The 68,104-nt window shown below is 52.9% G+C and overlaps 1 protein-coding gene across 1 annotated transcript; it reads left to right on the top strand.

Moving 5' to 3' along the window:
- Positions 1 to 2,616: 2,616 nt before the first annotated feature.
- Positions 2,617 to 27,900, top strand: tab1 (TGF-beta activated kinase 1/MAP3K7 binding protein 1; the record flags this gene model as incomplete). Its single annotated transcript, XM_070869905.1, has 9 exons — positions 2,617 to 2,767; positions 3,268 to 3,354; positions 4,850 to 4,988; positions 5,653 to 5,769; positions 10,886 to 10,997; positions 15,640 to 15,784; positions 20,804 to 21,026; positions 22,148 to 22,310; positions 23,505 to 27,900. Coding segments are annotated over 9 exons (1,357 nt in total), but the record flags the coding sequence as incomplete, so codon positions are not given.
- Between the last annotated feature and the right edge of the window lie 40,204 nt (positions 27,901 to 68,104).

Here is a 68,104-nt window from a genome sequence, read left to right on the forward strand (position 1 = left end):
ACATTTGCAAGGCTCCGGGGAGAGGGCGGGGGAGTGGGACTAGCTGAAGTGCTCCTGCAGAGAGGTGGCACGGGCTCGATGGGCTGAATGGCCTCCTGTGCTGTAACCACTCTATGATTCACTTTGTTTGCCATGGGCTTTTACTTTTTGACCAACCTGCCTTGTCAAAGGCCTTCCTAAAATCCATGTAAACTACATTAAATGCACTATCCTCATCGACCCACCTTCTTACCTCCTCAAAAAATTCTCATGAACAAGGTCAGAGGATGCAGAGTCAGGGGACAAGTAGCTGAATGGATAACTAGCTGGCTCCAAGACAGAAAGCAGAGAGTCAGAGTAAAAGGGAGCTAATCACAGTAGCTGAAGGTGGGTAGTGGTGTTCCACAAGGACCAGTGCTGGTACCACTGTTGTTCACAATTTATATTAATGATTTAGACTTTGGAATCAAAAACACAATTTCTAAATTTGCAGATGACACCAAATTGTGAAGGATAGTCAATACTGAGGAGCACTGCCACAAATTACAGGAGGACATTAATAAACTTGCAGAATGGGCATATAATTGGTAAATGAATTTCAACGCAAATAAATGTGAGTTATTACATTTTGGTAGGAAGAATGGGGAGGTCACATTACTGGGAGGGCGAGAGTCTGGGTGGGATAGATGAACAAAGGGATCTCGGAATACACAGACACAAATCGCTAAAAGTAGTGACACAGGTTAGCAAGGCCATTAAAAGCAAACCAAACACTAGGGTTTATTTCGAGAGGGATAGAATTGAAAAGTAGGGAAGTTATGTTAGACCACACTTGGAGAACTGCATACGGTTCTGGTCGCCATACTATAAAAAGTATAGAGGCACTGGAGAGGGTGCAGAGAAGATTTACAAGGATGATACCAGAAATGCGAGGGTATACATATCAGGAAAGGGGGTCTCTTCTCTTGAAGAAAGAAAGCTGAGAGGTGACCTAATAGATGTCTTTAAAATTGTGAAAGGTTTTGATAGAGTGGATACAAAGAGAATATAGAACTCACTACCTCAGGGAGTGATTGAAGCGAATAGTATCGATGCATTTAAGGGGAGGCTGGACAAGTATGAGGGAGAAGGGAATAGAGGGTTATGCTGACAGATTTAGATGAGGAAAGAGGAGGAGGCTCGAGTGGAACATAAACACCTGCATGGACTGGTTGGGCCGAATGGCCTGTTTCTGTGTCGTATATCCGATGGAATCTTCTCCCAGGTCTTGACCTCCTTCCTAAAGTGTGGTGCCCAGAATAGTTTACAATGCTCCAGCTCAGGCCTAACCAGTGATTTATAAAAGTTTAGCATAATTTCCTTGCCCTCGGTTCTCCCCTGCTTATCTCAATAACCCATCCACAGACAGAATGTATTCCCTTTATTATTCTCAATCAAATCCCCTCCTAGTCTACACTCATGCAAAGTAAGTGGCAGCTCTCTAAGCCTGTGCTGGAAGCTAAGGGCCCTTAACCTTGATGTCAATCGAGTGGCCCTTCTGTGAAGTGTGTCCTGACCTCGATATCCGTATGTGAGGGGCCCAGACCTGGACTCTGAGTTCTAGGTGTGGCCCGACCAAGGCCTTAAGAACATAAGAAATAGGAGCAGGAGTAGGCCCCTCGAGCCTGTTCCGCCATTCAATAAGATCATGGCTGATCTGATCATGGACTCAGCTCCACTTCCCAACCTGCTCCCCATAGCCCCTTATCTCTTTATCGTTTAAGAAACTGTCTATTTCTGTCTTAAATTTATTCAATGTCCCAGCTTCCACATCTCTCTGAGGCAGTGGATTCCACAGATTTACAACCCTCTGAGAGAAGAAATTTCTCCTCATCTCAGTTTTAAATGGGCGGCCCCTTATTCTAAGATCATGTTCTCTCGTTCTAGTCTCCCCCATCACTGGAAACATCCTCTCTGCATCCACCTTGTCAAGCCCCCTCATAATCTTATACGTTTCGATAAGATCACCTCTCGTTCTTCTGAATTCCAATGAGTAGAGGCCCAACCTACTCAACGTTTCCTCATAAGTCAGCCCCCTCATCCCTGGAATCAACCTGGTGAACCTTCTCTGACCTGCCTCCAAAGCAAGTATATCCTTTCGTAAATATGGTACAAGAGGATTGTGCTGCTAGTTTTAGATTTAATTATCTCACATATACATCCTAACATTCCATTCACTTTGGCAACAGTATCCACATCCGCCCGAAAACTCTTCCCATCCAACATGCTGCTTGTCGCTTGTATGTGCGTATAATCCACGTGCTCGCGTCCGTTCCCCACCCCCCCCTCCCCCAGACCGTTACCATCGCCGGTGGAGCTGAACAGTCCCCACACTGACCACTGCCGAACTTCACCAATGCCCGCTCCCCACACACGTCGGTGTCCGTTAACTGTCCCGTGTCTGTGCGAACATGCCAATTCACCGTCCAGCCCAAGGACTGTGGGCCCTTCTGCCAGTGGACATTGTTTCCCCTTACTCCATCCAAACCCTGCATGATTGATGCCTGTGATTGCGTTACTTGCCGTTCTTGCATGGCCCTTGTCCAGGCTGCTGCTGTTCAGAATCCAGCTGACTTTCCATCCGCTTTCTCTCTCCAGCGAGGACGAGTGTTTCCTCTACGGGGTCTTCAACGGATATGACGGCAGTCGAGTCTCGAAGTTTGTGACACAAAGGCTGACAGCAGAGCTGCTGCTGGGGCAGCTGACCCTGAGTCACAATGACGCTGACGTACGCAAGGTGCTACTGCAGGTATTGTGCTCATCCGCATCAGTCACCCCTTCACTGTCGGGGAGCCCAGACAGAGAGGCACATTAATCTGCTCGGGGGTTAAATACACCCAGTCACGAGGTTAAATACACCCGGTCACGGGGGAGTATATCAAACTCCCATCAAACGCTCCCAGGTACAGCACGGGTTAGATACAGAGTAAAGCTCCCTCTATACTGTCCCATCAAACACTCCCAGGACAGGTACAACACATTTAGATACAGAGTAAAGCTCCTTCGCATTCAGTGTACCGTTGGTTCAAGCTGAGATAGCTACCAGTGTTTGTCATCCTGTGGTTTCTGAGTGAGATTCCAGTTGATTGCTGAGTTGGGGCTGGTTTTGCAATGTGAGCCTGTCTAGGGAGAAGTGATGAAATCTGCTGCAAATTGACGCGTGACATGGAATCCTTGCAGCCAGCGGTGTGGAAAGGAATGGGTAAGTGGCTGCCCAGCCTGACGCCTGTTTATTCTTATTCCTCACAGGCCTTTGATGTGGTGGAACGCAGTTTCTTTGAATCAATCGATGACTCTCTGGCAGAAAAGGCCAACCTGCAGTCTGAGCTTCCTGAGGTAAACGGTGTGTGTATTGATGTATCTATCTATCTATCTTATTGAACATAGGCCTATTGGACATTCTCTACACGATGTGTTGGTATGACATCACGGGATTGTACAGATAGTCACATGCCCCTATTCACTGCACAGCGAGTTCCTGATCTCGGTCTGGCTGCTTCCTCCTTGGCCTATTGCAGTTGGACCATGTAGCTTTAAGAGGGCAGGTAAGTTTAACTTAGTACCACCTTTCTCGATCCTTCCACAGCCTCTGAATTGTCACGTTACATGTCCCGACATCCAGTACTGCATGCACGGAAGTTCCCCCCAGTTAGTCATTGTCTTTGATCCTCACCCCAAGCACCGATTTCCGCCCCCTCCCCGGGCACTGTCTGAGGCTCAACCAAACGGTCCATCAATTCTGGCCGATTGTGCATCCCCGGTTTTAATCGCTCCACCATTGCCGGTCGTACCTTCTGCTGCCCAGACCCCCAAGCTCGAGAATTCCCTCCCTAAACCTCTTCACTGCTCTGCCTCCCTCTCCTCCTTTACACACCCCTTAAAACCTACGCCTTTGGCCAAGGTTTTGCTCACCTGTCTTAATATCTTCATATGTGGCTCGGTGTCAGTTTCTGGCTAATTTACAGCCCAGTGAAGCACCATGGGATGTTTGTCTACGTTAAAGGCGCTATATAAATGCAAGTTATTATTTGCAACCTTGGTGTGCTCTTTGACCTTGAGCTGAGCTCCGACCCCATACCTTCTCCGTCACCAAGCTCGCCTACTCCCACCTCCACTGCATTGCCCGTCCCTCTGCTCATGGTGCTGAGCTCCCACTCCGGTGGGGGCCAAGGTGTGGCGCTACCCGAGGGGTGGGGGTGTGTGTGGGGGGTCTCCCTGTACTGGGTATTAGAGCAGCAAGGGCATTGGCCAGTCACTCACTACCAATTGCCACAAAGCCAGTCGTGGCGCCCAGAGACACTGGCCTTTGGTAACCATGGTTACGTGGCCTGCTCCTTTGGTAACTGCACAGTGGAGTTTCCCCTGCAGTTGGCATGGCCGTTGTCCTCTGCCTCAATATCGTCAAGAGACGGGGACAGCGGGGTCACTCATCACCCCGCCCCGTCCCCCCGGTCCGGTCCAGCCCTGCCCCCTCCTCCCCCACCCCCTCACAGCCCAGGCGTCAGGGAGAGAGGGTCCACTCGTCACGTGTGTCCGACTGCTGTCCCAGCGCTGAGATCCCCCTCCCCCACACCCTGCTCCCCCTACTCCCCCTCCCCCCCCCACACCCCGCTCCCCCCTCCCCCCACATGCCCCGCTCCCCCCTCCCCCCACACACCCCGCTCCCCCTCCCCCCACACACCCCGCTCTCCCCTCCCCCCACACACCCCGCTCTCCCCCCACACCCCGCTCCCCCCTCCCCCCCGCTCTAACCCGACCATCGCTCTCCCCCTTTGCACTGTGACTTGGTGCCTGTTTGAATTGTAACCGGTATCTCGTTCTTGCCCCTCAGGGTGTTGCTCACTCTCAGCTTCCGCAGCAGTACCAGAAACTCCTGGAGAAACTGGGTAAAGTGGAACAGGAGATTGCAGGGGGAACAACTGCCATCGTCGCTCTCATTCTCAACAACAAACTCTACATCGCCAACATAGGTACAGCCTGTGCTCAGCGACACCACAGGGTCCCCCCTGCCCCGCCCCCCCCCAGACTCTTCCCCCCGACTCTCCCCAGGGTCCAGTTCTTTATCATCTTGTTGGATTCCCAGCGTTGTCGGGCACTCCAGTTCCTCACCCTCTCGCCCCCACCAAGTATTTAAACCTGGTGCTGCTCCCCAGGCACCTGCTGTGAGCAGCACAAGGCAGCGAGAGTTCTGCCTGCCATTGGGTGGGTTGTTGGGGGCTGCTGCCTCCTTTAACCTGGGGAGTGGGCTGTGGTGGGGATGTGGAGCACAGCTTGTTTGCTGCCCGTGGGGTCCGGTACCCCACCAGTGGGCACGTTGTGGGGATGTGGAAGCGGCCTGCTCCGTACCTGGTGCAACGCTCGACCAATAGCTGTGTGCCACACCATTCCGCCCCATCACAATGCCAAGTGTGTTCTGTGCTGCCCTCGCCCCCTGCACTGGCAGCCCGTGTACCCTGCCCTCCCCCCTGAGGGCCCCCTGCTCCCTACCTCCCCCCCCCCCCCCGAGGGCCCCCTGCCTGTCTCTCCTCGTGTGTCCGTCCGTCCCACCCCCCCGGGATCGGTGTGTGGGTGCAGTGTGTGGATGCGGTGATCGGTGATGTGTGGATTGTGACCGGTGCCCCGTTGTGTCGGCAGGCACCAGCCGGGCCTTGCTGTGTAAATCCACGGCGGACGGACAGCTCCAGGTGACTCAGGTCAGTGTCGATCACACGACGGACAACGAGGATGAGCTCTTCCGCCTCTCGCAACTCGGTGAGTGCCCATGGCCCGCCTGGGGGTCTATTGATCTCGCGGGGCTCCGACTCGCGTGCAGGGATCGCGGTGCAGGGAGTGAATCACGGCTCTGCTCAATGGTCTCTCCGAGAGACTGCGTCTCGGACAATCCACCTGTGGGTCTGCTCCATACACCAGGGCCTGCTCTCTACCCCAGGGCCCCGTGCCTGCTCTCTACCCCAGGGCCCCGTGCCTGCTCTCTGCCCCAGGGCCCCGTGCCTGCTCTCTGCCCCAGGGCCCCGTGCCTGCTCTCTGCCCCAGGGCCCCGTGCCTGCTCTCTGCCCCAGGGCCCCGTGCCTGCTCTCTGCCCCAGGGCCCCGTGCCTGCTCTCTGCCCCAGGGCCCCGTGCCTGCTCTCTGCCCCAGGGCCCCGTGCCTGCTCTCTGCCCCAGGGCCCCGTGCCTGCTCTCTGCCCCAGGGCCCCGTGCCTGCTCTCTGCCCCAGGGCCCCGTGCCTGCTCTCTGCCCCAGGGCCCCGTGCCTGCTCTCTGCCCCAGGGCCCCGTGCCTGCTCTCTGCCCCAGGGCCCCGTGCCTGCTCTCTGCCCCAGGGCCCCGTGCCTGCTCTCTGCCCCAGGGCCCCGTGCCTGCTCTCTGCCCCAGGGCCCCGTGCCTGCCCTCTGCCCCAGGGCCCCGTGCCTGCCCTCTGCCCCAGGGCCCCGTGCCTGCCCTCTGCCCCAGGGCCCCGTGCCTGCCCTCTGCCCCAGGGCCCCGTGCCTGCCCTCTACCCCAGGGCCCCGTGCCTGCCCTCTACCCCAGGGCCCCGTGCCTGCCCTCTACCCCAGGGCCCCGTGCCTGCCCTCTACCCCAGGGCCCCGTGCCTGCCCTCTACCCCAGGGCCCCGTGCCTGCCCTCTACCCCAGGGCCCCGTGCCTGCCCTCTACCCCAGGGCCCCGTGCCTGCCCTCTACCCCAGGGCCCCGTGCCTGCCCTCTACCCCAGGGCCCCGTGCCTGCCCTCTACCCCAGGGCCCCGTGCCTGCCCTCTACCCCAGGGCCCCGTGCCTGCTCTCTACCCCAGGGCCCCGTGCCTGCTCTCTACCCCAGGGCCCCGTGCCTGCTCTCTACCCCAGGGCCCCGTGCCTGCTCTCTACCCCAGGGCCCCGTGCCTGCTCTCTACCCCAGGGCCCCGTGCCTGCTCTCTACCCCAGGGCCCCGTGCCTGCTCTCTACCCCAGGGCCCCGTGCCTGCTCTCTACCCCAGGGCCCCGTGCCTGCTCTCTACCCCAGGGCCCCGTGCCTGCTCTCTACCCCAGGGCCCCGTGCCTGCTCTCTACCCCAGGGCCCCGTGCCTGCTCTCTACCCCAGGGCCCCGTGCCTGCTCTCTACCCCAGGGCCCCGTGCCTGCTCTCTACCCCAGGGCCCCGTGCCTGCTCTCTACCCCAGGGCCCCGTGCCTGCTCTCTACCCCAGGGCCCCGTGCCTGCTCTCTACCCCAGGGCCCCGTGCCTGCTCTCTACCCCAGGGCCCCGTGCCTGCTCTCTACCCCAGGGCCCCGTGCCTGCTCTCTACCCCAGGGCCCCGTGCCTGCTCTCTACCCCAGGGCCCCGTGCCTGCTCTCTACCCCAGGGCCCCGTGCCTGCTCTCTACCCCAGGGCCCCGTGCCTGCTCTCTACCCCAGGGCCCCGTGCCTGCTCTCTACCCCAGGGCCCCGTGCCTGCTCTCTACCCCAGGGCCCCGTGCCTGCTCTCTACCCCAGGGCCCCGTGCCTGCTCTCTACCCCAGGGCCCCGTGCCTGCTCTCTACCCCAGGGCCCCGTGCCTGCTCTCTACCCCAGGGCCCCGTGCCTGCTCTCCACCCCAGGGCCCCGTGCCTGCTCTCCACCCCAGGGCCCCGTGCCTGCTCTCCGCCCCAGGGCCCCGTGCCTGCTCTCCGCCCCAGGGCCCCGTGCCTGCTCTCCGCCCCAGGGCCCCGTGCCTGCTCTCCGCCCCAGGGCCCCGTGCCTGCTCTCCGCCCCAGGGCCCCGTGCCTGCTCTCCACCCCAGGGCCCCGTGCCTGCTCTCCACCCCAGGGCCCCGTGCCTGCTCTCCACCCCAGGGCCCCGTGCCTGCTCTCCGCCCCAGGGCCCCGTGCCTGCTCTCCGCCCCAGGGCCCCGTGCCTGCTCTCCGCCCCAGGGCCCCGTGCCTGCTCTCCGCCCCAGGGCCCCGTGCCTGCTCTCCGCCCCAGGGCCCCGTGCCTGCTCTCCGCCCCAGGGCCCCGTGCCTGCTCTCCGCCCCAGGGCCCCGTGCCTGCTCTCCGCCCCAGGGCCCCGTGCCTGCTCTCCGCCCCAGGGCCCCGTGCCTGCTCTCCGCCCCAGGGCCCCGTGCCTGCTCTCCGCCCCAGGGCCCCGTGCCTGCTCTCCGCCCCAGGGCCCCGTGCCTGCTCTCCGCCCCAGGGCCCCGTGCCTGCTCTCCGCCCCAGGGCCCCGTGCCTGCTCTCCGCCCCAGGGCCCCGTGCCTGCTCTCCGCCCCAGGGCCCCGTGCCTGCTCTCCGCCCCAGGGCCCCGTGCCTGCTCTCCGCCCCAGGGCCCCGTGCCTGCTCTCCGCCCCAGGGCCCCGTGCCTGCTCTCTGCCCCAGGGCCCCGTGCCTGCTCTCTGCCCCAGGGCCCCGTGCCTGCTCTCTGCCCCAGGGCCCCGTGCCTGCTCTCTGCCCCAGGGCCCCGTGCCTGCTCTCTGCCCCAGGGCCCCGTGCCTGCTCTCTGCCCCAGGGCCCCGTGCCTGCTCTCTGCCCCAGGGCCCCGTGCCTGCTCTCTGCCCCAGGGCCCCGTGCCTGCTCTCTGCCCCAGGGCCCCGTGCCTGCTCTCTGCCCCAGGGCCCCGTGCCTGCTCTCTGCCCCAGGGCCCCGTGCCTGCTCTCTGCCCCAGGGCCCCGTGCCTGCCCTCTGCCCCAGGGCCCCGTGCCTGCCCTCTGCCCCAGGGCCCCGTGCCTGCCCTCTGCCCCAGGGCCCCGTGCCTGCCCTCTGCCCCAGGGCCCCGTGCCTGCCCTCTGCCCCAGGGCCCCGTGCCTGCCCTCTGCCCCAGGGCCCCGTGCCTGCCCTCTGCCCCAGGGCCCCGTGCCTGCCCTCTGCCCCAGGGCCCCGTGCCTGCCCTCTACCCCAGGGCCCCGTGCCTGCCCTCTACCCCAGGGCCCCGTGCCTGCCCTCTACCCCAGGGCCCCGTGCCTGCTCTCTACCCCAGGGCCCCGTGCCTGCTCTCTACCCCAGGGCCCCGTGCCTGCTCTCTACCCCAGGGCCCCGTGCCTGCTCTCTACCCCAGGGCCCCGTGCCTGCTCTCTACCCCAGGGCCCCGTGCCTGCTCTCTACCCCAGGGCCCCGTGCCTGCTCTCTACCCCAGGGCCCCGTGCCTGCTCTCTACCCCAGGGCCCCGTGCCTGCTCTCTACCCCAGGGCCCCGTGCCTGCTCTCTACCCCAGGGCCCCGTGCCTGCTCTCTACCCCAGGGCCCCGTGCCTGCTCTCTACCCCAGGGCCCCGTGCCTGCTCTCTACCCCAGGGCCCCGTGCCTGCTCTCTACCCCAGGGCCCCGTGCCTGCTCTCTACCCCAGGGCCCCGTGCCTGCTCTCTACCCCAGGGCCCCGTGCCTGCTCTCTACCCCAGGGCCCCGTGCCTGCTCTCTACCCCAGGGCCCCGTGCCTGCTCTCTACCCCAGGGCCCCGTGCCTGGCCCCGTGCCTGCTCTCCACCCCAGGGCCCCGTGCCTGCTCTCCACCCCAGGGCCCCGTGCCTGCTCTCCACCCCAGGGCCCCGTGCCTGCTCTCCACCCCAGGGCCCCGTGCCTGCTCTCCACCCCAGGGCCCCGTGCCTGCTCTCCACCCCAGGGCCCCGTGCCTGCTCTCCACCCCAGGGCCCCGTGCCTGCTCTCCACCCCAGGGCCCCGTGCCTGCTCTCCACCCCAGGGCCCCGTGCCTGCTCTCCACCCCAGGGCCCCGTGCCTGCTCTCTACCCCAGGGCCCCGTGCCTGCTCTCTACCCCAGGGCCCCGTGCCTGCTCTCCACCCCAGGGCCCCGTGCCTGCTCTCTACCCCAGGGCCTGCCCCGTACCCCAGGACCACGTGCCTGCTCCATACCCCAGGGCCTGCTCTATACCCCAGGACCCCATGCCTGCTCTAAACCCCAATGCCCTGTGCAATTTGAGCGGCAGAGGCCATCTTTTTCTAATTCTCTGGTTGGATCTGCAGTGTCAGGAAAGCCTTCATAGCGTGAAGCGTTGTTGAGCGGGCGCTCGTTCTCTGACCAACGCTCGCGTTCTCGCCGTGACTCCGGGCCAGTCACTAAAGCCCTGGGACAGCCCACCGCAGGGAAGGGCGACAGTGCCTCGATCTGCCCGCGGTCCATGGCGGCTGCGGACGGTGCAGAAACCGCTCCAGTTGAAGTTCCCCTTGTGTTTGACTGCTGTCGGACTGAATCTCTTCAATGGAGAGCCTCTGCTCTCTAATCTTCAACCTCCGCAGCCTTCTGATAACATATAACACGAGAGGGGGACCCGATCACACCTGACAGAGCTGGGGACTCACTGGTCAGTGTGTCAGCCTGTCCCATGGCTGTACAGTTTTGCAGTACAGAGGGAGTGCAACGAAGGTTCACCAGACTGATTCCTGGGATGGGGGGATTGTCCAATGAGGAGTAGACTGGGCCGATATTCTTTAGAGTTTAGAGGAATGAGAGGTAATCTTATTGAAACATACAAAATTCTTACAGGGCTCGACAGGGTAGATGCAGGGAGGTTGTTTCCCCTGGAAGTCTAGAACCAGACTCAGAATAAGGGGTCGGCCATTTCGGACTGAGATGAGGAGAAATTTCTTCACTCAGAGGGTGGTGAATCTCTGGAATTCTCTACTCCAGAGGGCTAGAGGCTCAGTCTTTGAGTATATTCAAGACAGAGATTGACAGGTTTTTGGATATTAAGGGAATCACAGGATATGGGGACAGTGCAGGAAAATAGAGTTGAGGTAGAAGATCAGCCTTGATCTTATTGAATGGCGGAGCAGGCTCGAGATGCCGAATGGCCAACTCCTGCTCCTATTTCTTATGCTGGGGAATCAGTGGTCAGCATGTGAGCCTGTCCCAGTGCTGCGCACTCAATGGTCAGTGTGATAGATGTTCAATTTGTTGCATTGTGCCTCGCCACTAGGTCTGGATGCAGCAAAAATAAAACAGTTTGGGGTGATTGGCGGTCAGGACAGCAGTCGCAGGATTGGAGATTACAGAATGAAATACTGTTACAGCGATGTGGAAATGCTGAGGTAAGGAAGCCTTGCTTTTCTGGAAGTCTTTGAAATAGCAGATCATCAGACCATTGTCCACACCCGATTATTGCCGTGGTGCCCGGGCCCCGATTATTGCCGTGGTGCCCGGGCCCCGATTATTGCCGTGGTGCCCGGGCCCCGATTATTGCCGTGGTGCCCGGGCCCCGATTATTGCCGTGGTGTCCGGGCCCCGATTATTGCCGTGGTGCCCGGGCCCCGATTATTGCCGTGGTGCCCGGGCCCCGATTATTGCCGTGGTGCCCGGGCCCCGATTATTGCCGTGGTGCCCGGGCCCCGATTGTTACATAGAAACATAGAAAATAGGTGCAGGAGTAGGCCATTCGGCCCTTCGAGCCTGCACCACCATTCAATAAGATCATGGCTGATCATTCCCTCAGTACCCCTTTCCTGCTTTCTCTCCATACCCCTTGATCCCTTTAGCCGTAGGGACCATATCTAACTCCCTCTTGAATATATCCAATGAACTGGCATCAACAACTCTCTGCAGCAGGGAATTCCACAGGTTAACAACTCTCTGAGTGAAGAAATTTCTCCTCATCTCAGTCCTAAATGGCCTACCCCCTTATCCTAAGACTGTGTCCCCTGGTTCTGGACTTTCCCAACATCGGGAACATTCTTCCCGCAGCTAACCTGTCCAGTCCCATCAGAATCTTATGTGTTTCTATGAGATCCCCTCTCATCCTTCTAAACTCCAGTGTATAAAGGCCCAGTTGATCCAGTCTCTCCTCATATGTCAGTCCTGCCATCCCGGAATCAGTCTGGTGATCCTTCGCTGCACTCCCTCAATAACAAGAACGTCCTTCCTCAGTTAGGAGACCAAAACTGAACACAATATTCCAGGTGAGGCCTCACCAAGGCCCTGTACAACTGCAGTAAGACCTCCCTGCTCCTATACTCCAATCCCCTCGCTATGAAGGCTAACATACCATTTGCCTTCTTCACCGCCTGCTGTACCTGCATGCCAACTTTCAATGACTGATGAACCATGACACCCAAGTCTCGTTGCACCTCCCCTTTCCCTAATCTGCCGCCAATCAGATAATCTATGTTCGCGTTTTTGCCCCCAAAGTGGATAACCTCACATTTATCCACATTATGCTGCATCTGCCATGCATTTGCCCACTCACCTAACCTGTCCAAGTCACCCTGCAGCCTCCTCATGTCCTCCTCACAGCTCACACCGCCACCCAGTTTAGTGTCATCTGCAAACTTGGAGATATTACACTCAATTCCTTCATCCAAATCATTGATGTATATTGTAAAGAGCTGGGGTCCCAGCACTGAGCCCTGCGACACTCCACTAATCACTGCCTGCCATTCTGAAAAGGACCCGTTTATCCCGACTCTCTGCTTCCTGTCTGCCAACCAGTTCCCTATCCACATCAGTATATCACCCCCAATACCATGTGCTTTGATTTTGCACACTAATCTCTTGTGAAAAGCCTTTTGAAAGTCCAAATACACCACATCCACTGGTTCTCCCTTGTCCACTCTACTGGTTACATCTCCAAAAATTCCAAAAGATTTGTCAAGCATGATTTCCCTTTCATAAATCCATGCTGACTTGGACCGACCTTGTAACTGCTTTCCAAATGCGCTGCTATTTCATCCTTAGTGATTGATTCCAACATTTTCCTCACTACTGATGTCAGGCTAACCGGTCTATAATTTCCCGCTTTCTCTCCCCCTCCCTTTTTAAAAAAAGTGGTGTTACATTAGCTGCCCTCCAGTCATAGGAACTGATCCAGAGTCGATAGACTGTTGGAAAATGATCACCAATGCATTCACTATTTCTAGGGCCATTTCCTTAATACTCTGGGATGCAGACTATCAGGCCCCGGGGATTTATCGGCCTTCAATCCCATCAATTTCCCTAATACAATTTCCCGCCTAATAAGGATATCCTTCAGTTCCTCCTCCTCACTAGACCCTCGGTCCCCTAGTATTTCCGGAAGGTTATTTGTGTCTTCGTGAAGACAGAACCAAAGTATTTGTTCAACTGGTCTGCCATTTCTTTGTTCCCCATTTATAAATTCACCTGAATCAGACTGCAAGGGACCTATGTTTGTCTTCACTAATCTTTTTCTCTTCACATATCTACAGAAGCTTTTGCAGTCATTTTTTATGTTCCCGGCAAGCTTCTTCTCGTACTCTAGTTTCCCCCTCTTAATTAAACCCTTTGTCCTTCTCTGCTGAATTCTAAATTTCTCCCAGTCCTCAGGTTTGTTGCTTTTTCTGGCCAATTTATATGCCTCTTCCTTGGATTTAATACTATCCTTAATTTCCCTTGTTGGCCACAGTTGAGCTACCTTCCCCGTTTTATTTTTACTCCAGACAGGAATGTATTACTGTTGAAGTTCATCCATGTGATCTTTAAATGTTTGCCATTGCCTATCCACCGTCAACCCTTTAAGTATCCTTTGCCAGTCTATTCTAGCCAATTCACGCCTCAAACCATCGAAGTTACCTTTCCTTAAGTTCAGGACTCTAGTTTCTGAATTAACTGTGTCACTCTCCATCTTAATAAAGAATTCTACCATGTTATGATCACTCTTCCCCAAGGGGCCTCGCACAACAAGATTGCTAATTAGTCCTTTCTCATTACACATCACCCAGTCTAGGATGGCCAGCTCTCTAGTTGGTTCCTTGACATATGGTCTAGAAAACCATCCCTAATACACTCCAGGAAATCCTCCTCCACCGTATTGCTACCAGTTAGTTTAGCCCAATCTATAGTAGATTAAAGTCACCCATGATAACTGCTGTACCTTTATTGCATGCATCCCTAATTTCTTATTTGATGCTGTCCCCAACCTCACTACTACTGTTTGGTGGTCTGTACACAACTCCCACTAGCGTTATCTGCCCTTTAGTATTCCGTAGCTCCACCCATACCGATTCCACATCATCCAAGCTAATGTTCCTCCTTACTATTGTGTTAATTTCCTCTTTAACCAGCAATGCCACCCCGCCTCCTTTTCCTTTCTGTCTATCCTTCCTAAATGCTGAATACCCTTGGATGTTGCGTTCCCAGCCTTGGTCACCCTGGAGCCATGTCTCCGTGATGCCAATCACATCGTATCCGTTAACTGCTATCGGCGCAGTTAATTCGTCCACCTTATTCCGAATCCTCCTCGCATTGAGGCACAGAGCCTTCAGGCTTGTCTTTCTAACACACTTTGCCCTTTTAGAATTTTGCTGTAATGTAGCCCTTTTTGCCATGCTGTCCAGTCCCGATTATTGCCGAGCTGTCCGGGCCCCAATTATTGTCGTGCTGTCCACACCCGATTATTGCCGTGCTGTCCGTGCCCCGATTATTGTCGTGCTGCCCACACCCGATTATTGCCGTGGTGTCCGGGCCCCGGTTATTGCTGTGCTGCCCACACCCGATTATTGCCGTGCTGTCCGGGCTCCGGTTATTGCCGTGTTGCCCACACCCGATTTTTGCCGTACTGGCTGGGCCCCGATTATTGCCAGTGTCCGGGCCCCGATTATTGCCGTACTGGCTGGGCTAGTTACCTACCTTACACCCTGTGTAAACTTGCTCATATCCTAAATCTCGGCAGCCAGTGTCCTAACTCACACCAAGTCCCCTTCACCCATCAGCCCTGTGCTCGCTGACCCACATTGGCTCCCGGTCCTGCAACACCTTGTATTTATAATTCTCATCCTTGTTTTCACCTCCCACCATGGCCTCGACCCCCACACTTATCAATGTCACCTCCTCCAGCCCTACAACACCTTTAATGTAGTAATACGTCCCAAGGCGTTTCACAGGAGCGTTTAGCAAACAAAATCTGACACCGAGCCACATAGGGGACTATGAGGACAGGTGACCAAAAGCTTTCCAAAGAGATAGGTTTTAAGAGGGTGTGTTAAAGATGGAAAGAGATGCAGCGAGGTTTAGGGTGGAAATTCCAGAGCTTGGGACTGAGGCACCTGAAGTCATGGCGGGCAATGGTGGCACATGGGGCCAGAATTTGAGCACACAGACATACAAGGAATTGTTGGGCTGGAGGAGGTTACAGAGATCGGATGTGGTGGGGGGATGGTAATCGAGTATGACTGTTGGAAATGTGGCGGGGGCCTGGGGTGCTGGTAAAAATCCTGCAACACCAACAGCATGAAGTCCACACCCTACACAGTACATCAGTTACATCCCACTCGAGTATTGTGGGTAGTTTGGGGGTCACCTTTACAGGAAGGATGCTGGAGCCATGGAGAGGGGACAGGGAAGAGTGATCGGAATAATGTCAGGAGCGGCAGCTGAGAGTCAAAACAGAAAAGTTCAAATTTATACTTTGTCACTGGGCCAGAGGAGGTTACACTGCCGTGTGTACCGGGTGCTGACCCCGGGTGTGCGTACCGGGTGCTGGCCCCGGGTGTGCGTACCGGGTGCTGACCCCGGGTGTGCGTACCTGGTGCTGACCCCGGGTGTGCGTACCGGGTGCTGACCCCGGGTGTGCGTACCGGGTGCTGACCCCGGGTGTGCGTACCGGGTGCTGACCCCGGGTGTGCGTACCGGGTGCTGACCCCGGGTGCTGACCCCGGGTGTGCGTACCGGGTGCTGACCCCGCACTGACGGATGCAATAATCTGAATTTCATTTCTCTTTGTAGTGCTGCAAAAACGAAGCCGATCATTGCCGAGCCGGAGATTCACGGGGGGCAGTCGCTGGATGGGGTGACGGGCTTCCTGGTGTTGATGACAGATGGATTGTACAAGGCCCTGGAGGCAGCTCATGGTCCGGGACAAGCCAATCAGGTTGGGGCGGCGGGGGGGGGAGGAACGGTCTGGGGCGGGGGGGGGGACGGTCTGGGGGTGGGGTGGGGGGAACGGTCTGGAAATCTCAGCAGCTCAGGAAGCATTTGGAGAGAGAAACCGAGTTAACGTTTCGGGGCGATGACCCTTGGTCAGAACTGCCGAATGTTCGAAAAGAGCAAATTGTTAAGGGGCACTGAAAGGGGGAGGGGAAGAAAGAACAAAAGGGAAGGTCTGTGATAGGGTGGAAGGCAGGAGAGATTAGAGAGACAAAAGGGATGATGGGCCGAATTGAAATGGTAATGATAGAGGTTAGAAAAAGGTTAATCTGGATAGGGAGTGAATGGCGTAGTGATGACCAGCTGCTATTATGGACAAAGAGAAATAAAAGATAGAAAGAAGAAAAAGAAACATAAGATGGGGGAGGAGGGGGAGAAAGAGGGGAGAAAGAGGAGCCAAAGATGGCCAGAGGTTATGCTGTGAAATTGTTGAACTCGATGTTGAGCCCAGAAGGCTGTAAAGTGCCTAAACAAAAGATGAGGTGCTGTTCCTCGAGCTTGCGTTGAGCTTCATTGGAACAGTGCAGGAGGCCGAGGGCGGAGAGGTCAGAATGGGAGTGGAGCGGAGAATTAAAGTGACAGGCGACCGGAAGCTCAGGGTCACACTTATGGACTGAATTGAGGTGTTCAACAATCTACGCTTGGTTTCCTCAATGTAGAGGAGACTACATTGTGAGCAGCGAATACATTTTACTAAACTGAAAAGTACAAGTAAATCGCTGCTTCACCTGGAAGAAGTATTTGGAGCCCTGGACAGTGGGAAGGGAGGAGGTAAAAGGGCAGGTGTTGCATCCCCTGCGCTTGCACGGGAAGGTGCCGCAGGAAGGGGAGGGGATGCTGGCGGTGATTGCGGAATGGACCAGGGTGTTGTGGAGGGAGCGGTCCCTTCGGAACGCTGAGAGGGGAGGGGAGGGGAAGATGTGATTGGTGGTGGGATCACGCTGGAGGTGGCGGAAATGGGGAGGATGATCCGTTCAACGTGGAGACTGGTGATCCTGGGAGGGAGGGGAAGGGCTGAGAGCAGAGGTGCGGGAATTAGAACGGACACGGTCGAGGGCCATGTTAACCCTATCACAGACATAGAAACATAGAAACATAGAAAATAGGTGCAGGAGTAGGCCATTCGGCCCTTCTAGCCTGCACCGCCATTCAATGAGTTCATGGCTGAACATTCAACTTCAGTACCCCTTTCCTCCTGTTCTTTCTTCCGCTCCCCCTTTCAGTGTTTGAGAATTTGCTCTTTTCGAACATTCTCCAGTTGTGACGACGGGTCATTGACCCGAAACGTGAACTCTGACTCTCCCTACACAGACACTGCCTGTCCCGCTGACACTTCCAACATGCTATTTGTATTTCACATTCCAGCATCCGCAGTATTTCACTTTCGTATTGGATACGGTCTGTCCACTGCGGGGGGGAGGAATGTGAGTTTCCACTCCTCGCCCCCCCCCCCCCCACCCCGCGATCCCCTCGCCCCCCCCGCCCTGCCATCCCCTCGCCCCCCGCCCCGCCATCCCCTCGCCCCCCGCCCCGCCATCCCCTCGCCCCCCGCCCCGCCATCCCCTCGCCCCCCGCCCCGCCATCCCCTCGCCCCCCGCCCCGCCATCCCCTCGCCCCCCGCCCCGCCATCCCCTCGCCCCCCGCCCCGCCATCCCCTCGCCCCCCGCCCCGCCATCCCCTCGCCCCCCGCCCCGCCATCCCCTCGCCCCCCGCCCCGCCATCCCCTCGCCCCCCGCCCCGCCATCCCCTCGCCCCCCGCCCCGCCATCCCCTCGCCCCCCGCCCCGCCATCCCCTCGCCCCCCGCCCCGCCATCCCCTCGCCCCCCGCCCCGCCATCCCCTCGCCCCCCGCCCCGCCATCCCCTCGCCCCCCGCCCCGCCATCCCCTCGCCCCCCGCCCCGCCATCCCCTCGCCCCCCGCCCCGCCATCCCCTCGCCCCCCGCCCCGCCATCCCCTCGCCCCCCGCCCCGCCATCCCCTCGCCCCCCGCCCCGCCATCCCCTCGCCCCCCGCCCCGCCATCCCCTCGCCCCCCGCCCCGCCATCCCCTCGCCCCCCGCCCCGCCATCCCCTCGCCCCCCGCCCCGCCATCCCCTCGCCCCCCGCCCCGCCATCCCCTCGCCCCCCGCCCCGCCATCCCCTCGCCCCCCGCCATCCCCTCGCCCCCCGCCATCCCCTCGCCCCCCGCCATCCCCTCGCCCCCCGCCATCCCCTCGCCCCTCGCCCCCCGCCCCGCCATCCCCTCGCCCCCCGCCCCGCCATCCCCTCGCCCCCCGCCCCGCCATCCCCTCGCCCCCCGCCCCGCCATCCCCTCGCCCCCCGCCCCGCCATCCCCTCGCCCCCCGCCCCGCCATCCCCTCGCCCCCCGCCCCGCCATCCCCTCGCCCCCCGCCCCGCCATCCCCTCGCCCCCCGCCCCGCCATCCCCTCGCCCCCCCGCCCCGCCATCCCCTCGCCCCCCGCCCCGCCATCCCCTCGCCCCCCGCCCCGCCATCCCCTCGCCCCCCGCCCCGCCATCCCCTCGCCCCCCGCCCCGCCATCCCCTCGCCCCCCGCCCCGCCATCCCCTCGCCCCCCGCCCCGCCATCCCCTCGCCCCCCGCCCCGCCATCCCCTCGCCCCCCGCCCCGCCATCCCCTCGCCCCCCGCCCCGCCATCCCCTCGCCCCCCGCCCCGCCATCCCCTCGCCCCCCGCCCCGCCATCCCCTCGCCCCCCGCCCCGCCATCCCCTCGCCCCCCGCCCCGCCATCCCCTCGCCCCCCGCCCCGCCATCCCCTCGCCCCGCCATCCCCTCGCCCCCCGCCCCGCCATCCCCTCGCCCCCCGCCCCGCCATCCCCTCGCCCCCCGCCCCGCCATCCCCTCGCCCCCCGCCCCGCCATCCCCTCGCCCCCCGCCCCGCCATCCCCTCGCCCCCCGCCCCGCCATCCCCTCGCCCCCCGCCCCGCCATCCCCTCGCCCCCCGCCCCGCCATCCCCTCGCCCCCCGCCCCGCCATCCCCTCGCCCCCCGCCCCGCCATCCCCTCGCCCCCCGCCCCGCCATCCCCTCGCCCCCCGCCCCGCCATCCCCTCGCCCCCCGCCCCGCCATCCCCTCGCCCCCCGCCCCGCCATCCCCTCGCCCCCCGCCCCGCCATCCCCTCGCCCCCCGCCCCGCCATCCCCTCGCCCCCCGCCCCGCCATCCCCTCTCCCCCCGCCCCGCCATCCCCTCGCCCCCCGCCCCGCCATCCCTCTCCCCCCGCCCCGCCATCCCCTCGCCCCCCGCCCCGCCATCCCCTCGCCCCCCGCCCCGCCATCCCCTCGCCCCCCGCCCCGCCATCCCCTCGCCCCCCGCCCCGCCATCCCCTCGCCCCCCGCCCCGCCATCCCCTCGCCCCCCCGCCCCGCCATCCCCTCGCCCCCCGCCCCGCCATCCCCTCGCCCCCCGCCCCGCCATCCCCTCGCCCCCCGCCCCGCCATCCCCTCGCCCCCCGCCCCGCCATCCCCTCGCCCCCCGCCCCGCCATCCCCTCGCCCCCCGCCCCGCCATCCCCTCGCCCCCCGCCCCGCCATCCCCTCGCCCCCCGCCCCGCCATCCCCTCGCCCCCCGCCCCGCCATCCCCTCGCCCCCCGCCCCGCCATCCCCTCGCCCCCCGCCCCGCCATCCCCTCGCCCCCCGCCCCGCCATCCCCTCGCCCCTCGCCCCCCGCCCCGCCATCCCCTCGCCCCCCGCCCCGCCATCCCCTCGCCCCCCGCCCCGCCATCCCCTCGCCCCCCGCCCCGCCATCCCCTCGCCCCCCGCCCCGCCATCCCCTCGCCCCCCGCCCCGCCATCCCCTCGCCCCCCGCCCCGCCATCCCCTCGCCCCCCGCCCCGCCATCCCCTCGCCCCCCGCCCCGCCATCCCCTCGCCCCCCGCCCCGCCATCCCCTCGCCCCCCGCCCCGCCATCCCCTCGCCCCCCGCCCCGCCATCCCCTCGCCCCCCGCCCCGCCATCCCCTCGCCCCCCGCCCCGCCGCCCCCCGCCCCGCCATCCCCTCGCCCCCCGCCCCGCCATCCCCTCGCCCCCCGCCATCCCCTCGCCCCCCGCCATCCCCTCGCCCCCCGCCCCGCCATCCCCTCGCCCCCCGCCCCGCCATCCCCTCGCCCCCCCGCCCCGCCATCCCCTCGCCCCCCGCCCCGCCATCCCCTCGCCCCCCGCCCCGCCATCCCCTCGCCCCCCGCCCCGCCATCCCCTCGCCCCCCGCCCCGCCATCCCCTCGCCCCCCGCCCCGCCATCCCCTCGCCCCCCGCCCCGCCATCCCCTCGCCCCCCGCCCCGCCATCCCCTCGCCCCCCGCCCCGCCATCCCCTCGCCCCCCGCCCCGCCATCCCCTCGCCCCCCGCCCCGCCATCCCCTCGCCCCCCGCCCCGCCATCCCCTCGCCCCCCGCCCCGCCATCCCCTCGCCCCCCGCCCCGCCATCCCCTCGCCCCCCGCCCCGCCATCCCCTCGCCCCCCGCCCCGCCATCCCCTCGCCCCCCGCCCCGCCATCCCCTCGCCCCCCGCCCCGCCATCCCCTCGCCCCCCGCCCCGCCATCCCCTCGCCCCCCGCCCCGCCATCCCCTCGCCCCCCGCCCCGCCATCCCCTCGCCCCCCGCCCCGCCATCCCCTCGCCCCGCCATCCCCTCGCCCCCCGCCCCGCCATCCCCTCGCCCCCCCGCCCCGCCATCCCCTCGCCCCCCGCCCCGCCATCCCCTCGCCCCCCGCCCCGCCATCCCCTCGCCCCCCGCCCCGCCGCCCCCCGCCCCGCCATCCCCTCGCCCCCCGCCCCGCCGCCCCCCGCCCCGCCATCCCCTCGCCCCCCGCCCCGCCATCCCCTCGCCCCCCGCCCCGCCATCCCCTCGCCCCCCCGCCCCGCCATCCCCTCGCCCCCCCGCCCCGCCATCCCCTCGCCCCCCGCCGCCCCCAGGATGAGCGTGGTGTGTGCTGACGTGCTGTTGCTGTGTGGGTCTACAGGAGATTGCTGCGATGGTTGCGACAGAGTTCGCCCTGCAGACTACCCTGGATGCTGTGGCTCAGGCTGTGGTGGACCGTGTTCGACGGATACATCGCGACACCTTCGTCAGTGGAGGTGAAAGGTCTAAGTTCTGCGACAAACACGAAGACATGACCCTACTTGTGCGGAACTTCCGCTACCCTCTGGGGGAGATGAGCCAAACGTCCAGCAGCCCGCCCCAAGGTAGGCGAGACCATCAGCTCCTCCAACATTGCCTGAGCCATATCTGCATTGGCCAATCTCCCGGCCAATCGCTCAGCCCCATCCAGCCCAATAACACACTGCTACAACACAGACTAACAATATCTAGGATTGTATTCCCTGGAATTCAGAAGATTAAGTGGTGATTTGAACAAAGATAGGGTAGGTAGAAATCCCGGGTGGGGGGGGAGGGTCCGATTGCTGAGTGGGGGGGGAGGGTCCGATTGCTGAGTGGGGGGGGAGGGTCCGATTGCTGAGTGGGGGGGAGGGTCCGATTGCTGAGTGGGGGGGAAGGGTCCGATTGCTGAGTGGGGGGAGGGTCTGATTGCTGAGTGGGGGGAGGGTCCGATTGCTGAGTGGGGGGGGGCAGTGGGTTTGGCCCCGCCCCTGCCCCACCCTCTGCCCTGCTCCGCCCCGCTCGCCCGCTCTCCCCATCCCCACCTGCACCCCCACAGCCAGTCCCACTCGTTCACCCGTGTTCAAGTTCCCCCCCGCGGTGTCTTGTTTTGGTCTTCACGCCTGCTGGATGATATTGAGGATTTGGAAAGGGAGCAGAGGAGACCATTCGACTAATTCCCAGTCTAAAGCATCTTGGTTATCAAGACAGGCTAAAAGAGTTGGGACTCTACACTTTAGAGAAGCGCAGGCGTAGGAGTGATGTGATTGGTGTTTATCAGGTTGTGTTCCCATGAATCAGGTCAGGCAGGACCAGGCTCACAAATGTAACCTCGAGGTTAGAGGTCAGGAGATGGTCCTTTCCCCAGCAGGCCACCGTCTCGTGCGCTGGATGCTGATTGGCTGGGGCGGGCATCACCTCTTACGGAAGAATACGGAAGGTACTGGATAGAATTATCGGGGCCAGAGTGATGATGATCTGGACAAGTATTGATGACCAAGGAAGGTCGGAGAGGAATTTCCCAGATTTATTTCCCCCCAGTTGGCTTGTGTTTTTATCTGGTTTTTCGCCTCTCCCAGGAGAGTGCATGGTGTGGGGTGGGGTGTATATTGTGATTGTGTGGGACAGGCTGGGTGCACCAGTGGGTCTTTCCCCGTGCGTCTATGTTTATCTTGGTTATTGATCCGTCTTTGCTGTTCTGTTCCAGGGGGTCGCATCTACCCAGTCTCTGTCCCTTACACCAGCACACAAGGAACTCTGGGAAAAACCAGCGTAACGCTCTCCCTGGTGATGCCATCCCAGAATCAGATGATGAATGGTAACCATAGCAACTCAACAGGGGATGAGACGACACCAACGCTCACCAACAGGTAAGTGGCAAGAGTGCGGGAGGGCAGCGGTGTGGGTCAGAGGGAGGCAGTGAGATCCCTTGGTGTTTGAGTGGCGTGATGGGGGTTACATTAACTCACCAACTGCTCCGAGCCTTGTTATAGAAAAAAGACAGACCTGCATTTATATATATTTATACAGCTCCTGCCCTGGGCAGTGTATCAGACACAGCTCCTGCCCTTGGGCAGTGTATCAGACACAGCTCCTGCCTCTGGGCGGTGTATCAGACACAACTCCTGCCCTGGGCAGTGTATCAGACACAGCTCCTGCCCCTGGGCAGTGTATCAGACACAGCTCCTGCCCTGGGCGGTATATCTAACACAGCTCCTGCCCTGGGCGGTGTATCTCTACACAGCCTCCTGCCCTGGGCAGTGTATCAGACACAGCTCCTGCCCCTGGGCAGTGTATCTGACGGTGACAAATGTTTCGAGGGACAAGGGATTAAAGTTACATTGATGGACTGGAGAAACTTGTGTTGGTCTCCTTAGAGCTGAGAAGGCTGAGAGGAGATCTGATCCAGGGCTGAGACAGAGTAAATAACGAGAAACGGTTTCCAGTGCAGTGGCTGGAGGGTTGCTAACCAGAGCGCACAGATTTAAGGCGATTGACAAAAGATGGCGAGGTGAGGGAAAAGCTTTCTGCGCAGCGAGTGTTTAGGATTTTGAAATGCACGGCCTGATCGGGTTCAATAGCAGCCTTCAAATGGGAATTGGATAAATCGTGGGGAAGGAGCACGGGATTGGGACTAACTTCGAAAGAGCAGCCCAGTTGGGTGAATGGCCTCCTGTGCTGTATGGTTCGATACTTCTGCGACAGAAATTTAAAATAATATTTCTTCTTTCTATAAAAGAACCAGAGGGGAGCTGAGACAAGGACAGTGTACGCAGCGAGTTGCGATGATCGGAACGCACTGCGTGCCGGGGCAGTGGAAGCAGATTGAATACTAGCTTTCAAAAGGGAATTGGATAAATACTCAAAGGGGAGACATGTGCCGGGTTATGGGGAAGAAGCGGGGAGTGGGACTGATTGCATCGCTCTTCTGATTGCATCGCTTTTTCACAGAGCCGGCACAGGCTCGATGGGCTGAATGGCTCCTTCATTCTTTGATTAAAGGCTCAATGAGCAGTGTAGGGATGTGTGTAACACACGCTGCTCAACTTCTGCTTTCTTTACAGCCAGAGCCCGACGGCGACGCTGCAGTCAACCAACACGCACACACACAGCAGCAGCTCCAGCTCGGGGGATGGACATGGCCACCTCTTCCTCCGCCACCGGCTCCCTCAAACCCTTCAGCCCGACCAGGACGGCCGAGTCGAGCCTTACGTCGACTTCTTGGAGTTCTACCGACTGTGGACAGTGGACCACTGCGAGCAGACCGTGGCGGGGGTCCAGTAGAAGCTGGGCAGAGCCATCTGCGACCCTGGCCGCAGGGCGAGCTAGCGGCTGGCAAACTGTGGGCTTGCTGTCGGCCATTCCTCGGCTCTCGGTGACGGACAGCCAAACCCCCGGCCGGGGCTGACCTCGTCTTTTGTTTCTCAACACAATCGTCACCAACCTGAGCTCGAGGCATTCTGAGCGGGACAGTGCCAGTAATGCAAGCCACTGTTTGCTGACTGTGCCCAGCACTGCGGGGCGGACCAGGGCTTCAGTGTTCCTTGTGGATAGAATTTGCAATCTTTCTGTGTGGGACTCCTCGGGGAGAGAAATCGGTGGTCACAGATCAACGTAAGAACATAAGAAATAGAAGTAGGCCATACAGCCCCTCGAGCCTGCTCCGCCATTCAATACGATCATGGCTGATCCGATCATGGACTCAGCTCCACTTCCCCGCCCGCTCCCCATAACCCCTTATCCCCTTATCGTTTAATAAACTGTCTATTTCTGTCATAAATTTATTCAATGCCCCAGCTTCCACAGCTCTCTGAGGCAGCGAATTCCACAGATCCACAACCCTCAGAGAAGAAATTTCTCCTCATCTCAGTTCTAAATGGGCGGCCCCTTATTCTAAGATTATGCCCTCTAGTTCTAGTCTCCCCCACCAGTGGAAACATCCTCTCTGCATCCACCTTGTCAAACCCCCTCATAATCTTATACATTTCGATAAGATCACCTCTCATTCTTCTGAATTCCAATGAGTAGAGACCCAACCTACTCAACCTTTCCTCATAAGTCAACCCCCTCATCCCCAGAATCAACTGAGTGAACCTTCTCTGAACTGCCTCCACAGCAAGTATATCCTTTCGTAAATATGGAAACCAAAACTGCACGCAGTATTCCAGGTGTGGCCTCACCAATACCCTGTATAGCTGTAGCAAGACTTCCCTGCTTTTATACTCCATCTCCTTTGCAATAAAGGCCAAGATTCCATTGGCCTTCCTGATCACTTGCTGTACCTGCATACTAACCTTTTGTGTTTCATGCACAAGTACCCCCAGGTCCCGCTGTACTGCAGCACTTTGCAATCTTTCTCCATTTAAATAATAGCTTGCTCTTTGATTTTTTTTCTGCCAAATTGCATGACCTCACATTTTCCAATATTATACTCCATCTGTCAAATTCTTGCCCACTCACTTAACCTGTCTATGTCCTCCTGCAGCCTCTTTATGTCCTCCTCACACATTACCCTTCCTCCCATCTTTGTATCGTCAGCAAACTTGGCTACGTTACACTCAGTCCCCTCTTCCAAGTCGTTAATATAGATTGTAAATAGTTGGGGTCCCAGCACTGATCCCCGCGGCACCCCACTAGTTACTGATTGCCAACCAGAGAATGAACCATTTATCCCGACTCTTTTCTGTTAATTAGCCAATCCTCTATCCATGCTAATATATTACCCCAACCCCGTGAACTTTTATCTTGTGCAGTAACCTTTTGTGTGGCACCTTGTCAAATGCCTTCTGGAAGTCAAATACACCACATCCACTAGTTCCCCTTTATCCACCTTGTTCGTTATATCTTAAAAGAATTGCAGCAAATTTGTCAAACATGACTTCCCCTTCATAAATCCATGCTGACTCTGCCTGACCGAATTTTGCTTTTCCAAATGTCTTGCTACTGCTTCTTCAATAATGGACTCCATCATTTTCCCAACTACAGATGTTAGGCTAACTGGTCTATAATTTCCTGCTTTTTGTCTGCCTCCTTTTTTAAATAGGGGTGTTACATTTGCAGTTTTCCAATCTGCTGGGACCTCCCCAGAATCCAGACAATTTTGGTAAATTACAACCAATGCATCCACAATCCCTGCCACTACTTCTCTTAAGACCCTTGGATGCAAGCCATCAGGTCCAGGGCATTTATCTGCCTTTAGTCTCATTATCTTACTGAGTACCACCTCCTTAGTGATTGTGATTGTGTTAAGTTCCTCCCCTTCCCCCCCCCACCCATAGCCCCTTGACTATCCGCTGTTGGAATATTGTTAGTGTCCTCTACCGTAAAGATTGATACAAAATATTTGTTCAGAGTTTCTGCCATCTCCATGTTCCCCATTACTTGGTCTCGTCCTCTAAGGGACCAACATTTACTTTAGCCACTCTTTTCCTTTTGTATATACCGGTAGAAACTCTTGCTATCTGTTTTTATATTTTGTGCTAGTTTACTTTCTTGTCTATCTTCCCTTTCCTAATCATTTTTTAGTCATTCATTGCTGGCTTTTAAAAGCTTCCCAATCTTCTGTCCTCCCACTAGTTTTGGCCACTTTGTATGCCCTTGTTTTTAATTGGATAACGTCCTTTATTTCTTTAGTTAGCCACGGATAGCTATATTTTCTCTTACACCATTTCCTCCTCACTGGAATATATATTTTTTGAGAGTTGTGAAATATTTCTTTAAATGTACACCACTGTTCATCAACCGTCCCACACTTCAATCTATTTTCCCAGTCCACTTTACCCAACTCTGCCCTCATACCTTCATAGTCTCCTTTATTTAAGCTTAGTACGCTGGTTAGAGATCTAACTTTCTCGCCCTCCATCTGAATTTGAAATTCAACCATGCTATGATCACTCATTCCGAGGGAATCCTTTACAAGGAGATTGTTTATTAATCCTGTCTCATTACACAGGACCAGATCCACGATAGCCTGCCCCCTGGATGGTTCCGTTACATACTGCTCAAGGAACCTGTCCCTTATGCACGCTATGAACTATTCCGCAAGGCTACCCTTGGAGTGAGACTGCGTTGACTGACTGCTCACTAGCCGCAGTCTGGGCCACACCTCTGCCCCCTCGCCAGCTGGATTTACCGTGGTTGTAATGGATTCAACACATCGTGTACTGCCCCCGTGCCCCCAACTCCGCTTACAGCACCCCCCGCCCCGGCTCAGTGTGCTGGCTAACAATACAGTCCATCAGGCCTCGAATACAACCCCAGTCTGTGCTGGGTTAGCCCTCCCATAGCCTGCTGGGGTACTGAGCCACACTGAGGAGCTGTGTGCTGTCAGCCAAGGCGGGAGGGGCAGTATACCCATCCTCAATGCCCCGCGGAGGGAGGGGTACCATACCCGGCCTCAGTGCCCCACGGAGGGAGGGAGGGAGCGACTGACACCATACTCAGCCTCAGTGCCCCGCGGAGGGGGGGAGGGGCAGTACACCCATCCTCAGTGCCCCGCGGAGGGAGGGAGGGGCAGTACACCCATCCTCAGTGCCCCGCGGAGGGAGGGAGGGAGCGATGGGCACCATACCTGCCCTCGGTGCCCCACGGAGGGAGCGAGGGCCGCAATACCCGGCCTCAGTGCCCCAGGGAGGGAGGGGCACCATACCCGGCATCAGTGCCCCACGAAGGGAGGGAGGGAGCGACTGGCACCATACTCAGCCTCAGTGCCCCACGGAGGGAGGGAGGGAGCGACGGGCACCATACTCAGCCTCAGCGCCCTGCGGAGGGAGGGAGGGGCAGTACACCCAGCCTCAGTGCCTCACGGAGGGAGCGAGGGCCGCGATACCGGGCCTCAGTGCCCCGCCGAGGGAGGGAGGGAGGTCAGTTGCTGCAATGGGTGGCTGTTCGGATAAGACCAGATTCAGCCGTGATGCCCTCCACCTTCACTGTTTAAGGTAGCATATCTCCCAATCACCCTGCACCTCGGGCACTCCAGTTAGAGTCAGTGTCTCCGGGGGCTGATGTTTTGTCACCACATTTGATACTTGAACCTCTTGATTTGCTCTGGGTGTCGGGTGTATTTCTGGAGCCGGTCCCTGTCCAGGAATGGCCTGATCCAGCCTCCCGAGGCTGGGCGGAGCGGAGCTGTCGGTGGCAGGGTTGTGCCTGAGAAGATACTGTTACATTGATCTGAGTCAGCCAGGCTTTCCACCATCGTTATCTGCACAGGGCACGTTGCTCGTGTGTATTCTTCTGAATAATCATTCAGAATATTTACCATATTATGCTCATCCTCCGTTTCAAGTCCATTTGCATCTTTTATGGTTCCCGCCTGCTCTCTGACCTCTCGCTGTTAGAACCGAATATTCTTACTGTGGTCCTTCGCCTCCGCTCTTCTGCTTTTGTTTTGTCCAAGTCTGTCTGGTCTTTTAATATGTTTCTGCAATTTTTGGTATTCGTCCCAGTGGGCCCTTTCTCCCAGCAGGGGGTGGGAGGGGACGGTACGGGGGAAGGGGGGGCCGGCGGTCCGGGTTGGAGGGGGCTGGCTAGTCTATTTCTAATGACGTTTCTTTATGTAATACTTTGGGGACTGTTTTGATTCTGCATTGTACCTTTAAACAAGCTCCCTCATTGCATTGGCTTTTGTTGGCTGATTTCGGTGAGTTGTCACAGCATGTACATGCTCCTGGTCTTGGGTATCTCTGACTCCCAGATCACAATAAACCTTCTCATTCTCTGAAACCTTCTCCACTGTTTCGCAACACATTTCCTCCCTGAGCCAATGTGTCGTCCAAGTAACAAGGAAGTACTGACCGCTCACCCTTGCACCTCGGTGCAACTGACTGGGGCTTTAGTTTATTGTGGAGCAGACAGCCAGTCCCGTCACCAGCCTCGCACCGGTTGTTGCTGCACCTCCGTGCGTGGGCTGTGTGCGAAGGCAGCGTCGCCGTTAACACCGGTCCCCACATACTCCAAACTGCTGCTGGGCTGGGCGGCCACTTCATGTCGTGTGGGACTGGAGTCACGTGGAGAGGGAGCGGGGGTGGGGACAGGGTGCGGGGGGAAGGGGACAGGGAGAGGGGCCAGAGGCACGTGGACAGGAACAGGTAGGGGCACGGTAAGATGGTGGTTATGTTACTGCACCAGTAATTCCGAGGTCTGGATGATTGGTTCCGAGACAGGAGTTCAAATCTCACCACGCAGCCAAGGAATTTAAATTCAGTTAATTAATTAAATGTGGATTTAAGAAACTAGTGTCAGTAACGGTGACCATGAAACTATCAGATTGTTGTAAAAAAAAACAACTGGTTCACTGATGCTCTTTCGGGATCTGCCATCCTTACCCGGTCTGGTCTATACGTGACTCCAGGCCCATAGCCATGTGGTTGACTCTTAACTGCTCTCTCAAATGGCCCAGCGAGACACTCCGTTGTAACAAACCGCTAGGAAAAACAAGCAATAAAATCGGATGGATCACCCAGCATTGAATTTGCGCACGCCCAGCCCACTCACCCCTGCAACATCTGGGGACTTCTGCCAAAACTGGGAAAGCTGTCCCACATACTAGTCAAGCAACAGCCTGACAGTCATACTCACAGAATCATACCTTTCAGCCAATGTCCCAGACTCCTCCGTCACCATCGCTGGGTATGACCTGTCCTACGGGCACGAGGTGGCAGCATAGTGGTACACAGTCGGGAGGAGTGGCCCTGGGAGACCTCAACATTGACTCCGGACCCCATGAAGTCTCATGGCTTCAGGTCAAGGATGGACAAGGAAACCTCCTGCTGATTCCCACCTACCGCCCTCCCTCAGCTGATGAATCAGTACTCCTCCATGTTGAACACCACTTTGAAGAAGCGTTGAGAGTAGCAAGGGCACAGAATGTGGCTTCAATGTCCATCACCAAGGGTGGCATGGTAGGACATAGCTGCCAGACTGGGCCTGCAGCACGGGGTGAGAGAACCAACATGAGTGAAAAGTCTACTTCATATCCTCACAAATCGTCCTGTTGCTGATGCATGTGTGCATAACAGTATTGGTAGCAGTGACCACCCCACAGTCCTTCAGGAGACGAAGTCCCGTCTTCACAGCTGAGGGCACCCTCCATCATGTGTGGCACTACCACCATGCTAAATGGGATAGATCCAGAATGGATCTAGTAGCTCAAAACTGGGTATCCATGAGGTGCTGTGGGCCATCAGTAACAGCAGAATCCCCCACAATCTGTAACCTCAAGGCCCGGCATATCCCTCACTCTACCATCAGGCCAGGGGACTAACCCTGGTTTAACAAGGAGTGCAGAAGAGCATGCCAGGAGCAGCACCAGGCGTACCTAAACATGAAGATACGACAACACAGGACTAGAGTGGTGTTTATTGACGAGGAGTGTTGGAACCTGGAGCTGAAACTGAAAGATGCTGTGCTGCCATTGTAAATAACAGCAGAAGCAGAAGCAGCATTGCATAGACCGGGCTGAACAATCCCACAACCAACGGATCAGATCAAAGCTCTGCAGTCCTGCCACATCCAGTCATGAATGGTGGTGGACAATTAAACAACTAACTATGATGGCCGAGCCCAGCACTTGAGTAAAAAAGGCACGGCTGAAGTCACACACCATCCTGACTTGGAAATATATCACCGTTCCTTCATCGTTGCTGGCTCAAAATCCTGCAACTCCCTCCGTAACAGCACTGTGGAAGCACCTTCACCACACGGACTGCAGCGGTTCAAGAAGGGCAATTAGTGATGGGCAATAAATGTCGGCCTTGCCAGCAACGCCCACATTCCAGGAATGAATAAAAACGAGTCACATGGACTGGAGCAGATCGGGGACTGGAGTCACGGACTGAGGGGGTGAAATTGTCCTCCACCCCGATTGGGGGCAGTAACCCACTCGGGGTGTGACTTCCTGCACCCGGGGCGGGACTTCCTGTGTCTGGTGCGGAAGCCCTGCAGCAGCCATTGAATTGGGCGCACCACCCCACAATCTCACGCGCTCCACTTCCTGACGGGGCGCAAATGGCGGTGCTACGCAGATACTGCGCGTAGCGTAAAGAGTCGGGCCACTGCGCATTCTGCACGTCCTCTGATGGCCTCCGCTGGACCACCAGGGCAGCATGGTCCCGGGGCTGCAGCCTGACATTCCATCTACACGCTGGCGGCACAGACTGCGCGGGGAGGCATTCTGGGAGCCGACCGAAAGCGATAACTCGCATCGTAAAAAGGAGCAATTTCGCCCCGAGTTTTTTGATGGTTAACAAAGGGGGTTGATCAGGGTAATGCGGTTGACGTGGTGTGCATGAACTTCCAGAAGGCATTTGATAAAGTGCCACATAATAGGCTTGCCAGCAAAGTTGAAGCCCATAGAGAAAGGGACAGTGGCAGCATGGATACTAAATTGGCTAAGTGGCAGGAAACAGAGTAATAGTGAATGGTTGTTGTTCGGAGTGGAGGAAGGTATACATAGAAACATAGAAAATTACAGCACAGAAGGAGGCCATTTCAGCCAATCGTGTCGCGCCGGCCGACAAAGAGCCGCACGGCCCTCGGTCAGCAGCCCTGAAGGTTACATAATAAACCTATGAACAATGACGGAAAGGTAAAGAGCACCCAGCCCAACCAATCCACCCCACACAACTGCGACACCCCTTGCACTGAAACATTCTACACTCCACCCCAACCGAAGCCATGTGATTTCCTGGGAGAGGAAAAAACTCGATAAAAAACCCAGGTCAATTTGGGAAAAAACCTGGGAAAATTCTTTGACCCATCCAGGCGATTGAAACTAGTCCAGGAGATCACCCTGGCCATATTCGATTCCTTGCAGTGCTTACCATTATATCTGCGCCGTCCAACAAAAGGTCATCCAGTCTAATCCCAATTACCAGCTCTAGGTCCGTACCCTGCGTATACAGTGGTGTTCCCCAGGGGGCGGTACTGGGACCGCTGCTTTTCTTGATTTATAATCGTTGAAGGTGGTGGGGCAGGTTGAGAAAACGGTTAAAAAGCTTATGGGATCCTGGGCTTCATGAATAGAGGCATAGAGTACAAAAGTGTAGAAGTAATGATGAACCTTTGTGAAACACTGCTTCAGCCTCAACTGGAGTATTGTATCAATTCTACGCACCACACTTTAGGAAAGTTGTGAAACCTTAAAGGAGGTGCAGAAAAGATTTCCGAAAATGCTTCCAGGGATGGGACTTCAGTTATTGTGGATAGACTGGAGGGCTAAATACTGCAGAATCTCTACAGGAGTACAGAAAGTCCAGGGCTGAACTTAAAAAGAATATTAGGAAAGCAATGAGAGCATGAAAAATTCATGGCAAGTAAAATTAAGGAAACTCCAAAGATGTTTTATAAATATATTAAGAGCAAGAGGATAACTAAAGAAAGGGTAGGACCTATTAGAGACCATGAGGGTAATATGAGTGTTGAGGCGGAAGATGTGGGCATGGTTCTTAATGAATACTTTGCGTCTGTTTTCACAAAAGAGAGGGATGCTGCAGACACTACTATCGAGGAGGAGGAGTGTGAAATATTAGATGAAATAAACATAGTGAGAGAGGAGGTGTTAAGGGGTTCAGCAGCTTTGAAAGTGGATAAGTCCCCAGGCCCGGATGAAATGTATCCCAGGTTGTTAAGCGAAGCAAAAGAGGAAATAGCAGAGGCTCTGACCATCACTTTCCAGTCCTCTCTGGCTACAGTGTGGCACTGGAGGACTGCGAATGTGGTACCTTTGTTTAAAAAGGGAGAAAGGGATAGACTGAGTAGTTACAGGCCAGTCAGCCCAACCTCGGTGGTGGGAGAATTATTGGAGAAAATTCTCAGGGACAGAACAGATCTTCATTTAGAAAGACACGGATTAATCGAGGACAGTCAGCGCGGATTTGTTAAGGGAAGGTCGTGTCTGACCAACTTGATTGAATTTTTCGAGGAGGTAACCAGGAGGGTCGATGAGGGTAGTGCGTATGATGTGGTGTATATGGATTTTAGCAAAGCTTTTGATAAGGGCCCACATGGCAGACTGGTCACAAAAGTAAAAGCCCATGGAATCCAGGGCAAAGTGGCAAGTTAGATCCAAAATTGGCTCAGAGGTAGGAAGCAAAGGGTAATGGTTGATGGGTGTTTTTGTGACTGGAAGGCTGTATACAGTGGGGTTCTGCAGGGCTCAGTGCTGGGTCCCTTGCTTTTTGTGGTATACATCATCGATCTAGGCTTGAATGTTGAGGATATGATTAAGAAGTTTACAGATGATACTAAAATTGACTGTGTGGTTGATAATGAAAAAGAAAGCTGTGGACTGCAGGAAGATATCAAGGCGGGCAGAACAGTGGTAATTGGATTTCAATCTGAATAAGTGTGAGGTAATGCATTTGGGGAGGTCTTACAAGGAAAGGAAATACACATTAAATGGTAGGACACTGAGAAGTGTAGAGGAACAAAGGGACCTTGGAGTGCAGGTCCACAGATCCCTGAAGGTAGCAGGCCAGGAAAATAAGGTGGTTAAGAAAGTATACAGAATACTTGCCTTTATTGGCTGATGCATAGAATACAAGAGCAGGGGGATTATGCTTGAACTGTATAAAACACTGGTTAGGCCACAGCTGGAGTACTGCGTGCAGTTCTGGTCACCGTATTACAGGAAGGATGTGATTGCACTGGAAAGGATACAGAGGAGATTTACGAGGATGTTGCTGGGACTGGAGAATCTTAGCTATGAGGACAGATTGGATAGGCTGGATTTGTATTCCTTGGAACAGAAGAAGTTGAGGGGAGACCTCATTGAGGTGTATAAAATCATGAGGGATCCAGACAGAGTAGATGGAGACTGTTCCCATTGGCGGAAGGGACGAGAACCAGAGGATGCAGATTGATGGTGATTGGCAGAAGATCAAAAGGGGAACGTTTTTTACGCAGCAAGTGGTTAGGATCTGGAATGCACAGCCTGAAAGGGCGACGGAGGCAGATTCAATCGTGGCTTTGAAAGGGAATCGGATCAGTCCGGGGAAGGGTGGGGGAGTGGGACTGACTGAAGTGCTCTTGCAGAGAGCCGGCACAGGCTCAACCGGCCCAATGGCCTCCCGTGCTGCAAACGTTCTCTGATTCTGTGACTGGAGAAAGTGTGGGACTGGAGCTGCATGGACTGGGGGAGAATTGATGAACCAGTTCCCCTCCCCCGCTACCGCCCCTCCCCCTCCCTCCCGCCCCTCCCCCTCTCACTGCCCCCCACTCACTACCCCTCCCCCAATCACCCTTCCCCCCCCCCCCCCCCCATGGGTCAGGATCCCTGCTACAGACCGGGGCTTGGCCAATACCGACCCAGGGATTGGAGTTTAGAAGAATGAGAGGTGATCTTATTGAAACGTGTAAGATATTGAGGGGGCTCGACAAGGTGAATGCAGAGAGGATGTTTCCCCTCGAGGGGGAATCCAGAACTAGGGAGCATCGTCTCAGAATAAGAGGCCGCCCATTTAAAACTGGGATGAGGAGGAATTTCTTCTCTCTGAGGGTTGTAAATCTGTGGAATTCTCTGCCCCAGAGAGCTGTGGAGGCTGGGTCACTGAATATATTTAAGGTGGAGATAGACAGATTTTTGAGCGATAAGGGAGTAAAGGGTTATGGGAAGTGGGCAGGGAAGTGGAGCTGAGTCCATGATCAGATCAGCCCTGATATTAAATAGCGGAGCAGGCTCGAGGGGCTGTATGGCCTACTCCTGCTCCTATTTCTTATGTCTTATATCCTGCCCACCCCCTGTGCCCTCTTGCCCCTCCCCCCCAGAACACCTGCCCTTGCCCACCCTCCTGCCCCCCTAGATCCCCTCCTGCTTTTGCTCCCCCCCCCTCCCTCCTGTTGCCTCCTGTCCCCTCAGAACCCCTCCTGCCCCCCCTCCCCCACTTCCCTTCCTGTCACCTCCTGCCCCTCTCTGGTCCCCACAATTCACCCAACCCCCTTCCTGGTCTTACACAGTGAGTGTAATCATGTGCCTGTTGGTGTCAGGCCTGACGGTGATCAGCGCTGACTGAGTGTTCAGGTCCACAACACGTTGAATGTATATTGAACTGGATTAGGGCCGGGTCTGCTTTTGGAAACTCGCCATGAACAACAGAGAGAGCAAAGTGTGGAGAAAGTCTGAACTGTAACAGATTAATAATTAAAATAGCTCCTGACACCATTCAAGGGCTGCAGTGCTGGTGAATAGAGGGGCTTGTCTCCAGTGACCCAGTTACACTGACTCTCCAACAAGCTGGACACATGCCACTCACACAGGCACGGAACTAGTGTGCACTTTTCTCTCCTCTTTCTGCGATGAAAGAGATGTTTAAAATATATTTTAAAGGATCTATTTCTTCGCCAGCGTCATCCGCAGCCTCCTCCTCCCTCACACCATCAAAGTCCTGACTGCCCCCTCTGTTCTGCAAACGATGCCTTCAGTCAATTTCCTGCACAGATGTGTGGCCGAGACAGCTCCCACTGTCACAGCAACAGCTGCCTCTTCACTACCCACTCATCCCCACTCCCTTACAACAGGAGAACTTTTGGGAATGGAAAAGGCTATGAACCCAACGAGTCTGTGTCCCTATTCACGCCATCCTCCAATCCCACCTCCCGCCCCCCACATCCCTCAATCCACCTACAACAACTTGTATTTATATAGCACCTTTAATGCAGCAAAAGGTCCCACGGTGCTTCACAGGAGTGTTATCAATCAAAATGTGACACCGAGCCACATGAGGAGGAGGTAGTAGAGAAATTGGATGAGTTAAAATGGATAAAGAGGAGGTATTTAAAGGCTGGCAGCGCTGACTGTGGTCCAGACGGGATGCATCCCAGGTTGCTGACTGAACGAGGGATGGGGATTGTGGAGACTCTGGCCACAACCTTCCAGTCCTGGGGTGGTGGCAGAGGGTTGGAGGGCTGCACATTTTACAATAAACACGGCAACTGCAGGCCAGTCGGCCTGACGTCGGTGTGGAAAACGTTTAGAGACATTAATCTGGGACAAAATGATTTGTCATGTGGAAAAATATGGGTTAATAAATGACAGCCAGCATGGATTTATTAAGGGCAAATCGTGTTTGACTAACTTGATTAAGTTCTTTGATGAAGTAATAGAGAAAGGAGATGAAGGCAATGCAATTGATGTTGTGGAGATGGACTTTCAAAAGGCCAAATTAAGTAGCACATGATGGACTTGTTAGCAAAATTGAAGCCCATGGGATTAAAGGGACAGTGGCAGCATGGATACGAAATCTCCTCTACACCATGCGCAGTGCAATCACATTTTTCCTGTAATGTGGCTAGTACTCCAGCTGTGGCCTAACCAGTGTTTATACAGTTCAAGCATAACCTCCCTGCTCTTGTATTCTATGCCTCGGCTAATAAAGGCAAGTATTCCATATGCCCTTAACCACCTTATCCACCTGGCCTGCTATCTTCAGGGATCTGTGGATCTGTTTTCCAAGGTCCCTTTAAGAAGTATAGAGGAACAAAGTCCGACCATTTATTGCGTATTTCCTTGCCTTGTTAGCCCTCTATCCTTCTCCAATAACCTCCCCCTTCCCCCACCCAACTGCACTCCCTTCTGTGGCCACCCCTGGATAAAACTCTCCGCAAAGGCACTTACATCGGCACTTACAAATTCCCAACTCTGTAACCTTTGGCCTTCCATTCTGTTATTTATGTAAACATTACCAATGTGTCAGACTTGCCATCAGGGGGCGCACCTGTGGGAGACCCAAGGGTCACATGCACACCCTGGGCAAGCAGGTACAAAAGACAGTCCACCACGCTGCTGACACACTCTGGAGTTACATTTAAGAGACCAAGGTCACAACAGTTTGAGCTTACAATATACAGTCTTGTGGAGTTATTCTCAATACAATTGGCGACGAGTAACAGATCACGAACTTTCACGCCGTTATGGTTACCGATGGTATTCTTGAGAGATTTGTTGAGGGTGATGATTAGGAAGCCTTCGTTAAGCGTTTTGACCAGTACTTCGTGGCCAACAAGCTGGAAAAGGAAGAAACCGCGGTCAAGCGCAGGGCGATTCTCCTCACCGTTTGCGCCTGCTAGCACCGACAAAACTAACGGAGAAGACATATGAAGACTTGTGCACACTGGTTCAGGAACACCTCAAGCCGAAGGAGAGCATCTTGAGGGCCAAGTGTCGCTTTTAGACACCACCGCTCCGAGGGCCAGGACGTGGCGAGCTATGTCGCCGACCTAAGACGCCTTGTGAGACCGTGCATATTTGCTGGATTTTTGGGGGAAATGTTGCGGGACTTTCTCGTGCTTGGAATCGTCCATGAGGTCATTCTTCGCAAACTGCTGTCTGCCGAATCCCTAGATCTGAGCAAGGCCATCACAATAGCTCAGGCTTTTATGTCCACAAACGATAACAATAAACAGATATCTTTGCAGCATCGAAGCTAATCGGCAAGTACTGTGCATAAAATAACGCCTTCAGCAGGCAGAACTGTACATGGCAGGGCCTACACATCTGCAGAGACCAGACCGAGTGTGACTCGGCATCCGCTGTGGGGCGTGAATGTGAATCCATTAACACCATGTTGGCGCTGTGGGGTTAATCATTGAGCCCATCAATGTAGATTCAAGCACTACGTGTGCAAGGGCTGTGGAACAATGGGGCACCTCCAGCGAATGTGCAGATGTGCTGCGACTCACCACGTGGCAGAGTCGGCAGAAGATGACCGATCCGGCGTGGATCACGCTGAACGAGTAAGAGAGGCAACTCAACCCGAGGCTGAAGAGGAAGTGTATGGGGTATACACCTTCACCACCAAAAGCCCTCCGATAATGTTGAAAGTCAAATTAAATGGCATTCCAGTTTCCATGGAATTGGACACGGGGGCGAGGTGGTCAATTATGAGCCAGAGGGCTTTTGAGGAACTGTGGGGCAACAAGGCACAAAGGCCAAAACTAAGCCTTCACACCAAGCTGCGCACTTACACCAAAGAGCTCATACCACTTATTGGCAGTGCGGCAGTGAAGGTATCGTACGATGGAACTGTGCATGATTTACCACTATAGATTGTAGCTGGTCGGCAGAAGCTGGCTTGGAAAGATCCAATGGCACTGGGACGACATCAAAGCACTGTCTTTGGTGGATGATGCCTCATGCGCCCGAGTGCTAAACAAATTCCCGTTGTTATTTGAGCCAGGCATCGGCAACTTCACAGGCGCCAAAGTGCAGATCCATCTCGTCCCTGAGGCATGACCCGTTCATCACAAGGCCCGAGCGGTTCCATACATGATGCAAGAGAAAGTCCAGATCGAGCTGGACAGACTTTAACAAGAGAGAATCATGTCGCCAGTTGAGTTCAACGAGTGAGCCAGTCCGATTGTTCCGGTGTTGAAAAGCGATGGGGCGGTCAGAATCTGTGGGGACTACAAGGGAACGATCAACCGAGTCTCGTTACAGAACCAAAGCAGGTGACCTGTTTGCAACGCTAGCAGGGGGGAAATCGTTCACCAAGCTGGATCTAAACTCTGCTTACATGAGACAGGAGCTGGCTGAACCTTCGAAAAAACTGACGTATGTCAACAGGCACAGAGGACTGTTCATATACCACAGACGCCCCTTTGGGATTCACTCGGCTGCAGCCATCTTCCAGAGGAACATGGAGAGTCGGCTGAAATCGGTTCCGCGCACTGTGGTGTTTCAAGACGACATCTTGATCACTGGCCGCAACACCACCGAACACCTGCACAACCTGGAAGAGGTTCTCAAGCGACTGGACAGAGTGGGACTCAGGCTGAAACGCTCCGTGTGTTTTCCTGGCGCCAGAGGTCGAATTTCTGGGGAGAAAGATTGCGGCGGATGGCATCAGACCCACGGACTCCAAGACGGAGGCCATCAAGAATGTATCCAGACCACAGAATGTGGCGGAGCTGCGTTCGTTCCTGGGACTCCTTAACTATTTTAGTAACTTTGCTGGAACCATTGCATTTATTGCTGCGCAAGGGTGACGACTGGGTTTGGGGTAAATCTCAAGAGACAGCCTTTAATAAAGTCAGAAACTGGTTATGTTCTAACAAGTTACTTGTATTGTATGACCCGTGTAAACGTTTAGTACTAGCTTGTGATGCATCTTTGTACGGGATCGGTTGTGTGTTACAGCAAGCCAATGTGTCAGGCAAACTTCAACTGGTTGTATATGCGTCCAGAAGTTTATCTAAGGCTGAAAGAGCCTACGGTATGGTTGAGAAAGAAGCATTAGCATGCGTTTACGGGGTTAAGAAATTGCACCAATACCTATTTAGACTCCAGTTCAAGCCGCTTATTTTGCTGTTCTCAGAAAGCAAAGGTATTAACACCAATGCTTCGTCCCGCATGCAAAGATGGGCACTAACGTTATCTGCATATGGCTATGTAATCCACCACAGACCAGGCACTGAGAACTGTGCTGATGCCCTCATTTGGTTACCATTGCCCACCACCGGGGTGGAAATGGCGCAACCTACAAACTTGCTTCTTGTAATGGATGTCTTTTAGAGCGAGGGATCACCCATCACGGCTCGCCAGATCAGGACTTGGACTAGCCAGGACCCTGTGCTATCGCGAGTTAAAAGCTGTGTCCTTAATGGGAGCTGGTCGGCTGCACCCGGGGAAATGCAAGACGAAATTAAACCGTTCCACCAATGCAAGGATGAAATGTCTATCTATTCGGACTGTCTCCTATGGGGGAATCGTGTAATTTTGCCAAGAAAAGGCAGGGAAACATTTATACACAACCTTCACAGTACCCAGCCAGGCATAGTCATGATGAAGGCTATCGCCAGGTCGCATGTTTGGTGGCCCGGCATTGACTCGAAATTGGAATCATGTGTACACCAATGTAACACTTGCTCACAGTTGAACAATGTACCAAGGGAGGCCCCGCTGAGTCTGTGCTCATGGCCCTCCAAACCGTGGTGCAGGGTCCATGTAGATTTCGCTGGCCCCTTTCTAGGAAAGATGTTCCTAGTAGCAATGGACGCTTACTCTAAATGGATTGAATGTATAATAATGTCGTCATGTACGTCACTGCAATCATTGAAAGCCTCCGGATCCTGTTCGCCAACCATGGTTTGCCCGATGTCCTTGTTAGTGACAATGGACCATGTTTCACCAGCTCAGTATGCAACGAGTTCATGACCCGCAATGGCATCAAGCATGTCAGGTCTGCACCGTTTTAGTCCGCATCCAATGGTCAAGCGGAGCGGGCAGTCCAAACTATCAAGCAGAGCTTGAAAAGCGTGACGGACGTTCCCTGCAGACCCGGTTATCTCGGGTTCTGCTCAGCTACCAGATGCGATCCCCCTTGCTTACTGGGCTTCCCCCGGCAGAATTGTTAATGAAGAGAGCATTCAAAAACCAGGCTCTCCTTAGTCCACCCGGATCTCAATGATCATGTAGAAACCCAGCGTCACCGGCATAATGTGTACCACGATCGCGTGGCTGTATCGTGTGACATTGAGGTTAATGATCCTGTGTTTGTTCTTAATTACGGTCATGGTCCCAAATGGGTTGCTGGCACTGTTTTAGCCAAGGAGGGGAATAGAGTGTTTGTTGTCAAACTTTTGAATGGACAAACGTGCAGAAAACATTTGATCAGACCAAACTGCGGTTCACTGACAACCAAAAACAGTTTGAACAGGACTTTACCATCAATGATCCACCCACACACACCCAACCAGCAACCGACCTCGCTGTCAACCTCGAGGATGAATCCACCATGCCCGACAGTCCGATCAGACCAGCCACACTGCAGCACAGCAATGATCCAACCGACTCACCCAGGCCAGGACTTCAACTCAGGCGATCAAACCGGGAACGCAGAGCCCCAGATCGCCTCAACTTGTAAATAACTTGTATCTAAGACTTTGAGGGGGAATGATGTTATGTATGTAAACATTACCAATGTGTAAGACTTGCCACCAGGGGGCGCACCTGTGGGAGACCCAAGGGTTACCTGCACACCCCGGGTAAGCAGGTATAAAAGGTAGTCCACCATGCTGCTGACTCACTCTGGAGTTACATTAAAGAGACCAAGATCGCAACAGTTTGAGCTTACAGTATACAGTCTTGTCGAGTTATTCTGAACATAACATTCAGCATGGCATTTCTGTGGTTTCCGCTCTCCAACACACCCTCACTTCCACCTTTACTGCCCTAATGCCCATGAAAACCATTACTCACTCTCTCTCTCGCCCTGGTGCGACCCTCATCTCCACTCGCTTAACTGCAAAGGCGCAGACGTGAATGTTTATGGAGAACAACTGGTTTAGCCAGTCATCGCCGGATCTGGCTGGACCAGGTACAGCTATAGGGTCCTGCTCTCCTCCACCAAAACTGCTCACTATTGTAGGGTCATCCAGGAATGCAGAGTTAACATTCCCGTCGAGCTGCACAGCCGCGGTCTGGAGCCTCTGCACAAGCCGGCTTCAAATGCAAAAACTGGGCATGCGTGGATTATGAATGGGCCATGCGGCCTAAAAAACAATTAGAGGGAATAATGCCCTAGTGTCCTCCAAGGATCTGTCCTTGGCCCCTCCTTTTGCTCATCGAAATGCTGCCCCTCGGTGACATCATCCGAAAACACAGAGTCAGTTTCCACGTGTACGCTGACGACACCCAGCTCGACCTCTCCAACATTTCTCCCGACTGCTCGAATGCCTGATTTGTCATGTTGAATGTCCAACATCCAGTGCTGGATAAGCAGAAATTTTGCCCAATTAAATATTGGGAAGACCGAAGCCATTGTCTTTGGTCCCCGCCACAAACTGCGTTCCCTCGCCAATGACTCCATCCCTCTCCCTGGCCACTGTCTGAGGCTGAGTTCAGATCCCAACCTCATATCCAATCGATCGCCAGCATTGCCCGTCTCTGCCCCTGCCTCAGCTCATCTACTGCTGAACCCCTCATCCATGCCTTTGTGACCTCTAGACCTGACTATTCCAACGCACTCCTAGCTGGCCTCTCACATTCTACCCCATGTAAACTTGCTGCCCCGTGTCCTAACTCGCACCAAGCCCTGCTCACCCATCACCCCCTGTGCTCGCCGACCTCCCGGTCCAGCAATGCCTCAATTTAAAAATTCTCATCCATGGCCTCATTCCTCCGTATCTCTAACCTTGTCTAGCCCTACATCCCGACATACCTGCGCTCCTCCGATTCCGGCCTCTTGGTCATCCCCAGTTTTAATCACTTCACCACTGGCGGCCGTGCCTTCAGCTGCCGAGACCATAAGATCTGGAATTCCCTCCTTAAACCTCTCCGCCCTTCTACCTCCCCACTCATCCCTCAAGATGCTCCTTATAACCTACCTCTTTGACCAAGGTTTTGGTCACCTTTCCTAATCCTAGAATCTGCTATGATACAAGGAAGTGATCAGAAACGGCCATATCTGTGATTGACACGATCAGAGTGACGGGATTGAAGGGGTGGCCGTGAACATGGGTCGGGGAGTTCACATGGAGGGAGAGCTCAATGTAGAATAGGAGGGCAGTGAACTCAGAGGAGAGAGGGCTTGATGAGTTGAATGAGAAGTCACTCGGTGCAGAGGCTGAGGGAGGAAAGGAGTGTCGGTATCTCGGTGAGAAACTTGGCGTGGTACCTGGGTGGATGATAGAGATCGAGGATTTTAGAAGAGAGTTACGAGGGGGTGGAACATGGTGAGATGCTCAAAGGAGGAGAAGGTGTGCGAGGAGTAGACAGACAGACCCAGGTGTGATTTGGTGGACATGGGCCACAGCAGTCTGAGCGGAGCAAGTGGTGGGAAGTCTCGACAGGTGAGGAGGCTTCATTAAATGGAACATGTCATCGCCCCTCAGCCCAATTTCTGTCCAGGCCATGTAATCGATACATTCATCCACAATGAGCTCATGAGGTGGGCAGGACCTTGTCCACAGGTAAACACATTCTGGAGGGAGTCGTGAGAGGGGCATTGATCCACTGGTAGAGTTCACAGGGTCAGCGCTGGGAGGGGTGAATGGGACGGGAAGGAGGTTGGCAAGTTTAGCCCCCAGTGGGCGCGCTGGGCAGGAAGGACGGTGAGAGAGTAAGATGGGATTGCTGCTCATGAGGAGACAGCGACGAGTGCATCGATGGACTCTTCGGAGGAGGCCGAGAGAGGCACTGAGGGTAGCTGTCGGCTTATCCAAGGGAGAGAGCCTGGGACAGCAGCAGAGTAGGAAGGTGGAGGAGCACTGAAGGGTTGGGGTCAGGATGGGGGGTGGGGGGGGGGGAGCAGCAGAGTTTCCGAGAGGGGAGAGATGAAAGGAGGTATGTTGACAGGAGAGAGAGGGGGCTAGGAGGAGTAACAAGAAAAGAATAAAACAAGGGAAAATTGTCATGTATCTCACATTCCTGTATATAACTGTATCTTACCATGCTACACATGACTGTAACTGGATATGACCTGTAACAATAAGCATACCTTACCACCAGGGGTGCACTTACAGGAAACACTCCATACCTGTCCCACTGAGTATATAAAGGGAGGTCTCAGGTAAGTGCAGCACTGGAGAGCTGGAATTAAAGGTGCAGGTCCTGAATGACCTTGACTTCAGTATGTGTCTCGTGTAAGTCAGTACATTAGAGTCAGGACTCAACAGTGGCGACGAGTCACGGGATCACAGAATCCACAGAATGGCTACCAACAGCTCAGATGAGAAATACAATGCTGGAGACAATTGGGATGACTTTATAGAAAGGCTCCAGCAAAGCTTTGTGACCAAAGACTGGCTGGGCGACGATAAGGCAGACAAGAGAAGAGCCCATCTCTTGACCAGCTGTGGCTCGAAAACATACGCTTTAATGAAAGACCTGCTGGCACCCGAGAAACCAGCAAGCAAGTCATTTGAGGAGTTGAGCACACTGGTGAGAGACCACCTGAAGCCAGCGAGCAGCCTACACATGGCCAGACACAGGTTCTACAACTACAGTCGCTGTGTGGACCAAAGCATACCCGACTTCGTGGCGGAACTTCGGAGGCTGGCTACTTCATGTGAGTTTCCCGATGAACTAAGGAGAGAAGTACTGAGAGACTTTTTTATTGAAGGAATAGGCCACGCAGGCATATTCCAAAAGCTTATAGAGACTAAGAACTTGACTCTAGAGGCAGCAGCACTGGTCGCACAGACGTTCTTGGCAGGCGAAGAAGAAACGAGGCTGATCTATACTGCGGGTACGACAACCAACGAGGCATCGGAACAAGGGGTTCATATTGTGAAACAAACCGCTACCCCCACACACAGACAAAGGCAGGAGAGCAGGCCTTCACCAGCAGACAGTGGCACCAGAAGCCATCAAAATCAAGGGCCACATGAACGGCCGATCACACCTCATCAACCCACAATGCGAGCAATCAACAACAGATTGAGAGAAGCTCAAGGGAGATCAGCCAGACACAGCTCATCCTTCAGAAACAATGCAAACGGTCTGTGTTGGAGATGTGAGAGAAAGCACTCAACCAGGGTGTGTCGATTTCAGCATGCCATTTGCAGAAACTGCAACTACACAGGGTATCTGGCTCGCATGTGCAGAAAAACAGCAGCTCGGCTGGTATACGAATCGGAAGGGTCGGAAAGTGGACCAGAAGACGGTTGGAACAGTGCACGGGACGCCGAGGTACAGCGGGTTAACACGATCAATGTCCACTGTTCTTACACCAAGGCGCCTTCAATTATGATGAGGGTTCTACTCAACGGGATACCCGTCAACATGGAACTGGACACGGGGGCCAGTCAATCCCTCATGAACGTTCAACAATTTGAACAGCTGTGGCCGCACAAAAGCAACAGACCAAAACTCACAAAGATCGACACCAAACTAAGGACCTATACTAAAGAAATTGTCCCAGTCCTTGGCAGCGCCATGCTCTCGGTTACACACAAAGGGATGGTGCACCGACTTTCCCTGTGGATTGTCCCCGGGAATCTCCCAGCCCTGTTGGGGAGAAGCTGGCTAGCAGAACTTAATTGGAAATGGGATGACGTTCACGCCATGTCGTCAGAGGAACGGACCTCCTGCTCAACAGTTCTAAGCCATTTTGAACATCTCTTTCAGCCAGGTGTGGGCACCTTCAAAAGGGCTAAAGTTAGAATCTACATCACACAGAATGCCAGACCGGTCCATCACAAGATTAGAGCTGTGCCTTATGTGATGAGAGAAAAGATTGAAAACGAACTGGACCGTCTTCTGCAGGAAGGCATAATTTCTGCCGTGGAATTCAGCGACTGGGCAAGCCCCATCGTCCCCGTCATGAAGCCTGATGGATCTGTGCGAATCTGTGGGGATTACAAGTCTACCATAAACAGAGTCTCCCTACAGGACCAATAACCGCTGCCCAGAGCGGAGGACCTATTTGCCATGTTGGCTGGAGGAAAACTTTTCTCGAAACTTGACCTCACATCTGCATATATGATGCAAGAACTGACCGAAGAGTCTAAGCTACTCACCACCATCAACACACATCAAGGCCTTTTTGTGTACAATCGATGCCCATTCGGCATCAGGTTGGCAGCTGCTATATTCCAGCGCAACATGGAGAGTCTGCTCAAGCCCATCCCGGGGACGGTTGTGTTTCAAGATGACATACTCATCACGGGCAGGGACACCGACTTTCATCTCCGCAATCTTGAGGAAGTACTAAGTCGATTGGATTGGGTAGGCCTAGGAGTTAAGAAATCCAAGTGTCTGTTTCTTGTGCCTGAGGTTGAATTTTTGGGCAGAAGGATTGCCGCTGATGGAATCCGCCCAACCGAATCCAAAACAGAAGCAGGCCCCCGGAATGTCTCGGAACTGCGCGCCTTTCTCGGGCTACTCAATTACTTTGGGAACTTTATGCAGAACTTGAGCACACTGCTAGAGCCTCTCCACGTGCTACTCAGAAAGGGGTGCGATTAGTTTTGGGGGGACGCCCAAGAATTTGCCTTCAATAAGGCACGCAACCTTTTATGTTCCAAGATTGTTTTAGCCTTTTTTGACCCAGGTAAAAAGTTAGTCCTTACGTGTGATGCGTCAGCGTACGGGGTCGGGTGCATTTTACAGCACGTCAATGATGCGGGTAAATTGCAGCCCGTTGCTTATGCCTCCAGGTTACATTCGCGGGCGGAGCGCGGGTACGGTATGGTTGAGAAGGAGGCGCTCGCGTGCGTGTACATTGTCAAAAAGACGCACCAATAACTTTTCGGGGTCAAGTTCGTGTTACAAACCGACCACAAACCCCTCACGTCCCTGCTATCCGAGTGCAAGGCAATCAACGCCAATGCCTCGCCGCGCATTCAGCAGTGGGCACTCATGCTGGCGGCTTACGACTACACGATAAGGCACAGACCAGGCACAGACAACTGTGCCGACGTGCTTAGCAGGCTACTCCTGGTGACCACAGAAGGACCCGACGAACAGGACTGTGAGATGGTCATGGCAATCAATGCCTTTGAATCTACAGGTTCGCCCATGACGGCTCGCCAAATCAGAGCCTGGACTACCAGCGACCCCACGTTATTTCTAGTTAAAAGATGCGTTTTAACTGGTGACTGGGCAGAGGCTCGTGATGCCTGCCCCGAGGAGGTCAAACCCTTCCATAGGCGCATGCATGAACTCTCACTACAGGCAGACTGCCTGATGTGGGCCAGCCGAGTAGTTATGCCCTTACGAGGCAGGGAGGCGTTTGTCTGGGAGCTCCATCATGAGCACCCGGGGATCGTCCTTATGAAGGCCATAGCCAGATCTCATGTCTGGTGGCCTGGCATTGATGTGGACTTGGAATTCTGCATCCGTCGGTGCACCATTTGTGCCCAAATCAGTAATGCCCCCAGGGAGGCCCCCCTAAGCCCCTGGCCCACCAAACCGTGGTTGCGGGTGCATGTCGACTATGCGGGCCCATTCATGGGCAAAATGTTCCTCATAGTCGTTGATGCATTTTCAAAATGGATCGAGTGCATCATTTTAAACTCGAGCACCACCTCCACCACTGTGGAGAGCCTGAGAACCATGTTTGCAATGCCCGGAATTCCTGACATATTGGTCAGTGATAATGTCCGTGCTTCACCAGTGCAGAATTTCACGATTTTATAGCTGACCACGGTATAAATCATGTTAAGACGGCACCTTTCAAGCCGGCCTCTAATGGCCAGGTGGAGCGAGCAGTGCAAATCATTAAACAAGGCATGCTCAGAATCCAAGGTCCCACGCTGCAGAGCCGCCTGTCGCGACTGCTGCTGGCATACAGATCTCGTCTGCATTCGTTGACTGGGGTTCCCCCCGCGCAACTATTGATGAAATGAATCTTAAAGACCAGGCTCTCGTTAATCCTCCCAGACATGCATGAAATTGTTGAGGCTAAGTGTCAAAAGCTAACTGAGTACCATGACCTAAATTCGAGGGGGAGGTGGAATGAGATAGGGGACAAAGTGTTTGTGCTAAACTATGGCCGGGGTCCCAAATGGCTTGCAGGGTGCGTAACAGACAAAGAGGGAAACAGGCTACTGGTTGCACAAATGGACAATGGCCAAACCTGCCGGAGGCATGTAGACCAAGTAAAAAGTAGATTCACTGATAACACTGAAGAACCAGAGGCAGACTACAATGTAGAACTCACACCACACCTGGTGGACAGACAGGTGGAACAACCTGAGGAAAGGGCAGTCTCAACAGACAGCCCAGGCGAGATACCAGCAATCACACCGAACAAAACAGACAGCCCAGGTGAGATACCAGCAATCACACTGAACGAAAAACAGGCACCAAGGCAAACAACTGAACCACAACTAAGATGCTCCATGCAAGAGCGCAGACCACCTGAGAGACTGAATCTATAAAGGCAATAAGACCTTGGGGGAGGGTGATGTCATGTATCTCACATTACTGTATATAATTGTATCTTACCATGCTATACATGACTGTAACTGGATATGACCTGTAACAATAAGCATACCTTATCACCAGGGGTGCACCTGCAGGAGACACTCCATACCTGTCCCACTGAGGTATATAAAGGGAGGTCTCAGGCAAGTGCAGCAGTGGAGAGCTGGAAGTAAAGGAGCAGGTCCTGAGTGACCTTGACTTCAGCCTGTGTCTAGTGTGAGTCAGTACATTAGAGCCAGGACTTAACACAAAGGAAGTGATTAGAGCGGCAACCAGAACACACAGGTGAATGGTGACGGGGAAAGTCCAAGGTTTGATTACAGAGCAAGATTAGAACAGGCATTTCCTGGTAATAAACAGAGGATAGAGGGGAGGCAATGAGTTAAAGTCAGAGGCCGCATGCTGGGATAAAATAGGTATGGTGGAATCAGCTTCGAGCATTGATGAAATGATGTGCAGGTTTGGAGACCGGTGTAAAGGGCGAGTGAGGCCAGAGACTATTTGAGAGGTAGAGTTTCGGAGGACACAATGCTGGAGGTATTTCCATGGGAATAGATCCTGGGCAGGAAGCCCCCGAGAGTGGACTTCTGGCCACGACACACAGCATGAAAATAGCGGTAAAACACCACAAACTCAGCAGGAATAGTGCGGCGGGGCAATGGACTGTAAACTAAAGAAAGTTACAGTGAGACCTGGCCCTCCGGACACTCGCAAAGTACAGACCCTGGACAACCCCAGTGCACCAAGCCTGATTTACTTGCTGTCTTTTACACTCGGGTATCAGAAGTGCAATCTCAACATTTGTGGAGGACACCAAATTGGGGTTAAGTCAATCCAGAAGCGGACTGTGACAAAATACAGGGAAGCTGGGACATTGAATAAATTTAAGTTAGAGATAGACAGTTTCTTAACCGATAAGGGATTAAGGGGTTATGGGGAACGGGCAGGGAAGTGGAGCTGAGTCCATGATCGGACCGGCAATGATTGTATTAAATAGCAGAGCAGGCTCGAGGGGCCGTATGGCCTACTCCTACTCTTATTTCTTAGGTTCTTATTTATAAACTTTCAGAATGGGCGTGTAATAAATGAATTTCAATATAGATATGTGTGAGGTGGTACATTTTAGTCGGAGGATTCAGGAGGCCATATAGTGCTTGGAAAATGTGTCAATGGGGTAGAGAAGCAAGGGGATCTGGGGGTGCAAATCCACAAATCACTAAAAGGAGTGACGCAGGTTAATAAGGCCATAAACAGCAAACAAAGCCCTGGGGTTCATTTCTAGAGGGATAGGATTGAAAAGCAGGGAAGTTATGTTAGATTGTATAGAACCTTGGCTCGACTACACTTGGAGTACTGTGCCCAGTTCTGGTCTCCATATTATACAAAGGATAGAGAGGCACTGGAGAAGGTACAAATGTGACATACTGGAATGATACCAGACTGGGAGATTATACCAATCAGCAAAAATTAAACAGGCTGGGCCTTTTTTCTCTACCAAAGAGAAGCTTGAGGGATGACCCGATGGGGGTCTTTACGATTATGACAGGGTTTGATAGGGTAGATGTAGTGGGGGAGTCCAGAACTAGAGGCCGTAAGTATAAGGTAATCGCAAAATCCAATAAGGAATTCAGGAGAAATGTCTTTGTACAGAGAGCGATGAGAATGTGGAACTTGCTGCCACAGGGAGGGGTTGAAATGAATGGCAGAGATGCATTGAAAGGGTACCGAGATGAGCATATGAGGGAGAAAGGGATAGAAGGATATGTTGATGGGTGAGATGAAGAGGGTGGGAGGAGGCTAGTGTGGAGATAAACACCAGCACGGAGCGGTAGGGCCCAGTGGCCTGTGTCTGTGCTGTACACTCGATGTAATTCTGAAAACACAAGCCGCTGTAAAGTTTCTCAAACGCAATGTCATCGGTACCTAATTACAAGGGGTTTCCAGTGACCATGAAATGTACGGCAGATATTTTCAGCAATTTCAGGAAAGATTTGAGAAAATGGCTGCAAAACCCAAGAGGAATAAGTTACGACAAATCACGCTCATTAATCAGCAGCCAACGTGTCAGAGATTTGGCAAACGCCTTCTCGTGGTGAAGCACTAGTTCCCTGCAGCATAAACATGAGCTTCTTGATGATTGGAATCCCACTGCTCTGCTGCCAGAACACATCTCAGTTACAGATCACACCTGTCCACAGTCAATGCTGATAGAGAATTCAAGCAGGCGGCAAGGGTCTGTGAGCAAACACTGACCCCAGTCAGAGTGCCTGCGTGTGAAGTGGCACAATGCATTAAGCCATAACTCACACTTGACATCTCAGGACATGAGGCTGAGAGCCAATTATGGGTTAACAACACACACTGTTGAATCAGTTGAGCCAATAAGGTCAAAGGGGGCGAGCTCACTATTGTAAATTGATCCAGGTATAAGTACAGCCATTTCTTGCCATGTGCTTCAGAAGGACAAAGACCTGGCAATCAGCCAGAAGCTTGTTTGCTGCTGCTGGAATAAAGTTACTTTAAACCTACAACCGGATTTCGCATCTCATTGAAAATTAAGAGATCTAACAATTTTGGCATCACGAACAGGATCGCTGAGGGAAGAAACTGAATTTTGGACATCGGACCTACATACTGAGGTAAGGACTCCTCTTTATAAAAGTCCTCGGTCAATTGTCTAAATTCACCTCCCCCTCTACGCGATTCCGAAAGCCTCTGGTTTGCGAACCCTTCAGTTGGTAGTCGGCTCGAGGTCCCATATAGACGTCTGAGTTCGGCGGTGTGTTAGTTAATTAATTACCGACCCACTGACCCGGCTGGCAAGCCTACGACTCGAGACCCGATTAAAGAAATCAGTACTATGGCAGCAGAAGATAAGAGCAAAGAATTGCCTACAACTGTTTAAGGCGGGCGGGCAACACCTGAGGTTTTGATAGACGAAATCTCGAACAGTTGAAAGAATACATAGAGCAAAATTCGACTTATCTAAAACCTGTATTAAGATTGAACAAAAGTACGGAACCTCCAAAGGACAATGGTCCTTGGATGAGATCAAAAGGGTCTGGGGAAAAACGACCCGTATGAAAAATAAATAACGAACCAGATGGTCCCTAGCTGTTATGAGACAGATCCGACAGCGGAATGAAATTATAATGTGTTCCCAACATGATAGGGAACTGACTAGTACAAAGGACCAATTGCAAGCAGTTTGTGAACAAATGAGACAGAAAAAACTTGAACTTGAAAAGCTGGAAGCGGAAGTTAAAGATCTTAAAGGTGAAATTAAAGAATGGAAAAAATCATTAGGTCAAGAGACAGTAATAGGAAAATGAAAATGTATCGGTCAATTCCCAGGGTACCCATGTTTGGATAAATTAAAAGCGCAAACTCGAAGACACGACCAAGGAATAGATACAGATTCTGAATCCTCCGATGATACAGGGTCGGAGGATGAAGAATTAGGGGTGCGCTTTGCCCCATTAAAAAAAGACGAGTTGTAGTCAAATCAGAAGAGACTGCGGATGAGGGCGGAACCAAAACAACAAAGAAAAGGCTGTATGCAGAATATTTAGTTCATGATCCGGCAGACCCAGAGAAAATTGATAAATGGTCCAAGGAATTGCCCAATCCAAAGAAAGGGGGAGTGAAAACGTGGGACCAATTGGACTGTTTAAGAAATATATATCAACTTCATCCCTGGGACGGAGTGCAAATTTTGACCATACTGGTGCCAAAAACACGGAAGAAAATTGTACAACAAGGTAGAAGAAGCTTTGGGGCAGGATGAGCAAGAATTAAATGCAGGATAGGAGGCGATTAAACACTGGCTGCAAGCCTTCAGTCCAGCTAAGACAGACTGGGGAAAAATTGCAGCCTGCCAACAGAAAGGAACAGAGGAGGTCCTGGAGTATGACGAGCGGTTTAGATGCACATGACTAGAACATTCGGGTATGAATAATACGGATGAGGAAATAGATGAACAAGTGTTTGGACCCCTGAAAGCAGCTTTCGTGGCAGGTCTGAAGCCAGAACTGTCCAAAATGCTTAAGGTAGTGTTACCGGACTGGGAAGGTAGAGGAACTACCTTTGCAGCATTGGTGGATCGATGTAACCAATTAGACAGGGATATGGGAGTTAAAGTTCGAGCTGTGCAGGCTATGGGATGGAAATCCCAGGATTCCGATAAACAGTCATTAGGAAAATTACCCGGAAAATGTCATTATTGTGGGAAAGAGGGTCACTGGGCCAAGACGTGCAGGGCAAAACAGCAAGGTCGCGGCCGGGGAAGAGGACGCAGCCAGGGATACAATTCAGCCAACAAGCCAGGCTTGTCACAAGATAACGACCTCATAGAAGCATTTAAGCGACTGACAATACAACAACAGAAAGAGTTACTTGGGATAGCAAAAAACGATTAGAGCCCACCCTGGCCCCCCTCCTCGCACTAATACAACAGAGGGGAGATGGGCTATATATAACTGTGAGGGTGGGCGATAAGGATGTGGACTGTCTTTTAGACACAGGGGCAGAATTAACATGCTTACCCCTACAATATGGAGACTTTTTGCCATTGGATGGTAGAGCATGTACAGCCTATGGAGTTGGGGGCCATAAGTTGGAAATTAAAAGGACAATACCGGTACTTATAGGGCTGGGTCCACATGAACTAACCACGCCGGTCTGGATAGGCCTAGTAGATCAACCCTTTTGGGAATGGACGTTCTAATCCAAGTAGATTCATCATTGCATTTCGAGGATGGTCGGGTGACATGGTCAATTAGAACTTTGAAGAAAGAAGAATTGAAGGAACACCCGATATGGGCTAAAGATAAGAACGATTGTGGCCTACTCCAGATGGAGCCTGCATCATTTACCGGGACCAAGCCTCCATGCACTAAATAGTATCCCATCAGTCCAACTGCCATCACGGGAATCTTACCGGTTATTAAGCAATTGGAGAAACAAGGGGTGCTTATTAAAATGCATAGCTCCTCCAATAGCCCCGTGTGGCCGGTACAGAAATCTAATGAGACTTGGCGTTTGACTGTCGGTTATAGGAAAGCTAACCAGTGTATTGATCAAAAAGCTCCTTTGGTCACAGATCCCTCCACCATTTTTAATGCCCTCAAACCATTATCATACTGTCAGAACCTAACCAATGCTATTAGTTCTGTTTCCTGACAGGTGTCGGCAGCTTGGGGTAATCCACCCGAAGGAGGACATCATCCCAGGAGTCTGGGTCTATGTGAAAAAGTTGTATAAAGAACTTTTGGGTACCAAGTGGGAGGGGCCTTACCAAGTGTTATTGACCACCCAGGCAGCTGTTAAAGTCCAAGGAAAGAAAGCCTGGATCCACGCTTCACACGTTAAACGAGCACCCGTAATTGAAGCTGAAATCTGATAAGGACAATTACTTTTTGCCAAAATGTATACATTTACTGTATTACTGATTGTAGGTATTCGAGGCATTTGCCTACTTCTTACTGCACCAAAGGGAAATAGTAGGGTAGCAAGGGAATTACATGTAAATACCTTTTTACATATGTCATACATTTATGCCAAACAAAGTAACATTTCCAGTTGTTGGGTGTGCGCATATTCCTATTCACTCAAAGGGAGGGATTCCTTTGAGGCCAGTTCCCTTGAATATCTTGGAAATGGCTGAGTGGATAATTAATCAAAACAAAACAGGCAATGCATTTCAGGATACGGAAAACTGGGCATGTAAATGGAAGTCAGCAGGTTACAATCTGACTACCTTTGAAGGGGGATACCAACCGTGCTACAATAATTCCAAACAGCCCTCATTTTTTGTTATCACGAATACAACGGGAATAGGAAGACCAGGGGAATCAGTCTGTCTGATTAGAAACATCAAAGGAGGCCAAAATATGGGGTATAGTAACTGCTCCCGGAATTATAATGTAACCAAGCCACGGAACCGTCCAAATGATGTGGGAATTCTTAACGTAACAGGGATTCTGAATAAAACAGATGGAAAGGCCTGTACAGGCCCTGGAGTGTTGCTGACAAAGAAACAGCTAACATTCATTGCCTATAATGGCACCTATTGGGTGTGTGGCCACAAGGCCTACCCTTGGCTGCCCCAGAATTGGACAGGATCTTGCTATTTAGCCTACATTGTGCCATATATGTATCATATAAAGTCACTGTCGGAACATCTACACCGTCCTAAGAGAGCTATCACAGAAACAGAGAGGTTCTTTGCCATTCTGATCCCCACGTATGGGACCGCCAGACTGGCAAGGGAATCCATTAACATGGCATCCGTTGTGGAACAGGTAGCCAATGATACCTCAGAGGCCCTAGTTAAAATCAATGCAGAAATGGTAGCAATCCGCACAGTAGCCCGACAGAATAGACCGGCCCTTGACTACATCCTGGCTGAAAAGGGAGGTACTTGTGCCCTACTCGGAACTGAGTGTTGCACATATATCCCAGATAGCTCCAAAGAAATTACCCACTTAGCAGAGCATATCCAAAAGGAGGTAGAAAAACTTAAGCAACCCCCATCATTCACTTTGTGGAGCGGAGCCACTGAATGGTTCGGTTCAATAGGAACTTCATTGGTGGAAGGTTTAATTCAATTCATTGTAATTATTTTACTTTTATATTGTTTGTTTATGTTGATTAGTTGTTGTTGCAACCAGGCGGCTGTAGCTGCTGTCCCGCAAGTGAGACGCCTTGCAGGTCACAGCAGACCGCCTGTACGTGGCACAGGAGTATGTTATGTTTAAAGGAAGGTTGTTTACTGGTTGAATTAAGATATTGATTTGGATTAAATTGGAATGAGGTTAATTAACCTACTAAAACCAGACTTCCATTGTGGTCATGATGGAATTCGGGTTGCTGTAAATTTGTGTGGCAGCTACTAGTCCGGACATGTGGCGAAACACATCAATAAATTTTAGAAGGAAACTCTATTAACATCTATGAAATTATTTTGTAGAATGTTTAACCAGTAATACCTGATGTTTTATGATTCAGTTTGTGAAAGAATCAAAGGGGGGATTGATAGAGAAGTCAAGCAGGTGGCAAGGGTCTGTGAGCAAACATTGACCCCAGTCAGAGTGCCTGCGTGTGAAGTGGCATAATGCATTAAGCCATAACTCACACTTGACATCTCAGGACTTTAGGCTGAGAGCCAATTATGGGTTAACAACACATACTGTTGAATCGGTTGAGCCAATAAGGTCAAAGGGGGCGAGCTCACTATTGTAAATTGATCCAGGTATAAGTACAGCCATCTTTTGCCATGTGCTTCAGAAGGACAAAGACCTAGCAATCAGCCAGGAGCTTGTTTGCTGCTGCTGGAATAAAGTTACTTTAAACCTACAACCGGATTTCGCATCTCATTGAAAATTAGGAGATCTAACAAATGCCAAGGAGCAAGTCCAACATCCTCGGTCACAATCCATCCCAATCACCGGCTCACTCACCTTGCCACACCGGACCTCTCTCCATCACCCTGCCCATACCCATACTGGAGTCATACCTGGCACAAAGGAGGATGGTTCTGGTGGTTGGAGGTCAATCATCACAGCCCCAGGACATCACTGTAAGAGTTCCTCAGGGCAGTGTCCTTGGCCCAACCATCTTCAGCTGCTTCATCAATGACCTTCCCTTCATCACAAGGTCAACAGTGGGGATCTTGAACATAATATAAGAAATAGGAGCAGGAGTAGGCCACCTGGCCCCTCGAGCCTGTTCTGCCATTCAATAAGATCATGGCTGATCCGATCATCGACTCAGCTCCACTTCCCTTTATTCCCTTATCACTCAAAAATCTGTCTATTTCCGCCTTAAATATATTCAATGACCCAGCCTCCACAGCTCTCTGGGGCAGAGAATTCCATAGATTTACAACCCTCTGAGAGAAGAAATTTCTCCTCGTCTCAGCTTTAAATGGATGGCCCCTTATTCTGAGACTATGTTCCCTACTTTTAGTTTCCCCTACAAGTGGAAATATCCTCTCTGCATCCACCTTGTCGAGCCCCGCATTATCTTATATGTTTCGATAAGATCACCTCTCATTCTTCTGAACTCCAATGTGTATAGGCCCAACATATTCAACCTATCCTCATAAGTCAACACCCTCATCGCCGGAATCGACCGAGTGAACCTTCTCTGAACAGCTTCCAATGCAAGTATATCCTTCCTTAAATACGGAGACCAAAACTGTATGCACTACTCCAGGTGTGGCCTCACCAATACCCTGTACACTTGTAGCAGGACGTCTCTGCTTTTATAATCTATCCCCCTTGCAATAAAGGCCAACATTCCATTTGGAGTGGTCAGCTCCCTCCAAAACAGATACACCACTTTGGATATTGTTGGGGGAGATGACTTACCAGTGGAAGGCAGCAGCGGCCAAGTTCATGGCACCATGGGTGGCTCTGCTGCACAGGAGGGCAGGAAAAAGAGTGGGAGAGCTATAGTGGTGGGGGATTCTAATGTAAGGGGGATATCATGTATTCAACTGTCATTGTAACCCATGTATAAACTGACCTAAGGTGTACATGAGAACACTGACCACTAGGTGGTTAACTTGTGCGAGACACTCCTAACCTGGACTTTCAAGTATAAAAGGGAAAGCTCCACCCACCTTCATCACTTCAGTGCTGGCTAATAAAGGACTGGTCAAAGAGTGACCTTCTCTCTAGTATGGGCCTCGTGTGCATTTGTACTGTATAGTGAGGACATATTATTGGCGACGAGAAACTGGGATTTAAACCTCGCGAGCACGGCCACTAGCAGCACAGGCCAGAGGTACTGTGTTGGTGATGATTGGGATGATTTTATTGAGAGACTACAACAAAGTTTCATCACTAAGGAATGACTGGGACAGGATTCGGCCGACAAACGCAGGGCTCATCTCCTGACGATTTGTGGATCCAGGACATACTCCCTGATGAAGGACCTTCTAGCGGCAGAGAAGCCGGCGGACAAGACTTTTGAAGAGCTCAGTAAGCTGATCGGGGAACACTTTAAACCGGCGAGCAGCATGCACATGGCGAGATACCGGTTTTACACGCACCGGCGGCGAGAAGGGCAAAGCGTTCCAGACTTCGTGGCAGATCTCTGGCTACTGGCGAGCCTTGTAAGTTCCCAGATGCATGCAGAGCGGAGATGCTGCGAGACTTTTATTGAGGGCATCGGGCACGCTGGGGTTTTCAGGAAACTGATTGAGACCAAAGACTTGACCTTGGAAACTGCGGCTTTGATGGTCCAGACATTTATCTCAGGGGAGGAAAAGACCAGAATGATGTTTGACAAAATCTTGGTTTAAATGCAGCAAATGGACAGGGAGTCAACATTGTTAACGCGGCACAGAGTTCTCCAGGCAGACAGGGGCAATCGGACATACCCGAGCATGTAGTCGAACCCAAAGGGGGAATTCAACAGAGACAATGGCTAGCTGAACGGCGATTCATGCCATCGCAAGGGATAATGTGGCCAGTAATGGGGCCATCAACACATGTCAATGGTGCGTTTAAGGACAGTTACAGAGACAGTCAGAGATGATCAACTAGTAATGGACCTTTTGTTTCCAACAATGGCTCATATTGGAGGTGTGAAGGCAAACACACAGCCAGAGCTTGCAGGGATCAGCAATATACCTGCAGAAACTGCAACGTCAGCGGTCACTTGGCGCGTATGTGCAGGAATCCTGTAGCCAGGTTGATGTACGAGGAGGACGGGCCCGATGTCAGCCCTACGAGGCCAAATGGACACTGGGGGAAATCTCTGGAAGCTGAAGTTCAGCGAGTTCATGTGGAGCACAAACACAGTTCATACACCAGGACGCCAATGATAATGATGAAAGTGCTCCTCAATGGCATCCCAGTATCAATGGAGCTAGACACGGAGGCCAGCCAGTCCCTGATGAGTATCAAACAGTTCAACAAGTTGTGGGTGTCCAAGGCCAGGAGGCCAAAATTATTGCCAATTGACGCACAGCTATGGACATATACAAAGGAGATCATTCCGGTGCTAGGCAGTGCCACGGTAGTCGTGACCCACAAAGATTCAGAGAACAGGTTGCCACTCTGGATTGTCCCGGGGGACGGTCCCGCACTACTGGGGAGGAGTTGGCTTGCTGTCATGAACTGGAAATGGGGCGATGTCAATGCAATTTCCTCTGTGAAGCGAGTATCATGGTCACAGATCCTGAACAAATTTGACTCACTATTTCAACCCGGCATTGGCACTTTCATGGGGACCAAGGTAGTGATTCACATAAACCCGGACGCCAGGCCAGTACACCACAAGGCCAGAGCAGTGCCGTACGTGATGCGGGAAAAGTTAGAAGGCGAATTGGACCGCCTGCTGAGGGAAGGCATCATCTCGCCAGTCGAATTCAGTGACTGGGCGAGCCAGATTGTGCCGGTGCTCAAGGCGGATGGGTCGGTCAGGATGTGTGGTGATTACAAGGCTACCATCAATCGGGTGTCACTCCAAGACCAATACCCGCTACCGAGAGCGGAGGACCTCTTTGCGACGCTATCCAGTGGCAAACTTTTTTCGACATTGGACCTGACCTCAGCTTACATGACCCAGGAGCTGGCAAGTGAGTCGAAGAAGCTGACCACCATCATGACACACAAGGGGTTGTTTGAGTACAACAGATGTCCGTTGGGGATTCGCTCATGGAAAGTCTCCTCAAGTCGATTCCAAGTACGGTGGGTTTTCAAGATGACATCCTCATTATAGGTTGCGATACTGAAGAACACTTCCACAACCTGGAGGAGGTGCTACGCAGACTGGACCGGGTAGGTCTGCGATTGAAAAAGGCAAAGTGCGTCTTCCTAGCTCCAGAGGTAGAATTCCTGGGGATGAGGGTAGCAGCAGACGGGATCAGACCTACTGCGTAGAAAACGGAAGCAATCCAGAGAGCACGCAGACACTGTAACACGATGGAGCTGCGTTCGTTCCTGGGGTTCCTGAACTATTTTTGTAACTTTCTTCCCAAATTGAGCATGCTGTTAGAGCCACTACTCGTGCTCCTACGCAAAGGTCGCAAATGGGTCTGGGGGGACAGCCAGGAAATGGCATTTGATAGAGCACGCAATTTGTTATGCTCCAATAATCTGTTAACACTATATGACCCATGTAAGAAACTTGTTTTAACATGCGATGCATCGTCCGATGGGGTTGAATGTGTGTTGCAACATGTTAATGCCAAGGGTCAGTTACAGCCAGTAGCTTATGCCTCCAGAAATCTGTCCCAGGCAGAAAGGGGCTACAGGATGGTAGAAACGGAAGTGCTTGCATGTGTATAGTAAAAAAAAATGCACCAGTACCTGTTTGGCAGGAAATTTGATCTGGAGACAGATCACAAACCCCTAACGTCCCTTTTGGCCGACAACAAGGCCATAAATGCAAATGCGTCAGCCCGCATACAGAGGTGGGCACTTACGTTAGCCGCCTATGACTACACAATTCGGCACAGACCGGGCACCGAAAACTGCGCCGATGCACTCAGCAGGCTCCCACTACCCACCACTGAGGGGGCTACCGAGCATGATGCTGAGATGATCATGGCTGTTGAAGCTTTCGAAAGCGAAGGCTCACCCGTGACAGCCCGTCAGATCAAAGTCTGGACAAATAGAGACCCGCTACTGTCTTTCGTCAAGAAATGTGTCCTGAATGGGGACTGGACAGCCACGTACAGGGCATGCCCTGAGGAATTCAAAGGCACAAGGATGAACTCTCGATTCAGGCCCATTGTCTACTATGGAGAAACCGAGTCATCATGCCCCAGATGGGCAGAGAGGTGTTTATCAGAGAACTCCACAATGAGCACCCGGGCATTGTCATGATGAAAGCTATTGCCAGGTCACACGTTTGGTGGCCAGGGATCGATGCAGACCTGGAACTTTGTGTTCGCAGGTGCAACACGTGTGCCCAGCTGGGCAATGCGCCCAGAGAAGCCCCCCTTAGCCCCTGGTCCTGGCCCGCAAAGCCATGGTCACGCATCCATGTGGACTACGCAGGTCCTTTCATGGTAAAAATGTTTTTGGATGTAGTAGACGTCTACTCCAAATGGATCGAGTGTGACATTCTCAATTCAAGCACATCCTCTGTTCACCGCCCATGGTCTACCGGACATCTTGGTCAGCGACATTGGCCCGTGCTTTACAAGCATTGAATTCCAGGACTTCATGGTAGGAAATGGTATCAACCATGTCAGAACGGCACCATTCAAGCCGGCCTCAAACGGCCAGGCGGAACGAGCAGTGCAGATAATCAAACAGGGGATGCTCAGAATCCAAGGAGGTTCCCGACAAAATCGCTTATCACGCCTCCTGTTGGCCAATAGATCCCGACCACACTCGCTCACAGGGGTTCCACCCGCAGAGCTGCTAATGAAAAGGACGCTCAAACCTTATACACCCCACCATGAAAGAAATTGTTGAGAGCAGGCGCCGGTCACAATGTGACTACCATGACAGGAATGCGAGGGCGCGATGTATTGATGTCAATGACCCTGTCTTTGTCCTCAACTACGCTGCAGGGCCCAAATGGCTCGCAGGCACTGTGGTTGCCAAAGAGGGGGATAGGATTCTGATAGTTAAACTTATCAATGGACAAATCTGCCGCATACACGTGGATCAAACAAAAAGGAGGTTCAGCAACCCCATAGAAGAAGCAGAGGAAGAATACGATGTAAAGTTCACTCCACCACAGGTGACCGAACATAGGAACCAAGCTCTATAAGAAATTAGGGATACGTGCAATAAAGGTATAGCAGTTATCATGGGAGACTTTAATCTACATATAGATTGGGCTAACCAAGCTATGCGGTGGAGGAGGATTTCCTGGAGTGTATTAGGGATGGCTTTTTAGACCAATATGTTGAGGACCAAGTAGAGAGCTGGCCATCCTAGACTGGGTGATGTGTAATGAGAAGGGACTAATTAGCAATCTTGTTGTGCGAGGCCCCCTGGGGAAGAGTGACCATAATATGGTAGAATTCTTTATTAAGATGGAGAGTGACAGTGTTAATTCAGAGACTAGGGTCCTGAACTTAAGGAAAGGTAACTTCGATGGTATGAGATGTGAATTGGCTAGAATGGACTGGAAAATTATACTTAAAGGGTTGACAGTGGATAGGCAATGGCAGACTTTTATAGATTTCATGGATGAACTTCAACAATTGTACATCCCTGTCTGGAGTAAAAATAAAATGGGGAAGGTAGCTCAACCGTGGCTAACAAGGGAAGTTAGGGATAGTGTTAAATCCAAGGAAGATGCATATAAATTGGCCAGAAACAGGAGCAAACCTGACGACTGGGAGAAATTTAGAATTTAGCAGATGAGGACAAAGGGTTTAATTAGTAGGGGGAAAATAGAGTATGAGAATAAGCTTGCAGGGAACATAAAAACTGACTGCAAAAGCTTCTAGAAGAGAAAAAGATTAGTGAAGACCAATGCAATCAGAATCAGGTGAATTTATAATGAGGAACAAAGAAATGGCAGACCAATTGAACAAATACTTTGGATCTGTCTTCACTAAGGAAGACACAAATAACCTTCTGGAAATACTAGGGGTTCGAGAAGAGAAAAGGGGGAACTGAAGGAAATCCTTATTAGACAGAAAATTGTGTTTGAAGGCCGATAATTCCCCAGGGCCTGATAGTCTGCATCCCAGAGTACTTAACGAAGTGGCCCTAGAAATAGTAGATGCATTGGTGATCATTTTCCAACAGTCTATCGACTCTGGATCAGTTCCTATGGACTGGAGGGTAGCTAATGTAACACCACTTTTTAAAAGAGGAGGGAGAGAGAAAAAAGAGGTAATTATAGACCGGTTAGCCTGACATCAGTAGTGGGGAAAATGTTGGAATCAATTATTAAAGATGAAATAGCAGCGCTTTTGGAAAGCAGTGACAGGATCAGTCCAAGTCAGTATGGATTTATGAAAGGGAAATCATGCTTGACAAATCTCCTAGAATTTTTTGAGGATGTAACTAATAGAGTGGGCAACGGAGAACCAGTGGATGTGATGTATTTGGACTTTCAAAAGGCTTTTGACAAGGTCCCACACAAGAGATTAGTGTGCAAAATTAAAGCACATGGTATTGGGGGTAATGTACTGACATCGATAGAGAACTGATTGCCTGGCAGGAGGCAGAGAGACGGAATAAACGGGTCCTTTTCAGAATGGCAGGCAGTTACTAGTGGGTGCCGCAGGGTTCAGTGCTGGGACTCCAGCTATTTACAATATACATCAATGATTTAGATGAAGGAATTGAGTGTGATATCTCCAAGTTTGCAGATGACACTAAGCTGGGTGGCAGTGTGAGCTGTGAGGAGGATGCTAAGAGGCTGCAGGGTGACTTGGACAGGCTAGATGAGTGGGCAAATGCATGGCAGATGCAATATAATGTGGATAAATGTAAGGATATCCACTTTGGTGGCAAAAACACGAAGGCAGAATATTACCTGAATGGTGATAGATTAGGAAAAGGGGAGGTGCAACGAGACCTGGATGTCATAGTACATCAGTCATTGAAAGTTGGCATGCAGGTACAGCAGGCGATGAAGAAGGCAAATGGCATGTTGGCCTTCATAGCTGGAGGATTTGAGTATAGGAGCAGGAAGGTCTTACTGCAGTTGTACAGGGCCTTGGTGAGGCCACACCTGGAATATTGTGTTCAGTTTTGGTCTCCTAATCTGAAGAAGGACTTTCTTGCTATTGAGGGAGTGCAGCAAAAGTTCACCAGATTGATTCCTGGGATGGCAGGACTGACATATGAGGAGAGACTGGATCGACTGGGCCTGTATCCACTGGAGTTTAGAAGAATGAGAGGGGATCTCATAGAAACATATAAAATTCTGACGGGATTGGACAGGTTAGAGGCAGGAAGAATGTTCCTGATGTTGGGGAGTTCCAGAACCAGGGGTCACAGACTATGAATAAGGGGTAAGCCATTTAGCACCGAGATGAGGAGAAACTTCTTCACTCAGAGAGTTGTTAACCTGTGGAATTCTCTACCGCAGAAAGTTGTTGAGGCCAGTTCATTAGATATATTCAAAAGGGAGTTAGATATGGCCCTTACGGCCAAAGGGATCAAGGGGTATGGAGAGAAAGCAGGAAAGGGGTACTGAGGTGAATGATCAGCCATGATCTTATTGAATGGTGGTGCAGGCTCGAAGGGCCGAATGGCCTACTCCTGCATCTAATTTCTATGTTTCTATGTTTCTTTGTTTCCCTTCCTGATTACTTGCTGTACCTGCATACAAACTTTTTGTGTTTCATGAACAAGTACCCCCAGGTCCCTCTGTACTGCAACACTTTGAAATTTGTCTCCATTTAAATTATAATTTACTTTTCTATTATTTCTGCCAAAGTGGATAGCCTCACATTTTCCCACATTATACTCGATCTGTCTAATTTTTGCCCACTCACTTAGCCTGTCTGTATCCCTTTGCAAATTTTTTGTGTCCTCCTCACACATAGCTTTTCCTCCCATCTTTGTATTGTCAGCAAACTTGGCTACGTGACAATCAGTCCCTTCTTCCAAGTCGTTAATATAGATTGTAAATAGTTGGGGTCCCAGCACTGATCCCTGTGGCACCCCACTAGTTACTGATTGCCAATCAGCGAATGAACCATTTATCCCGACTCTCTGTTTTCTGTTAGTTAGCCAATTTTCTATCCATGCTAATATATTACCCCCAACCCTGTGAGCTTTTATCTTGTGCAGTAACCTTTTATGTGGCATCTTATCGACTGACTTCTGGAAATCCAAATACACCACATCCATTGGTTCCCCCTTATCCACCCTGCTCGTGACATCCTCAAAGAACTCCACAGCAAATTTGTCAAACATGATTTCCCTTTCATAAAACCATGCTGACTCTGCTTGATTGAATCATGCTTTTCCAAATGTCCCACTACTGCTTCCTTAATAATGGACTCCAGCATTTTCCCAATGACAGACGTTAGGCTAACTGGTCTATAGTTTCCTGCTTTTTTAAATAGAGGCGTTACATTTGCGGTTTTCCAATCTGCTGGGACCACCCCAGAATCCAGGGAATTTTGGTAGATTACAACCAATGCATCCACTATCTCTGTAGCCACTTCTTTTAAGACCCTAGGATGTAAGCCATCAGGTCCAGGGGACTTGTCTGCTTTTAGTCCCATTATTTTACCGAATAAACTACTTTAGTGAAGACTGCACAGTGTTCAGTGCCATTTGCAACTCCTCAGATAATGGAGCAGTCCGTGCCCACATGCAGCAAGACCTGGTTGACATTCAGGCTTGGGCTGCTAAGTGGCAAGCAACATTCGCACCACACAAGTGCCAGACAATGATCATCTCCAACAAACGGGAGTATAACTACCGCCCTTTGATATTCAACGGCATTACTGTTGTGTATCTGTAAAGCATGCACTCCCATGTTCCGCCACCAGGGAGCTCATCTCCTGAAGTCCCAAGGGATCCCAGCATCCCTTAGGAGCACTGTATATAAGCCGGCCCCTAAGGCCTGTTCCTCACTCTGGAGTGTCTTATTAAAGACTGAGGTCACTGTTACTTTAACCTCCCTGTGTGCAGTCTCATCTGTGTTAGGAACACAATAACTGGCGACGAGTATACGAATCCAATGCAAAGATGCAGCAAACTGTGGGCATCCTGGAGAAGTTCTCGGTGGCTGAGGACTGGGAAGCCTATGTCAAACGGCTAGACCAGTACTTTGTAGCCAACGAGCTGGACGGAGAAGGAAGCGCTGCAAAAAGGAGAGCGGTCCTCCTCACGGTCTGCAGGGCACCAACCTACAGCCTCATGAAGAATCTTCTGGCTCCGGTGAAACCCACAGATGAGTCGTATGAGGAGCTGTGTACACTGGTTCGGGAGCATCTTAACCCGAGGGAGAGTGTGCTGATGGCGAGGTATCGGTTCTACACATGCCAGCGATCTGAAGGTCAAGAAGTTGCGAGCTACGTTGCCGAGCTAAGGTGACTTGCAGGACAATGTGAGTTTGATGGCTACCTGGAGCAAATGCTCAGAGATTTTCTTATACTGGGCATTGGCCACGAGACCATCCTATGAAAACTTTTGACTGCAGAGACACCGACCCTCAGTAAGGCCATTGCGATAGCACAGGCGTTTATGTCCACCAGTGATAACACCAAACAAATCTCTCAGCACAAAAATGCTAGCAATGTTCATAAATTAACTAGAACTGCGTTTGCGAGCAGAAATGTACAGGGCAGAAACCACGAGTCTGCAATTGCCAGCAGGCCTCAGGTAACGCAAATGACTCAGAGTCCGCAACAAAGGATGAATGCAAGGCAATTCACATCTTGTCGGCATTGTGGAGGCTTCCATTCAGCCTATTCATGCCACTTCATAGGGTATGTTTGGAAGAGCTGTGGAACAATGGGGCACCACCAACAAGCTTGCAGACGAGCTGCAAGCTCTGCAAAACCTGCTAACCACCACGTGACAGAGGAAGATCGGTCCATGGTGGATCAAAGCAATTTCGAGCCTCAGAGAGAGGAGGCAGATGCTGAAGTACACGGGGTGCACACATTTTCGATGAAATGTCCACCTACAATGCTAAATGTAAAATTGAATGGCTTACCCATAGCCATAGAACTGGACACTGGCGCTAGCCAATCCATCATGAGTAAAAAGATGTTTGAGAGACTGTGGTGCAACAAGGCACTCAGACCAGCCCTGAGCCCCATCCACATGAAACTGAGAACGTACACCATTGAGCTTGTCACTGTCCTGGGAAGCGCCATGGTCATGGTCACCTATGAGGGCATGGTGCATGAACTGCCACTCTGGATTGTCCCAGGCAATGGCCCCACACTGCTTGGAAGGAGTTGGCTGGGCAAAATCCACTGGAACTGGGATGACATCCGAGCGCTATCACATGTCGATGAAACATAGAAACAAAGAAAATAGGTGTAGGAGTAGGGCATTTGGCCCTTCGAGCCTGCACCACCATTCAATAAGATCATGGCTGATCATTCCTTCAGTACCCCTTTCCTGCCTTCTCTCCATACCCCTTGATCCCCTTAACCGTAAGGGCCATATCTAACTCCCTCTTGAATATATCCAATGAACTGGCATCAACAACTCTTTGCGGCAGGGAATTCCACAGGTTAACAACTTTCTGAGTGAAGAAGTTTCTCCTCATCTCAGTCCTAAGTGGCCTACCCCTCCATCAGAATCTTATATGTTTCTATGAGATCCCCCCCTCATCCTTCTAAACTCCAGTGAATAAAGGCCCGGTTGATCCAGTCTCTCCTCATATGACAGCCCAGCCATCCCAGCCCAGTCTGGTGAACCTTCGCTACACTCCCTCAATAGCAAGAACGTCCTTCCTCAGACTAGGAGACCAAAACTGAACACAATATTCCAGGTGAGGCCTCACTAAGGCCCTGTACAACTGCAGTAAGACCTCCCTGCTCCTATACTCAAATCCCCTAGCTATGAAGGCCAACATACCATTTGCCTTCTGCACCGCCTGCTGTACCTGCATGCCAACTTTCAATGACTGATGAACCATGACACCCAGGTCTCGTTGCACCTCCCCTTTTTTTAGTCTGCTGCCATTCAGGTAATATTCTGCCTTCGTGTTTTTGCCCCCAAAATGGATAACCTCACATTTATCCACATTATACTGCATCTGCCATGCATTTTCCCACTCACCGAACCTGTCCAAGTCACCCTGCAGCCTTTTAGCATCTTCCTCACAGCTCACACCGCCACACAGTTTAGTGTCATCTGCAAACTTGCAGATATTACACTCAATTCCTTCGTCCAAATCATTAATGCATATTGTAAAGAGCTGGGGTCCCAGCACTGAGCTCTGCGGCACTCCACTAGTAACTGCCTGCCATTCTGAAAAGGACCCGTTTATCCTGACTCTCTGCTTCCTGTCTGCCAACCAGTTCTCTATCCACGTCAGTACATTACCCCCAATACCATGTGTTTTGATTTTGCACACCAATCTCTTGTGCGGGACCTTGTCAAAAGCCTTTTGAAAGTCAAATACACCACATCTACTGGTTCTCCCTTGTCCACTCCACTCGTTACATCCTCAAAAAATTCCAGAAGATTCGTCATGTACCCAGGTTCTCAACAAGTTTCCTTCCCTTTTTGAGTCAGGCATTGGAAACTTTTCCGAGGCGAAGGTGTGGATCCACTTGGTCCCAGAGGCACGACCCATTCACCACAAGGCGCGAGCGGTACCTCACATGATGAGGGAAAGAGTGGAAATCGAGCTGGGCAAGCTGCAACGTGAGGGCATCATCTCCCCAGTGGAATGCAGCAAGTGGGCCAGCTCGATTGTTCCAGTACTCAAAAGTGATGGCACGGTTAGGATTTGCGGCGATTATAAAGTAACTATTAATCGTTTCTCGCTACAGGATCAATACCCGCTACTTAAGGCAGACGCCCTATTTGCGACGCTGGCAGGAGGCAAGATGTTCACCAAGCTCGACCTGACTTCGGCCTACATGACGCAGGAGCTGGAGGAGTTTTCGAAGGGCCTCACCTGCATCAACATGCACAAGGGACTGTTCATCTACAACAGATACCCGTTTGGAATTCGGTCGGCTGCAGCGATCTTCCAGAGAAACATGGAGAGCCTACTCAGGTCGGTACCACACACGGTGGTCTTTCAGGACGACATATTGGTCACGGGTTGGGACACTGTCGAGCACCTACAAAACCTGGAGGAGGTCCTCCAGCAACTGGATTGCGTAGGGCTGCGGCTGAAAAGGTTGAAATGCGTCTTCATGGCAACAGAAGTGGAGTTTTTGGGGAGAAAGATTGCGGCGGACGGCAATCGGCCCACAGACGCCAAGACAGAGGCTATCAGGAATGTACCCAGGCCACAGAACATCACGGAGCTGCGGTTGTTCCTGGGATTCCTCAACTATTTTGATAACTTCCTACCAGGGTTAAGCACCCTCTTAGAGCCCCTACATGTGTTATTGCGTAAAGGTGAGAACTGGGTATGGGGAACAAACCAAGTAATTGCTTTTGAGAAAGCCAGAAACATTTTATGCTCCAACAAGCTACTTGTATTGTATAACCCATGTAAAAGACTTGTGCTAGCATGTGAGGCATTGTCGTACGGAGTCGGGTGTGTATTACAACAAGCTAACGTTGCGGGGAAGTTGCAACCTGTCGCCTATGCCTCCAGGAACTTGTCTAAGACCGAGAGGGCCGATAGCATGATTGAGAAAGAGGCATTAGCGTGTGTGTTCGGGGTAAAGAAAATGCATCAGTACCTGTTTAGCCTCAAATTTGAGCTGGAAACTGATCACAAGCCCCTCACATCCCTGTTCGCTGAAAACAAGGGGATAAATACTAATGCCTCAGGCCGCATACAAAGGTGGGCACTCGCGCTATCAGCATATAACTATACCATCCGCCACAGGCCAGGCACCGAGAACTGTGCGGATGCTCTTAGTCGGCTACCATTGCCCACCACGGGGGTGGAAATGGCGCAGCCTGCAAACTTGTTGATGGTCATGGAAGCATTTGAAAATGATAAATCACCTGTCACGGCCCACCAGATTAGGACTTGGACCAGCCAATATCCTCTGCTGTCCCTAGTAAAAAACTGTGTACTGCATGGGAACTGGGCCAGCATCCCCGTTGAAATGCAAGAGCTAATCAAGCCGTTCCAGCGACGAAAGGATGAGCTGTCCATTCAGGCAGACTGCCTGTTGTGGGGTAACCGCGTAGTGCTTCCCAAAAAGGGCAGAGAGATGTTCATCTCGGATCTCCACAGCACACACCC

The sequence above is a fragment of the Pristiophorus japonicus genome, unplaced genomic scaffold, assembly GCF_044704955.1.
Source record: "Pristiophorus japonicus isolate sPriJap1 unplaced genomic scaffold, sPriJap1.hap1 HAP1_SCAFFOLD_1004, whole genome shotgun sequence".
Classification (NCBI taxonomy): domain Eukaryota; kingdom Metazoa; phylum Chordata; class Chondrichthyes; family Pristiophoridae; genus Pristiophorus; species Pristiophorus japonicus.